At 37.7% G+C, this 64,731-nt stretch overlaps 1 pseudogene; it reads right to left on the bottom strand.

Annotated features, from left to right (window-relative positions):
- Window positions 1–27,891: 27,891 nt before the first annotated feature.
- Window positions 27,892–30,204, bottom strand: LOC149248469 (uncharacterized; annotated as a pseudogene).
- Between the last annotated feature and the right edge of the window lie 34,527 nt (window positions 30,205–64,731).

The following is a 64,731-nucleotide window of genomic DNA, read 5'->3' as shown; positions in this document are numbered from 1 at the left end:
TTAATATAGAGAAAAGTGCATTCTTAGATGGTTGTTACCAATATTATATTACTGCATAGCACATAAGAAATGGAAGCAGTACTTGGTTTTTGTAACCTTATACTAATTATTGGAATGATTTATGCCATTGTTCATTGTGTCAAAGTGTGCATCTTTGGAGATATAATGATGTTTGTAATTGAGATATTATAGAGAAAGTACATCTTTAGATGGTTGTGACACTTATTATAAAACGAAATTGCACAGAATGGGACAATACCTATAAACGCAATTGATCCTTGCAATAAACGTTAAAATAACTTCCCTAAATGGGTTTTTATAGGAAAGAAGAATATAAAAACTAATTTTAAATGGTAAAAACTTGATATGTAGTGTGGACTTTGAGGAAAAAGTAAATATACATAGAAATATGTGAACATAGTCCTTTCCTCCAGGTTGATGCTATGTTGGTTATTGTATATTTAATATCCTTCTTTTTTGCATAGAAAAAATCTTTTGATGTTATTGATGAAGATCTTACATGATGACGGTTTGAACTCCAATTTATTCCACCACCAAAGTGGTAGATTTTTCCTTCAAACCCAAACATAACATGTTGCAAATTCTCCTTAGATATTGTGCTCTTCCTACTGCAAATGTCAACACAACCATAAAAGTACACTAATAAACTTGTCAAAACCATTGAAACTACAAAAAAAAATGATCGATCTAACCAAATCCAAGTCAGCGAAGATATTATTTTCTAAACCTTCCACCATTCAATAATGATAGATCTGTTAACAAAATTAACATGATTGGATAGAATCAGTGGTAAATAGAAATCCTGAGGTATTTATTTCTAATCTAGTGTCTTTTCTGGTTTCTTGAAAATATTGGGAGAGTGAATTGCTTATGGTTCGATCAATGAGGTGCAAGATATGGAAAAAATCTTGTTGTGAGGTAAGCCATGCAAATTGGATAATTGGTTTCCTAAAAGCAAGCTACCACCGATGGAAAATTTCTCATGGTACCCATAGCCTTCTAACATGATTTCCTATAGTCTTATTCTACATCCCATCTCTATGTTGAGAATTTATCTGAACAGGATTGTGACTCTCATCAATGTTTATTTCTTATTTCTTGTAACCTTCATTGCCTAAATATTCCAACTGACCTTTATGCCCATGCTGTCAAATTTTTCCTTCAACTCTTGTTTTTTTTTCCAAATCACCCTGATTCCCAAAACTTCACCAACCAATGAAGTTTTGTAGCAGATCTTATTGAATTCTTACGAAATTTGACCATTGTGCCATAGAGATGATGAAATTCCGATATCACCTTCATTGTATTTACACAATGTTATCCTTTATTTCCTTTATGAAGATGAAATCTTCTTGGAATTAGTACTTGTGTGGTTGATCTCGATCATTATTTCTCAGTTCTCCCACTGCTTACTCCTTGGATCTTCAAGAAGAATTAGGAGTGTCTTCATCCTTTTCTCTTTCTCTTGGTTCACTTCCATCTTCCCTCCCTTATGTTATCTCCGTTATTTCTTTCTTTAAAAATTATCCCTTTCCATTTAATATTAGCTCCACCTGATTTTCTATTAATAATTAATGTCATGCAGCCACAACAACCTATTATCAATGTCTCAATATCCTGTTCTACACTTCATACTTGATTACATTTTTATTTTAACCATCTCTTTAAAATGACCTAAATTTCCATATAAATGAAAATTTGAATACTTTATTGCTTCAATCTGACTACTGTACTATTGATTTAGATGAACTATCTTTAAGACCTTGAGTTATGAATCTCTAATAGTACTTGGATGAGGGGAAACATTCATCTTTCGAAGGTTGAATACCACCTTGCATTGGCTCATCCATATTTTTCATAGCAAGCATTGAATTTCCCATCATCGTCAATGTCTTATTTTTCATGGCTTTAAACATTCATGATCTTTCAAAATGTGGAATATTGTGTTGAAAATACCATGCTTCACTAAATTCAATGATCATTGTAGTCCCATTTTGTCACTAGATGAATCATGAAACATATCATACTCTTTCATGGGATTAAAATTTGGTCGGGGTAGCATATCACCACCCTCACTTGAGTTAGAATTATAATCTAGTCCATTAATTTCTCCCTTAGAAGACGAAAGTTATTCATAAGTAGTGATAAGAAACCCAAACTGGGATTCTATTATATGACTAATCAAAAGACCCCACTTGTTTGGACCTTTAACAAGTTGGAATTCCTCCTCGTCACTAACTAATGATTTTCCACCTTCATCACTGTTTATTTTTTTTTCTTTCTTTTATTGAAATATGGCAACAAGAATATTCCAATTTAATTTGTCCTTGAATTAAATTGTGAATTAAAATCGAATTTAGTCTTAACAGCTACTTGGAAATAATTAATTAATTTACTTTAAATTAATTAGTTGGAGAAATTCAAGTTAGAAGTCTTTCTGAAGTCATGCAAGAGTTATCCCTTAAATTAAGGAGATAAGATTGAGTTATATTTGAGTTGTAATTAGTTAACTCAGTTTACTGAGTTAAGTCTAGTTAAATTAGTTCCAAACTATTTGGGGAACCAATAGTGAGTTAACAGTTAGTTGATGCATTAATGCACTCAACTAGTGCTACTCCAGTTAACTAAATATTCCCTCATCAGAAACTCATGCATGTCTATTCTTTTTTTTTGCTAAGGCAAGAGTGGATCCTTCTTATTCAATTAAAAAAGAGAAAAAAATGTACAAACAGCGACCTCGGCGGTGGGGCTCACCAAAAAGATAGGCCCACCCCCATCCATGGTCGCAAGATGACAAATTAAACCCATGGACGTAGCCCACCAAAACAAACTAGCAGTCCAAAACTGACTGTTGGATCCTAAGCTAAAGATCTATCAGATGAAAGACATATTGGGTGGCCAACAAGCTCACCTTTTAACAAACACATCGAACCCGATGAACCCTATAAACCATAATTTATAATCAGATCGGATCCGTTTTTGGCATAACCAACAATCACTTTTACCGCCTGAAATCCACAATTTGCGTGCGATTCCTGTGAGGTCATGCAAACAGCTCGAAACATAACCGTTGTATCGGACCCACCAACATGCATCCTCAATCCTGGCCGAGGAATGCCCTCGCTTGATCCAACGGTTAGGGATCATATCGCGCTGGCTAAAAGCACCGATAGTTAGAGCACGATGAGGGTGGTATTTCCTCCCCACCCTTAGCCATGTGTCGCATGGTGAGTGGAATCGCTCCCGATTGTGAAAAACTGCTTCCGGCCTAAAGAGCATGTGATAAACCAAAAACCACCTCGAGGGCAGTAAAGCATTCACAGGAATGCAAGCGGGGATTTTGCGCCTTGCTGAGAAAATCTGGATTCCGGCGCCAGGGCCAAAGGAAGATGAAGATCCCTCCTTCTAGCCGTCCCTCTGAGACTACTAGTGTGTTGTTACTTGGGTTAAGGAGGTCGACATAGACCTGCATCCTAAAAAGTACCTCACATATGTCATAACATTTCATAATGAATCCAGATCGACAGGTCCCCATCTATGTGGCTCTGTTTCGGAAATTTTGTCTCTTGATTTTTCCTAATGTTTTTGTTGGTCGTTGATGGCCCTGGATGAGCATCCCTCCTTCAACCTGTCATCCGTTATCTCCTCCCACCAGCAGCACAAGTCGGTATGCTTGTTTCGTACCCCCTCATTTGCAAGCCAGTCCGCAACTTTGTTGGCTTCCCTACAAACATGCACCAACCTAAGAGTTCTCAGCCTTCGTAGGTGCACTTGGATTCTTTGGTAGACTTGCAGAAGCTGCCAGTGTTCTGAGATTTTCTCAGGAGTAGTGCCAGCATTTATCCTCTTCACTGAGTTAATGACTAATTCTGAGTCAGCCTCAATGATGACATTGTGAATGTTGTGCTTGAGCAGTATTTCCAGGCATAATTCCATCGCCATGAGCTCAGCCATATTGTTGGTTGCTTTTCCTAGATAACTGTGGAAGATGACTTGTATGTTTCCTTCCTCATCCCTCAAGACCCCTCCATAACCAGCTTCTCCCGGATTCCCTTTTGAAGCCCCGTCTATGTTGAATTTTAAAAAGCCATGAGAAGGGGGTTGCCAAGAAGACTTGTCTGTTGAGGTCTTCTTGTTAATCTGCATTGAATCCTGAGGGGAATGAACCTTGAGCTCTAACTTCTCCAAAATTCTGACCTCTCTTTGACCGATGGGTTTGCAAGTATCTGCACCTCCCAGGATATGAACAATCTCTTTGAGTTGTTTAAGGATTAGCTTAAGGATGCTGCTCAATGGACTTGCTTTCTCCTTGAAAATCCTATTGTTGCGCTCCTTCCAAACATTCCAGATTATGAATCCTGGGGTCAGCATCCAGGCGGAGTTAATGATCTCATTGTCCGAAAAAAAATTCCGCCAATTCTTCAACGTAGTAGTGATGTCATTAACATTTCTGTCTGTCTGCTCAAAGACTTCTCCAACCCAATTCCAAAGTATTGTAGTGAAAGTGCATCTATTCAGTAGATGATTTGTAGTTTCCTCTTGTTGTCTACATAAGTGACATCTTGAGGGGCCAACAAAGCCTCTTTTTCTTAGGTTTTCCCATGTCAGAATCTTGCCCTGTTGAACCAGCCACTTGAACAGTTTTACTTTCATCCAATGAGGATTTTCCCAGATTTCTTTCAACGTCTTATCAGTGTTTGGAAGGTTAAGCCCTGCATCTATTCTTTTGGCTTCCTTAAGGTTGAAGAGACCTGTCTTGTTCTTTCCCCATCTTAGTTGATCATTCAAGTTTGAGTTCAAGATTTGTCTCTTGTCTAAAAGACCTTGAAGGGCTATAGCTTGAGTATGCAAAATGCCCATTCCACTGTAATCTGGAAGTTTCCAAGTTCTCCATTTCCCATCATTCCTTGATTGGTCCCAATAGCCACTTACCCACCTTAGTCCTTTGTTGATGGTATCGGTGTGGATGTCTGCTAATTCTTCACTTTGGAGATTGTCCTCCTGCTGCTAATTGTCCTCCCAAAACCAAGCCAGGTTCCCATTTCTGATCTCCCAGAAACTATTGTTTTGGACTAGGGCCCTGTTTTCCCATGCCCTATTCCAAATTGCAGAACCTTTTACTTGTCCTATCATTCTGATTAGATTTTTCTCCTGCCAATCACTAGCATATTTGTGCTTCCAGAGTTTTGCCCAGGGGGCTTGTATTTCTTTCAGCCATCTCCACCAGATCTTGGCACCAAGAACTCTATTTAGAATTCCTAGGTCATGAAGACCCAAGCCACCATGGGACTTAGGTTTGCATAATCTGTCCCATGCCACAAGGGCCCATTTCTTCTTTTCTTCCCCTTTCCCCCAGAGAAAGTCTCTATGAATGTTTCTTATATTGGTAATTACATCGGTTGGTGCCGGAATGGCAGATAGCATATAGATAGGGATACTTTGGAGGACAGCCTTAGTGAGAATCAGTCTCCCTGCTAAATTTAGTGCTTTGTTTGGCCATTTGCTGATCTTATCTTTTAGCTTATTAAGAACAGGCTCCCAGATATCCTTGTGAAGTGGTTTGTCAGTGAGAGGAACTCCCAAGTACTTCACAGGTAGTGACTCCCTTTGAAAGCCCAAAATTCTGGAAATATTTCTTTGAATTGAAATATATGTATTGAAAAAGAAAATATTTGATTTAGTGAGACTTACCTCTGTGTCTGCTACTCTAGCAAACTCACTTAGAATCTATTTGAATGCTTTGGCTTCCTTGACAGTGGGTGTGCCTTGAAGCATAGTGTCATCCACAAATTGCTGATGTGTCACCGTGTCCCCACTTTGAGTGAGTCTCAGACCCTGAATTCTCCCTTCCTCCTTAACAGCTCTGATAGCTCTTCCTAACCCTTCCATCATTAGAATGAAAAGGAAAGGAGAAAGAGGATCTCCTTGCCTGAGACCTCTAGAAGGCTTGAAGGTTTTGGAAGGAGCGCCATTGAGAAGAATTGAACAGCTGGCTGTGGTAACTAGCGCCATAACCCATTTAATCCAATTGTAATCAAAGCCATAGGCTTTTAAAATTGCTCTTATGTACGACCAGCTAAGTTTTTCATAGGCCTTTGCTATGTCCAGCTGCATTATCATTCCTGCCTGTTTGTTGGTAATGAGTGAATGAACCATTTCATGTGCTTGAATTATATTATCTAGAATTTGTCTTCCTTCCACATAGCCCATTTGTTCCTCTGACACTAGGGTTGGGAGGAGAGGTTTGAGACAGTTGGCAATGACTTTGGATATAATTTTGTATATCACATTGCATAATGCTATAGGTCAAAATCTGTCTGGAGAGGTGGCCTTCTCCTGTTTGGGGATTAAGGCTATGAAAGATTCATTGAGCGCCTTTAAGACTTTCTTAAATCTTCGAGAGTCTTCCACTACCTCCAGGATGTCCTGTTTCACTATCCTCCAACAAGCTTTGAAAAAGTCCACATTAAAGCCATACAGGCCTGGTGCTTTCCCATTTTTCATCTCTTTCACGGCTTCCTCAATTTCTTCCTTTTTTACTTGTCTATTGAGATTGAAATTATCTTCTTTGGTAACCAATTTAGGGATGTACTGAGTGAATTTCTCCGTAAACTGGTATCTATCTTCCGAGGTTTCCTCAGCAATTTTCTGAAACTGTTGGAGTAGAACCTTCTCCATCTCTTCATGAGTGTTTCTCTCTATTCCATGTTGATCTGTAAGTTTCACAATTCTATTGTTGTTTCGGTGAGCTATGGTGGATCTGTGAAAGAATTTGGTGTTTCTCTCCCCTTCTTTAATCCATTGTACTCTAGATTTCTGTCTCCAGAGTATTTCCTCTTGAAGGCATCTGTTGTCCCACTCCTGCTGGAGTGACTCTGGCATCCCTTTCCTTTCATCTGTATAGCCTTCTGTGATAAGAATATGGTTTATTTCCTTTAGTTTCTTTTCCACCTCTCCTTTAGCTTTGAAGATGTTACCAAATTCCTTTTTATTCCACTCTTTGAGTTTGCCTTTAATGTGTTTGAGCCTGCAGTGAAGAAGGAACATCTTTGTACCTTGAAGGTGAAGCTCTTCCTTCCACCATTTTTCAATGTTTGTGAGGAAATCTGAATGTGTGAGCCAAGCATTCTCAAACCTGAAGGGGGTGTTCCTTGGTTTCCCAAAAAGGGAAGCTTCCAATTGGATAGGCCAGTGATCTAAACCCCCAAAAGGTAGTATGAGTGCAGTAATGTTGCTTCCCCTGAGAAGAAGTTCCTCTGAAACCATAAATCTGTCCAATTTTGAGGCCACTTGGGTAGGGCCCCCTCTTTTGTTATTCCAAGTGAAGATTCCATTGCTTGTTTCCATATCAACCAATTTCATATTGGTGATGAAGTTCTGGAAGGCAACTGAGTCTCTACCAAGTATTCTAGTTCCTCCTTTCTTCTCCATGAGTGATTTTGTTATGTTAAAATCACCTCCAAGAATCCAGGGTAGAGCTGGGTATCTCTTCTTCATATCCTCCAATGTTATGAGGAGTTGAAGTTTTTCCTCCATTGGTTGCGGACCATAGACATTGGTGATCATGTAACATTGTCTATCACCCACCGGTTGGAAAATCAGAGAAAGGTGATGTCTGGATGCCTCCGCATCAATCACACAAAATTTATGTGGATCCCAGAGAGTGAGAATACCACCAGCAGATTTATTTGCCTTAACTTCAAGGTATTCATATCTATTTACCCATTTGCTATGTTTTTCACGGATCCTCTCCACTGAGCATTTTGTTTCCTGTATGAATACTATGTTAGGTTTTTCCTCTCTGATCTTTTTACCTAGATTCCTCTGTTTTCTTCTGCTCCATAGTCCTCTAATGTTCCAGGTTGTGATTTTCATTGAGGTGGCATTTTAAAGGAGTAACTGGAAAGGTCTTTCATCCCTCCTGAATCAATCATGAGTTTGCCACACTCTAGTAGTAGTTCTTTCTGTCTTTTTCTTCCCCTTCTCTTGCCTAGATTCTTTGTTAGTTTTCTGTTATTAATCCTATTGAGGAAGTCCCTTTGTTTTCCTGGTTGTCATGTCCTCTTTTGACTCCTGTAGCTGTTTGATGTGCCTTGTTAAGGAATATCTATTGGACCTTGTCCACATCCTCCTGAGGGATGGAGTTTATTCCCAGGTTGCCTCCCTGTTTTAGAAACTTTTCCAGCTCTAGGTTCTCCCTTTCCAGGATCTCCTGTAAATCTTGATCCTCTATACCACTTTCACTTTGAGTCATTTCCTGGTCTTTTTCTATTTCCATGGTACTCAAAGGGTCCGTCATGTGTTCATTTTGTTCCTGAGTGTACTCCATGCTGGTCTCTTTTTCTTTCCCTCTTGCTGTCTAATTCTTTGTACTCTCTTTATCCCCTCCATCAGCTTCTTTTTCTCCTAAGATCTCAAAACTGTTGTAACTTTTTGTTTTATCATTCACACTAGGGTTCTTTTGTGTCTTCCTTCCTCCTCCTTTTCCTTTTCCTCCTACTTTGGTGAAACCTGTCTAGTCTTTTCCTTTGTTGGTATTTAGGTTTTCCTCCCTTCTATTGAGAGGACAGTCTCTGGATAGATGCCCATGCTCATGACATTTGTGACATCTGAACGGGATATGTTCATAGTCAACTGCTTGAACCCATTCCTCATCATAGACTTCTAGAATGACCTCATTTGGAAGGGCTCCTAATAGGTCCATCTCCACACATATACGGGCATAGGATGTATATTTTCCCCTTAGAGTTGCCTCTGAAATTTTTAAGAAATGACCTAATTTATTGCCTATAGCTTTTAAAGACTCTGGCATCCAGTAATCTAAAGGTAAGGAGTATAGTCGAATCCATACCGGTACCGAAGTGAAGGTTTCTCATTCTGGCACAAAGTTCATCGTCCATGGCTGCATATAGAGACCAACAGCTGCAAAGAAGTATGGCCCTCCTTCAAAAATTCTGTCTCTGTCTTCCATGTTCGTAAACACCACAGTGAAAAAACCTTTGGATCCAAGATGTATATTTAACACACCCTTTGGTTTCCAGTTGTATTTTATCTAGAAGTACAATGCTTTCTCTGATGGCCAGATTCCCATAAATTTGCATATGATGGCATAGTTAGCCATGTGATCCTTGTGCGCTTGCAGAGTTGGATCGTTCAGAATAACCCGAGGTTTAGTTATGGTCTTGGGTTTACAGGGCCCCATCTTAGATCTATTCTCTGATCCTTGACCTCTGTCTTCCTCTTTCTCCTCCTAACAGTCTTCTTCGTGGGCCCCTTGATCTGCATTGGTTTTTCTACCTTCCGCCTTCTGAGTTTTTATGTTTTTTGCCTTGACCTCCAAGGGCTGTGGAGGTTTGTTCTTTTTCCCTCCTCTTCCTCTATTTGCTACCATATTACTATAGGAGGGAGTGGAGCTCCCTCCTCCCTGTGTCTCCATGGATGCTTGTTTCCCTCTGTCACTTGCTTCATTAAACCCTAGAACCAGAGCTGCTGCCGGTTCTCTCCATCTGGTTAAGTTGCTTCTTAATTCTACCTTATTTATCTATTTTTGTGCAATAACGGTCCTTTGCCTTTATATTTCAACTTTCTAGGGACATTTTTAAGATGATCCTCATGCATGTCTATTCTGAGAAAGACCTAGTTGAGATTAATGTTCAAGGATAGTGTATTATCAGTTGCATGTGTTTTCTCATGGAGAAAACTCATGCATGCAGTCAAGGATTCATCCTTGAGGATTGCACAGTTTTGAAGGCTTGTTTTTCCTCTTGGTAATAGGAAAATCATCCACAAGGAATAGCGCAAGGAAATAGGAGCTTGGAGGGCAGAGAGGAAGGTTGGAGAGAAGCCAAGATTGCCTGTGAGCATCTGTGAGGATTGTACTGAGAGTTGGCTCGTTGTGAGAGCTAAATCTTTGTATAAGTCCTATGTATTTCCACCATGTATGATAATACAATAGTGTGGGGTTTTTAGCTGAGGCTTTCCCCAAAGTATTTTCATGTGTATTGTGCCATTGATTCTTCTTCTTATGGTTATATTGTTCAGCCCGATCTTTAAGCTTCTGCAAATTGATAGTAGAAGTAGGTTATAGTATTTTGCTTTGATTTATATTGCATTATTGGGTTAACCTATCACATATTTTCTACATGGCATCGAAGTTGTGAACAATATACTAAGAAGAGAATTCAAAGTTTGAAGTTCAGGGTTGCAGGTGAAAATCGAATTCATATCATACTTCAAGGTTGGCCAATGGCATTCTATGGCTTGAGACTCGAGTATGCCTTGGAAGGTAGCTCGAATTACACAGCATGGAAAGATAGAATGGAGTTTGTATTAGAAGACAATGGCTTGAAGCAATTCATTGATCAAGAAATCCCAAAGCCAGCTTCAACTAATGCACAAGAGTTGGCTGAATGGAAGAAGTGTGTGGCGAAGGTGAAACGGATCATTCTTGAGGGAGTTAGAGACCATATTGTCTCGATTCGCCATGAGAAGGATACTCCATTTTCAATGTGGAAGACATTGAAGGACCTCTACCAGAACAATAGCAACCAGAGGAAATTGGTGCTCAAGGATAAGCTTTGAAGAATCAAGATGGAGAAGGGCGATACTATTTCCACATATTTGAACAATCTCACCACCTGCAGAGATGAGCTTGGCAGTGTGGGAATAACTACTGTTGATGATGATATGGTGAGCCTCACTCTCCTTGGCCTTCCAAAGAGTTGGAATAGCTACCAGGACTCTGTGAATGGAAGGTAGAAACTACCGGATTGGGAACGACTGTGGTCAGATCTTATGCAAGAGGAGATCACGAGGAGCACATTAGATGGTTCTTCATCTAAGAATGATGATGAAGAAAATCTGGCCTTAGCAAGTAAGGCAAGGAAAGGGAAGGGGAAGGCTTCCCATTTCAACTCGAATTCTTCTCATGGAGGGAAGAAGGGTGACATGTCTAAAGTAATATGCTTTAATTGTCACAAGATGGGACATTATGTGACTAATTAACCATCGAAGAAGTCCAAGAAGGGATCCTCGAAAGGATCGGAAGGTGAGGCATTAGCCTCTCAGTTCGAAATGGACTTTACCCTCATCGCATGCATGGTGTCATCGATGAAGGCTTATGTCTGGTATCTTGACATTGGAGTCTCATTCCACATGACCGGTGATAAAAACTTATTCAGTGCCTTAGAGGAGAAAGACCTCAAGATGCGCATAGAGATGGGTGACAACGGAAGGTATAGTGTTTCAGGAGTGGGCACAGTTGCTTTTCAAAGGGAGCATGGAGCTCCTCTCACCTTGACAGATGTGATGTATGTGCCTGGACTAAAGAATAATTTGGTATCGGTCGCGATGTTGGAGGATAAAGGCTATGATGTTGTCTTCAGTAAAGGAAAGGCATTCCTAAGACACATAGCCATGGGTCAGACCAAGAGGATAGGGATTTGGGTGAAGAATCTCTATAATCTAGAGGTAGATGATTATGCAGCATTGAGTATGAAAGAAGAATTGGTGCAAAGCCAAGACATTGGCGAGTTGTGGCACAGGCGGTTGGGCCATTTTCATCACGGGGCGTTGAAGATAATGCAGCAGATATCTACAGGACTTCCCAAAGGTAAACTTGAGAAAGTTGACACATGCAAAGGTTGTACCTTGGGAAAGTACACCAAGTCTTCCTTTCATGATCGAGATAGTCGAGCAAAGGCTATCTTAGAGTGAGTTCATACTAATTTGTGTGGACCATTCTCGATGGCATCCACAGCGAAGCAAAGGTATTATGTGATTTTCATTGATGACTATTCTTGTAAATGTTGGATTTATTTCATGTAGAAGAAGGACCAAACTTTCACAAAGTTTTGTGAGTTCAAAGCTTTGGTCGAGAAAGAGTCAGGGAAGAAGATCAAGGCCTTGAGAAGCGACAATGGTGGAGAATGTGTCTCTTAAGAGCTTAAGGACTTTTGTGCAGTGGAAGGAATTAAATGAGAGTTGACGGCACCTCATAACCCACAACAAAATGGGGTGGCCGAGAGGAAGAACAGAACTATTGTAGGGGTAGCACGGGCAATGCTGCATGACCAAGGCCTACCACTTCACTTGTGGGCTGAGGCATGCAACATAGTGGTCTATTTGCAGAATAGAAGCCCACATCGCATACTTGGGATGAAGACACCAGAGGAAGCTTTCTCCAGTAAGAGACCAGATGTGGGTCACTTCAGGATCTTTGGCTCATCGGTATATTTCCATGTGAAAAAGGATGCACAGAAGAAGCTTGAGCCGATAGCAGAGTTGGGGATATTTGTGGGGTACACTGATACACCTCACAACTATTGGGTGTACTTGCCTACCAATCCGAGGACAGTGGTTCACAGTGATCTCAATTTTGATGAGTAGAAGGCCATGCAATTTTCCCTTGAGAGGGAGCTCCAACTACAGGTTGTGGAGGAACTGTTGGTTCCTAAGGAGGAGGAGACTTAGACTGATGCGGAGTAGCCGCATGCAGAGGTTCCAAGAGTGGATACATCCACTCAAGCAGAGTCTTCCAAAGATGGACGGAAGCACACAAGATAAGCTGACAGATTGTTGGAGGATGCGAGAGAGAATGTGGGAGCACCATCTTCTCAGTGCAGACAGAGGAGGTCACCTGAGAGGTACACTGGATACATGGCCCTTGCTGGGGAATGCGTTGAGACGATCCATCTTCCTTTGAGAAAGCAATGCAGCAGCCGATTTGGGTTGATGCTATGGTGGAGGAGTATGACTCCATATTTCGTAACAGTGTTTGGGACGTGGTTTCGAGACTGGAGAACAAGTTAGTTGTGAGTTCCTGTTAGCTTTACAAGGTAAAGCAAGCTGTTGATAGTAGTGTGGAGAAGCATAAGGCAAGATTTATTGCCCGTGGCTTTTCACAGGTCGAGAGGATCATGTTGTTGTTGTATATTTAGACAGAGGAGCAAGATGCTGACATTTTGACAAAGGCATTGTCAAAGTGTAAATTCGAGTTCCATAGAGACAGGATCGGGGTGGCAGATAATCCCTTTCTTGTTGAGAGGGAGTGTTGAAATATGGCAACAAGAATATTCCAATTTAATTTTTCCTTGAATTAAATTGTGAATTAAAATCGAATTTATTCTTAACAACTACTTGGAAATACTTAATTAATTTATTTTAAATTAATTAGTTGGAGAAATTCAAGTTAGAAGTATTTCTGAAGTCATGCAAGAGTTATCCCTTAAATTAAGGAGATAAGATTGAGTTATATTTGAGTAGTAATTAGTTAACTTAGTTTACTGAGTTAAGTCCAGTTAAATTAGTTCCAAACTGTTTGAGGAACTAATAGTGAGTTAACAGTTAGTTGATGCATTAATGCACTCAACTAGTGCTACTCCAGTTAACTGAATATTCCCTCATCATAAACTCATGCATGTCTATTCTGAGAAAGACCCAATTGAGATTAATGTTCAAGGACAGTGTACTATCAGTTGCATTTGTTTTCTCATGGAGAAAACTCATGCATGTAGTCAAGGATTCATCCTTGAGGATTGCGCAGTTTTGAAGGCTTGTTTTTCCACTTGGTAATAGGAAAATCATCCACAAGGAACAACGCAAGGAAATAGGAGCTTGGAGGGCAAAGAGGAAGTTTGGAGAGAAGCCAAGATTGCTTGTGAGCATCTGTGAGGATTACTGCGAGCTGGCTAGCTGTGAGAGCTAAGGCTTTGTGTAATTCCTATGTATTTCCACCATGTATGATAATACAATAGTGTGGGGTTTTTAGCTGAGGCTTTCCCCAAAGTATTTTCATGTGTATTGTGCCATTGATTCTTCTTCTTCTAGTTATATTGTTCAGCTCGATCTTTAAGATTCCACAAATTGATAGCAGAAGTAGGTTATAGTATTCTACTTTGATTTATATTACATTATCGGGTTAACCTATCATAGATTCTCTACATCTTTGTCTTCCAGGAAGATACCGGAACAAAATCATGCAATATTGCAACATGGAATTGTGGATACCACTTTTGGACTCCCTGTCTCCATTGGCATAAGAGAGTTACTATGCATACAACTATGGTGGGTTTATACATACCACTGAAGTGCAGAGCTGCCAAAGAGGTTGTTTACCTTAATAGCTTTACCAAGACCCATTTCATCTCCTATTATTCCTCCTACCCTCTGGCTATGTAACTCCCATAACCACTTTACTCTTGTTTTCTGATAATCAAGAACATTGTCAAAGATTCTAGCAAGAATTTTCAATCATCCTTCAAGAGTTAAAATTTCTTCCTCAACACTGCCAACATAATCTATAACTTCCTCAAAACCTTCAATTTTGCAATCATAGCCTGTTAAATCTAAACCTTCCTGTTGTTTATTCCTATCATTTTGTTTTTGCGTGATGTCATCTTCTTCAAAAACAATAAGACCATTAATTGTTAGGCAAAAATATATTTCTAAAGGACAAAAATATTTCAAAATATTTTTAAATTTAGAAAGATAAAGTGGTAATCCTGAGAAGATTGATATTTATAATTTTGTTCTAGGCTTCACACTCACAATTTACATTGCAATATTGCTTAGAACTACACTCAAATTTCATATCCCAGAGTCACCAATCACAACAAGGGAGGAAGCTAAGAATTTGCAAAGCATGGTGATCAACCACTTCAAACACATCTTCCAGAAAAATATAGGACATTAACCGAGATGACAAGATTGTTATCCCTTGTTTTGTATAGTGTTATCCCCGTAAATTTCTTCACTTAGATAAGTAATTTTCATCATTATTGAGTTTTGGGCAATAGTATTATTTTGTGGTTGCATGGACTAAATAACCATCAACTTTAGTGACCTTTGATGAGTCCTTTTATTAGTCATTTTTAGTGTTCCAATGCTGGATTTAGGCTCAAGGGGTTTTTCCATTGCATTCTCTAGTATTTCATTTGATTTTCTAAGTAGACATTAGGAAAAATGTGTATTTATATTTACCTTTGAAAAGTGGATTAGTTTAAAACTTGTTGCAGATCCATCTTCTATAAAACTATTAGCTGTAAAATCATATGTTTATTGTGGATTTGTTTGCTACAAAAATTGTTTGTGGAACCATTTGTTGCAAAATTGTATGTTTTCTGTGGAACCATTTTTTGTGCGACTATTTATTTGTTGTATACCTATTTTGTATGGAATCGTTTGTTTGTTGTGGAATCATATGTTTGTAGTGGAATCATTTGTTGTAGATCCATGGATCACATATCAGCATGCTACTAATCCCCATGTTGTTGATCCATGTGCTCCAAATAACCACATGAATTAATATTCCATTAGTTTGGAAGCCACATCTTTATTTCTATAATTGATTAATAAAACATGTCATGGAATATCACACAACCTCCATATTGGCATCTAGTAGTCTCCAATTGTCAACTTGAGTCTCCAATAGTTAAGCATGAATTTCTGGGCACAAGCAACATTTCCATTAATGCATAGTGGATGTAATCAAGTTGAATATTCTCTTTTCATATTCAAAGCAACAATTAGAAGACATTCAAATAAGTAGATAGAAGATATCAAAAGCAACTAGTTGAGGGACTAACAAAGAAGCCATGAATTAAATGCTACAACCACTTGGGGGAAATATTAAAGGATGTTATTTATGATTGTAACTATTGCAATGTGGATCAATAAAAAACCCAAATGTGAATCTGTCGCGCACGCGCTGCCTCCGCGTCCTGCCCTCCTTCGGCCCTGAGGCTCCCTACTCGCCCTCGCCTGGCAACCCTGCTGCTGGGCTCCTGGAGCTCCTGCGTTGTTCCCCTCTGGACCAGCATTACTCTGAAGGATCCTACCTGCCAGCCCGATTAACTCGCTTGAGTTTGTTCCTCTTCAGCTCAGATGGCCCCTCCGGAGGCTCCACCGGAGGAGGCAGCGCAACAACAAGCTTTTTCGACTCTGATAAACTCTCTCCCACCTCAGCGAACTCGTCCTTCGATCTCCAAGTTTGTTAAAAAAATCGAGGGGTTACAGGAAGTCTCTCTCCCTCCTACTTTGCCAAGAATGGCTGCTCTTTCTCTTGCTAAAAAAGGACTTATAGGACAATTTATTGGTCTCTGGCCCTCACCAAAAACAGTTCAGAGGTGGGTGGAAAGGAACTGGACAGATAAAGTTCAAGGGAAAATTTCTATCAGATTTTGTGGGAAGGGTTACTTCACCTTCCACTTTGAGACAAAGGAAGACAAGGATTTGATTTTTCGCAACGGACCTTACTTCATGGATTCTAGAGGGTTGTACCTAAACAAATGGACACCGGACTTTGATCCAAAGCTGGATATCCCAAACGTGGTTCCTGTTTGGGTTCGTCTCCCTCACCTCCCATTGCATTGTTGGGGAGACGAATCGGTTCGTGCCATTGGAAATGCAGTCGGGAAATACATCGACCGGAGCGAGCCAAGAGACAATATGCAGGCATGCGCCTGAATTTGTGTTGAATTGGACCTGGGGAAAGGTCTTCCTGAGGCCATTAAGCTTAAATTTGATGACTGGTCACACATTCAGCAGCTCGATTATGAGCAGATCCCTTTCAAGTGTAAGGTATGTCACGAGTACGGTCACTTTGCTAATCTTTGTCCTAAGCTTTCTAATGTTGACAATAATCCGCAAGAGGAACAATGGGAAACGGTAAAAAAGAAAAAACAAACCCTAGCCACAAGTTGCCTAATGATGCTGGACCTTCCTCTCATAACCCTCCCATCTCATCCAAACCTCCCATCTCTCACAATCCTTCCGCCCCACCCTCTCCCCCTCTTCCCTCCTCCCCTCAAGTTCCTCTTTCTTCTGCCCACCAGCTGAATTCCCTCCTTACTTCTCCCTCCTCATTTCCCTTTCAGGTTCTTTCCCTTCCCAAAGACTCTCCTGTTCATTCTGAGCCTCCCTCTTCTCCTCGTATCTTGGTCATTCCATCCTCTCTTCCATTAGATCCTCCCCCTCCTAGAATCACTCGAAGCAATTACAAAGATCATGGATCTTCTCTAGATGGTCAAAAGAAGCCGAGAAGAAAATCTTCCAAACAGCATAGGATGAGAATGCTCAAAAAGACATAGCATTAGGACTCCAGAATCCTATAGAATCATACATACAAGGATCAATAGACAAGGAAACAACAAGCAAAGATAAAGGAGGGAGAGCAACTCCTCGAATCACAGTTTTGAAATGATTAAAATTCTTTCATGGAACAGCAGGGGATTAGGGCACCCCTCTAAAATCAATGCCTTAAAGGATCTTATAAATCAAGAGCAACCATCCATTATTTTATTGCAGGAAACAAAACAAAGAAAGTCAGAAATTGATAAGATCATTGTCCATCATAAGCGTTACACAGGATGCACATGCGACTCTAGAGGTGCCTCAGGTGGGATTACAACTATCTGGAATCAGGAAGAATGGAACAGAGAAGTTGAAGTGATAGAATAGCATTGGATAAAGACAGTGTTAAGGAACAATAAGACCAACCAGCAGATTGTAATCTACAATGTCTACGCCCCCAATCATTATCAGGACAAAGAAGCCTGTTGGGATTCACTCAATGAGAACATAATAGAAGAAGACAGTGGCAATATTATCTTAGGGGGCGATCTAAATTTGATTCTACATGCCAATGAAAAACGTGGGGACAGCTTTACTCCCGATCCATTCAGAAATCAGCTGGAAGCAATAATGCAACACAGTGATCTGATTGACATCATACCAAAAAACCGAAAATACACCTGGAATAATCGCAGATTGGGTAGCAGCAACATTATGGAGCGACTAGATCAGTTTCTGGTTAACATCTCATTTCTTTCCTCATATTCAGCTGTCAATGTCTCCATTCTGCCTTTCACTGTCTCAAATCACTATCCCATCATTTTAACTAATGATTCGTACAACCCTCTTAGGCCTCTTCCCTTTAAGTACAATCACATTTGGAGTGATTATCCAGAAGCCAAAAGCCTGATAAAACAAACCTCGCATCAACACATCAAAGGATCTCCAGGATTTATATGGGAGAGCAAATTTAAAAAATGTGAATAGAGCACTCAAAAATTGGGCCAAAATGCAATATGATGAACCAGAGAAACAAAAAACAGAGGTAAAAGCCAAGATCGAAGATTTCCATTCTACATTAGAAAATCAAGAGTATCATCAGGTTGAAAAGATCCAAGAAGAAAATCTTTATAATCAGTTATGCAGCATCAAAAGAGAGGAAGAAGAAAAATGGCGTATAAAATCTAGGCAGACTTGGATAAAAAGCGGAGATAAGGACACCTCTTTCTTTCATAAGCAAGCTACTGTTCAGCAAATTAAAAACAACATAACAGCCATCATAGACAATGCATGGATCCAACACACTGATCAAACAGCTATTAAAAGTGCTACCTCAGACCATTTCAAGGAGCTCCTATCTGAAACAGGGGAGGAAGAACCCTACGCTGACCTCTTGCAGCATTTGCCAACAAAGATCACAGCAGACTTAAATAAAAGGCTGACAGAAGAGATAAAAGAGGATGAAGTTAAGGAAGCAATCTGGTGTCTTCAGCCCAACAAGGCACCCAGGCCGGACGGTTTCCCAATATGTTTTTATAGAGAATATTGGGAGTTGATAAAAAAGGATCTCATAAATACTTCAAATGGATACAAAGGAAAGGCAAAATAGGAGGCTACACAAATGCAACACACCTGGCCCTCATCCCAAAGGAGAACCGCCCTTCTAACTTCTCCCAATTTAGGCCAATATCCTTATGCAACTCCTCCTATAAAATATTCACAAAAATCCTCGCCTTCCATCTCAAACCTCTTCTGTCGATGTTAATTTCAGAAAACCAACGAGGCTTCATGGCTAACAAGCAAATATCTAACTCCATTCTCTTGGTTCAGGAATCCATTCGCTCTAGTTACTCCAGGAATGAAAAGGGTTTCATTTTGAAACTAGACTTGGCAAATGCCTTTGACAGGGTTAGGCATTCCTTTCTTTTTGTTGTACTTCAGAAAATGGGTTTTTCTCGCTCCTTACTTGATATTATAAGAGCCTGTATCTCTGGCCCTTGGATTGCTCCTCTTATCAATGGTAGACCTGGACCTTCTTTTCGTTCCTCAAGGGGTTTAAGACAAGGCTGCCCCTTATCTCCTTACCTTTTTCTCTTAATGGCAGAGTCTTTCAGCTGTGCGCTTGACCATAAGAGGCAGGCAGGCCTCATCACTGGTATTAAATTCGAAGATGGAGTGAAAAATATCAATCACTCCCAATTCGCTGATGATACTCTGCTGTTGGGAGGGGCGACTACAATCATAGCTCGAAGATTCAAATCCTTATTAGATCAATTCATGAGATATTCAGGGGGCCAGATTAACCATCTCAAAAGCTGCATTTACAGATGGAATGCCTCAGCTCAAACGATACAAAGCATTGCCACTATATTTGGTGTTCCTTGCAAGTTAAATTGGGGTTATTTCAGCTACCTGGGAATGTCGGTGAGTATTGGGAATGTAAGGGCAGATGTTTGGGAATTAACCTTAGACAAGATGAAAAGAAAAGTACAAAGATGGGGAACATCTTGGCTCAATCCAGCTGGACGAATAGTGCTTTTAAAATCGGGTCTTTCCTCCCTCCCTCTTTATCAATTTTCCTTGGCTCAGGCTCCAGCTTCTTTTCACCGTAAAATGGACAGTATTCTCAGATTCTTCCTTTGGCAGGGAGGGAAAAATGAGAAGAAAAAATTCAACTTGGTTGGTTGGAAACAAGTCACTCAAAACCAAGAGAAAGGTGGCCTTGGCATTAGATCCCCAATCCTCATGAATATAGCTTTTAGAGGAAAATTGATATGGAGACTCATTGAAAACCAAACAGCCTGGTGGAAGAAAGTCCTGGAGGCAAAATACCTCAGCCATCCAAGGCAGCATCTTCTTGAAGTAGAGATCCCCAACAGAAATTGCACAAAGATTTGGAAGCTTTGTAAAAAAGCCATCATCTTCATGGCGCAAAACATCTCTAAGGTGCTCAAAGGATGTAAGGAAGTTAACATCGGCACTGACAAAATCATGGGAAATCCGCCAATCAACAGCCTCCCAGGTATGAAATCTATAACACTCTTCCTCCAAAGAAAAGGGATATATAAATTAAACCAAATTTCTCAATGGGATGCTTTATCCCATGCTTGGATGCAATGGAATTTTCCTCCCATTCCTCAACGTCTCAAAGGCAACTTTGATAACTTCTGTAAACATCTGCACAGCATCAATCCCACCTTTGAAAATGACAAGGATGATTTCATATGGGATCCTACAGGCACTAGCTACACAATAAAAGCAGGGTATGAATATTTGAACAGCAAGGAACACCCAGCGCCAACATGGATACACTGGAAAAATGTATGGAAAGCAGAAGCTATACCTAAAGCTAAATTCTTCATGTGGACTCTATTGAAAGGAAAAACTCTTACGGCTAAGAATCTTAAAAAAAGAGGCATATCAGGACCTTCCAGATGTCCTAATTGTCAAGATGCAGAGGAGTCTATTCAGCATCTTTTTATTTCATGCCCTTTCGCAGTCTCTTGCTGGAGTGGCATCAATCCTTCGGTGACCCTCATCTGGAATTCTCAACAATCTATCGGAGAAGCTCTAAACAACTAGAAAAGAAGTTACCCCTGGCAATCCATGAAACACAACCCTACTAAGAGAGTGTGGGATGCTCTCCCTTTTGCTATTCTTTGGAGGATATGGATTGCCCGGAACAACATGATATTTATAAATAAAGAGACTTCTATCAGGCATCTCTGTATTAAGGCAAAAAATCTGGCGATTGAAACAATTGCCTCTAAGCTCACAAAAAAAATCGACATATCCAGCCTATGGGTCAAGGAAAAAGATTTCATCAGAAATCTAACAGAAAAGATAAGTATCCCATTGACAGTGAACTCATGTAGCAATCCGGGCAAGGCTAACAGGATCAGATGGAAAATTCGATTAAAGCAGACCGACTTTGACAACTGGCTTCGCTCAAGTAATATTCACTCCTTGTTCTTTGACGGTGCCTCTAAATCTAATCCGGGCGCTGCAGGAGCAGGGGGCATTATCTTCAATCCCTTTGGCGAGCCCTTAGTCTCTTTTGAATGGGGTTTGGGGACCCTCTCCAACAATAGAGCTGAGGCCCTGGCCCTTTACCAAGGAATTCTTCAGCTACAGACACAGGGAATCAAAAAATCTCTCATCTTCAGTGACTCTGCTATCATTATCAACTTAATGAATAGCCAGCGGAAAGCTTCTAATATTTTCTTGCAACAAATCATCAACAGATGCAAAGTTCTGATTAATCATGATACGAAATTCCAATTCTATCACATCCTCCGAACCATCAATCGAGAGGCAGACAAAAGGGCCAGTCATGCTTGCTCTTGGCCCAAAGGAAGCCTGTTCTGTAACAATGAAGATTCGTTTCAGTTCCTCTCGTGATTTTCATGAATTATTTAAACTATTTATGTCATATGATATTCGCTACTATCAAAGCATACTCCGATGAAATCTCCTGTAATCTCGAGGCCCTCTGTTGCAATCTTCAGATAATACCTTCATATCTTATAGCAGATCTTGTTGTATCTCCTAAATATTACTTCTCCTTTGGACTCCGTGATCGACCTAGATTCCTTCACGTGATCTGGCTCGCTTTGGGTCTCTGACCGCCGGCTATATATCATGGGAAGCTTCCCTCTCATCTGCAATTGCCCCTCTTCTTGCTTTTTTTTTTCCCTCGATCTCGCTCCCTTTATTAGCAGTTATTTTTCGACCTCCAATGTTGTGATAGCTCCATCGATCAGGCTCCCTCCTGCCCTAATTTCCCTTCTTGGGTTTTCAAGCTCCTCCAGATCACCTCAGCGCAATCCTCCCTTATCTCACCTTGCTTCCTATCGCACAGCTTTAGACTCTGTCCCAATTCCTGGAATTTTCCTTAGTTCTGCTTTCAAATTCCCGAGAACCCCTTCTACTCTTTCCCCTGCCTCTCAGCTCATCATATTGGTTATCATTATCATCAATACAGCCTGTGGGAGCCTTCATCTAGAATCGTTCCAAATCTGATTTGAAGTTCTTTGGATGGATCACAGTGAAGATTGCCTCCATTGTCGTGACTTGCAGGTAGAATTAGAGCAAGTTAGAGCCCATCAGCGCCTCTTGGATGAGAAAATCAAAGCTGCTTCCAGAATCATTTCAGCAAAATATGAAGCCGACATTGCCCTCTTCCTTCATCGCATCTCCTCTCTGCAGGAGCAATTCATCTCTCTCAAAAACACTTGTGCACACATTCAGGAATCTGTTGACATTCTTAGGTATATGATGGACAAGATCAACGCCCCAAGTACCAGCTCCTCTAGCATAAAAATCGCAGAAGCTGACAGCCACCCGGAGAACTCCACTGCTCGACAAATCAGTCACATAAGCATAGATTAGATGTTTTGTAAAGTTAGTCTGTTACTACTCCAGTTTGTCCGAATTTACACTTGTGTTAGAGTCTTTCAAGTAGATTATGGAAACAATTCAGCAGAATCCTTCAATGTAATTCAGATTCAAGCTCATCCTATGAGCTCTTCTCCTGTATTGCTGGAGCTTAGTCTCCCCTCCTTTTTTTGAATACATACAGCACCCGAATTTGTGAAAAAAAAAAACAAACCCACATGTGAAATATGTTTTCCCTATACTTGTTTGTTCCAATATATACAAATTCCCTCTAGTCACTTGGATAACAATTGCAATAATGTTTTCCAAAGATGCAATACTAGAACTGATCTTTCAATCTTCGTGGTTGAATACTAGCACTTAATTACTCATTTTAGTAATTTATTTTAACAATGTGATGGTAAAGCTCATTTTTAATGATTCCTCTTTAATAATTTATTAAGTTTGACATGTATAAAGAAGAACCATTCACCTCTACCAAAATGGGAGTACTTAGAATTCTATATTCTATCATGGCATAATATACAATTTCATGGGCATCTTGTTCTAATGTAAATTTTTTTAAAGTTTCATAGTGTATGATTTTATTTTATTTATGCCATTATAGTTTGAAGTTAGTTCCTTGCTTTGGGAGGAAAAATTCACTCAATGGGTGTTGGAAATACTAAGAGGGGGGGTGAATCGGTATTTCTTATACAATTGTTATTTTTTATGCCAGTTAAGATCACTTATAAAACAAAACACAAAATGAACAATAAAAATAAATAGTTTTTTTAATAAGGTGACAAGGACTCCAATCCTCTTTACAATGAATCAATTATAATATTGTTTCAGGGATCCAACCCTAGATGAAGACTCCAATCTTCATTCTACCAGGCACCAACCTATACTTTTCCAAGCACCAAATTGGTCTTCTTGAGGAATCCAATCCTCTTGGGCTCCAACTCTCCCAGCTGATTCAGGCTCCAACTTGGTCTTCTTGAGGACTCCAATCCTTTAGGGCTGCAACCCACTGCTTCAAATCTTCAATATTGATTCAACGATTCTTCAAGTCTTCCAATGTATTCTACAACAAGCCTTGGTAGTATCTTCAAGTACACCCTCAAAAATTCCCTCAATTTATCTGCAATGTACTTTAGCCTATCAATTACAACTTTATGATCCACAAAAGGTATATCCATAACTCTTCATGATACCCAAACACGTTTCTTCAAGGTCACTTCACGAGGCTTCAATAATGCTCCAAAGGTCTTTAAGAATATTCAATAAGATGCTCAAAAGGGTCCAATCAATATACCAAACAATTCTTCAAGTGCTTCATAATTTCCTGCTCTAAGCCCGCTCCAAAAAACCTTCTTTAATGGATCTTCAACAATGCATAATGATGTCTCCAAGAATGTCTATAAGTTCTGCTTCTACAAGTGACTTTTTTATTTCTTCCTAACAAGATATTCCTTGAGCAACACCAAGATACATTTCAAGATCAAGTTGCTTCTAGCTCCAAGGTATTCACAAGAATAATCAAAGAGGGGTATTTAAAGACTACTAAATCCACTTCAAGAGTTGATCCTAGGTCTACTCCAAAAGACTGCCTCAAAAAAAAAAGGTTTCTTCTTAAAATGTCTTCAAATAACTGCAAATTAAATTCACAAGCTTCAAAAACGATGGTTTTAATAGTGCTTCTGAAAGCCTTCTATGGTGGTGCAAAACTTCACTTCAAGAGTCACAAAGGTTGCTTCTTATATCCCCAAAAATTTACTTCAAGGAGTGCCCAGTTGTTTTTAATAATGTCCCAAAGATGAATTCAACACTGCTTTAAGGGTGCCTTCAAAAATGTCTTCATGTGTTGCTACAATAATCTCTAAAGTGTCTACAAGTCTACTCCAATATACCTTCAATGGAATTGCACAAGTCTGCTCTAAGGTTTGTTTTCAACGTTTAAGCTCTAAGGTGTCTGAAGTTTTCTCCAAATAGCATGCCCGAATTACCTATGTTATGAGGTCTTCATACAATCTCCAGAAAGGCTAAGACACTTGTTCCTAGAGGACCGAGGCATAGCTAGTTTCTAGAGCCACAGTTACAAAGATTACAGGTCTTTTTTTCACTAACCATAGAGAGGCCGAAATTACAGTCACCTCAGGGCCGATTTTCCATAGTGGATTGGACGAGCTACATGTGTAAAAAAAACAACGAAATTTCCATAGTAATTACCAAAACAAAATTTCAAATTTTCGTCTTTTTTTTACACTTCAGATCTCATCTTCTTCTCTAGTAGTCTACCGAATATTAGAGACTAGAATGATGAGTATATGTTGTCATTTATACTTGTTCATGTATATTGTGAAGAGACACGTTTTTTGACAGAGTTGACCTATAGGTTTATTTAATTATTTGTAGCAACCGACTTGAATTTGTAATTTTTAATATTTGTTTATTGTATGGGAAACTATGGTTTCAAAACTCTATTATGTACATCTTTAACATGATATTCACAATTTTTATTATTTTTTGCTGCTATATGTAGGGCATATTTTCCTTGTAGTGCATCTTGGGTTTTGCATTATTACATGGTTAGAGCATCATGGGTATCTTCAATAGGGTATCATCATTAGGACAAGGTTTCATCATTCTCAATAAGGGATAACATGCACACCAGGGATTCTTCAACATAATAAGTCGACATCATCGGTGATTAGGGTTATGGTTTGTTTAGCATCAGCAAGCAACAACAATGTTAAGGTTACATTGGCTAGGTTTTCCATCATCTTCAATAATGACATCAACGTATTGAAATCAATGACAACTTTGACCAACAATCTCCCCCTTTGTCATTGATGACAATACTCTTCTTCTTTCAACATTTTCTCCCCTTTTAACATCAATGGAAAATGGGGTGACTTTCCTAATAGTGTATTTCCATGAAGTTCTCCCCCTATCATGCTTTTCATCATCCTTCTTTTTTACTCATCTTTATGACGCTTATGTTGCTCCCCCTGTCTTCATGCTTTTTCTTTGTCATGATTACTGCAACATCTCTTTCCATAGTACCTCTCAAGCATCTTATCATAGTCATCAAAAGATATGTATTTGTGTTACATAGAGTGGCTAAAAGTCCACATATGACTCTCCCAAGGATAACATCAGAAATTATGAGATCCCCCTAACTTAAGCTTGTGTTTTTCATGCCATAGAATTATAATCTGAAATATTATTTTTATGAAATTATTCTAGAATACCATAGGATTCGGTCTCCCATTTTTTTTTCAACAACACTTGCAAGCTCTATACTAAATTTCTCCATTTCTTTTTTCCAGAGAGACTAAATCCTTCTTCATCCCCTGCATCTGCTTAGCTTTCTCACTGATTGAAACCTTTTCATATTCCAATGCAACCCTTCTATGTTGAAGCTCCTACTTTAAGCCATCAATTTGTTCTTCACATATATATTGGCTTGGTGAGATTTATTTTTCAGTGATATAGGCATGTATATGTGTCATACAACATCAAATTTAGGTGTCCTCGTTCATCATTATACTCTGCGTAGTGTGTTGGACAATATTATCTCAGAGTAACCTCATATCCTTCATAGTCATCAATAGGTACCACACCATAGGTCGCATCATTTTCAAGTGTATCCAATGTTGTATTTATTTTTGTGACATTATCAGCGAAAAGTGCCCACTTGTCTATTGTAAAAACTTGAAATTGCTAGAAAAGCATCAACACAATTAGGATGTGCAACAACTGAGCTTCCATTGTAGGTACAAGAATAAATAATTGCCTCGTCATCTTCATTGTCTTCACACCCACAGATACAACAAACTTGCTCTTCTGCAACCATATTTCTATGTTTTGAGTCATTGCACATGTCTTTAAGTGACATTTTGATATATAATCCTTTGAGGCAGTCCCTTAACAAGGCCCAGACCATGTTGCTCAATTAAAAATTGTGTTGTTGAAGCATTTGGGTAGGAAGATAGATACGAGTTAATGAAAGAAAATATTTAAAGGAAATCTAATACAGATAACATCATCCCTTTAATTCACTTCTCCTTTTTCCTTATTAACAAGGCATGACCCTTCATTTCTACTTCCACGAAACTTTGAAATAGTGCCCATAGTGAATGAAATTTTGTTTTTCTTCTTCCTATTATTAATTTTGGAAATATTACCAAAATTCATGCCTTTTTGTTCGTAAACATCCCTTTTCTTGGGAAGCCATTTCATAAATATTCTCATTTTCAACAATTGTTCCACATAAACTAGTAGTACTAATGCTACTTTCCAACTTCACGAGGACCTCAACAGCTTTGTTGGCATCACAATTTTTCCTGAAGATAAAACTGCTCTAGAGTTTAAAGGGATGACTCTATTTGATTTGTCTTTCATGACCTATGTAAAAGCCTTAGTGTATTGATCTTGAGAGGCAATTCTTAAGCTTCTACTCCCCCTGACAGTATGCATCGTCTTTCTCTTCCCAATGGGCAGAACCTTATTGGTCTTTGCCTATAATTTTAATTATAAGTGTCATTTAAGTATCGAAACATGTCCACTACATGAGGCCACACAATATTATTAGTTTTGTTTAATGTTGTTCAAAACTATTGTTGTTATAAATACACAAATATTACTCCTTTAAAGTTTTGTTATTTTATTGGTTTAATGATTAATTTCTAGCAAAATCTGGATGTCGGGAGGTACATGGTCCAGGATCAGATCTAGACACGTTATGTGTAGGGCCTTGCTATGTGATTAGGGAGGTGAGTATTGAATGTTATTGTTTTTTGGTTTACTTGTTATCAGTCAAATTGCTTTTCATGGTGGTGGATTGATTTAACAATATATTGTGTCGGTTTTCATAATACTATCTATGGGTGATTTCCTTGGACACAGTTTGCTTGGTTGTCCACATGGATACAATGTATGCAGCTGGCTTATTCTGGATGAATACTACTAATCTGAATAATAAATTTACATTTCTCTTCCATAGGAGGATTTTTTTTGGCATTTTTCATGACATGTTGGCTTAAATGTCAGAAGTCTCTAAACTCCTTCTGGTCCATGATGCATATGTACCTATCATGAAGTTGAAGTTTAGAGGGACATCTACTTTTTTTTGGCTAGTTAGCTTCAAACTTATTTTCCATTGAATGCTTAAGCCATAATACAATAAAGATTATAAAATTCCTCGTATATATCAGACTTTGATTCTGGAATATGCACTTGAAAAATGGAAGCAAAGCTTTGATTTCACTTCATAAAAAATCTTAATGTTATAAGCTCATATGATACTTGTAGTAATAATAAAGCCATAGATCTACATTGGGGGGGGGATTGATTTACAGAATATATGCATGCACGAGATAACACAAATATTTGTGTCAACAAAATCCATTAAATATGTTACCATTGTTTCTTTCCCTTTCTCTTTTTCTTGATATTTTTGGCATGATTCCCAGTCTTCATGCTTGCATTTTTTGGTACACCATTACTAGTGTCAAACATCCCAGATACCATTGCATTTTGAAACCAATCAAGAAAAAAAAATTGTCATATTTTCATCTAGGTTTGTAGGTGCATCATCATTTGTGTCAACTTTGTGAGTTGAAGTGCTTCCTTGAGAATAATATTTTCCAATAAGGGTAGTACTTGTATGAAAAGTGGGTTTAGTTGTGTTTGGAGGACACTTTGTACCCGCTCAAATGACCCGCTCAGTTGCATCATATAATTTTCTTAAAACAGAGGAATATGCACATTTTGTGTCCACCTTTCTAAGCACCCCAAACAAAAATGCATGGCCTATTTTTTCAACCCATCTATCTCCATATTTTTCTTGATGGTAATCATGGAATCTTGGCACCACCTAGCTTGTGATTTTTTCCTATCAGTGTGTATCCAAATATGTGAACCATTGCATTTTTTGCAAGCTATTCTTCTTGAATTTGCTTGAATACTATCCCTCTCATCCACAACATTAGGACACCTATATCTAAAAGGGTTGTGCCTGCCACTCCTTTGAACACCACTTCTAAAGTTATGAAGGTGATTGACTAGCTCCTCCCTCCTTAGTTCATAATCATAAATTTTCCTCTTAACTAAATCCAATAGAACCTCATATCCATTTTGGATTTTCTTAAACGCTTCCTCAACTTTTACATTGTCCATATATTTGACAAGATGAACCATCATTTCCTTTTTCATGTACTCATTTTTTAGGACAATAATGTTTATCTTCTCATAACGAGAAAAACCCAACGCTGCATAGTGATTAGGATTATATAATAGTGAGAATACTTCTTCTTCAGAAGATGGATCTCCTCCAGTCAGGCCACTGGTTGAGGGCCCTCTTTCACCATCTCTAGACTTACTATATTGAGAACTTTCACCAAATTGTCTAGCTAAAGAAAAATTACCTTCTTGACCATGAGGACCACTGTATCCAAATGCATGAGATAAATTTATTTCCCTTCCATTAGTCCCTTCATATTCTGGATCAAAACCTATCTCTTTACCTTCTTTTGCATTGTGCTTTAGAAAGTAAATAAAAATGTCACTAGATATGAAAACCAAGTTCATGCATAGAACCATGCCAAGCCATCCCACATGAAATTTAACAGAATAGATAGAGTACATAATTGTAATCAACAGCGTATTCAGAGAAAAAGTAATACCCACTGCTATATTCAGTAAGTTAGTCACCTGAAAGATACCATGTATCCATAGAACTACCACCACAATAACAATTGTTGTCAAGTCTAAAGTTGTGTAGCCAAAAAAATGCCATTGTGCAAGCTACACCTTGAATCAATAACTCCCAAGCTCAGAAAAACATTGAAAAGGCTTGTCATTGCGGTGAAGCTAAGAAAGTTGCACCAAATAAACTTAAAGAAGGATGATGTGCCCAAACAAAGAAATGAGTCCATGCCTCTAAGACAACAATCCAACCACAATATGAAAAGTAGCATGAATAAGCTCCCAAAATGCAATAGCCATGTGCAAAATATGGGCCATGTATGATAAAACCTATGAACAATAAAATCTCTTGCCTATAAAATAGTTGCAATGAATGTCGTTAATACATTCTTCTTTTGTTGGATACATTCTGAAGCTTGTCTAAACAGAGTAGATGCACATGAAAATTTACTCATTCCCATTCCCTTCTAGTTTTTGGGAAATGACATGTATCCCATTCTCCATGATTTCTTGCATCTCAAAGTATTGAGTAATGGTAGATTGAGTAGGGAAATGTATGTCTATGTTGCAACTTTCAACATTCATCAACCTTTCGTCATACTCCCTTGCCTCACCAACATTAGTTCCATCACCATCTTCAACATTTCTTTGCCCTCCATTTTATGTGGATGTGCTTACTTCTTTTTACTTAGAAGAAGTATGTTTTGTACTCGGTTTTTTTTTTTCGAATAGGGAAGTCCTGCCCTTAGTAATGTTGGGTTCTGTGGGTACTGCACCCTATTTACCATCTCCTGAACCTCTGGAACTCCGTGATTTGGTCCTATAAACATTGCTCTGATTGTTTGGGCAATCAATATTCTGAGAATTATCACCATTGTTGCCAAATTCCTTGTGTATGGCTGAAGTTGTGAACCTTGAACCCATTTCTCTTGAGCGCATACTAGTTGACCCTAAAGAGCAAATATTGTCCACTGGTCCATTCTTTTCAAACCCATTACCATGTACGTTACCCTTTCTAGCCATGAAACCAAAAGAGACAGGCCTTCTGATCAGTCCCATGCTAACTCTAATATGAATGATTCACCACCATAAGTTTCCACAAAGGAAAGAACTATACATTTATATTTAATATTTTCTCGGGTACATTGGAACTAGAGTCTCAACATGGGGAGAGTTAAATGGATTTCAAACCTTGTTGGAATTTTTTTTTCCACTACCTGCTTCTGCCAGGACCAACTGTAGAAAAAGCAGAGTCAAATGTATTCAATAAGTCATTTGATAGCCAAAGAAACTACTTAAAAATGGAACCAATTGGGCATCAAATATGGCCATCGTCATTCAGTAAATGAACCTTAGTCTGGATTAGAGATGTTTCATTCTGCAACTTACTGGCTCAGCTTTCACTTACGTGAAAGCAGAGCAATGGGGATTCACTCTAGGTGCAAGACCCTATGGAGAGGGAGGTCGTGAGGGATATCTATTGATTTGATTTATGTTAAGATATCACTTTGGGTTGTTCCTGAAGTAATTTACTCCTTCACACAAGATAAATCAAATATTCATATTCAGGAAATAACGTTATGGTTGGCTCTGTTTTTTAATCATTTTTTCATGTCATTGGAGGCAAGTTGTGGTGTCTCCCTTTGCCTGCCACTAATTATTTTGTTTAGAATCAATGCATATTTTTTTAAATTTGAGTTGTGCATATCATTCGATCCTAATTAGGAAATTCATTTCTGATATACAATTTTTGTATTGGCATGTATATAGGATTTCGATATCTCTCAAGAGTCAGTACTCTGTGATGTTGATGAAATAAGTGCAAGGAACCTGAATGGACGCAGAGTTGCTGATCATATTTTGTGCCTTGCCTATTCTTTTTTTCTTTACCTTGTTTTCAGTTACTGTTGCTTATCACTGTGCATATATTTTATACATTTTCAAACAAATTTGGAAATAGTTTTCTTAATATAATTCATCCTTCTTTTGTTTCATGATTGCTCTAATATGTTGCCACACTACTTCACCCATTGCTACCTTTTTGATACACACGTAGAAGTGGAAAGGTAGTCACGCTCACCAACGATATATGTGCTTCCTTAATATGAAATATCTATTAGAGAAGAAAAGTGTGCAAAAACAAAAGAAAAGTGGGCTTATGTTTTTGTTAGTTGTGTAGAACTAATTGTTTGAATTGGTACACCAATATTTACTAACAAAGTATAAGAAAACTAGCTTGGAACTATTCTTTGTACTTTTGGTTTGGATTGCGGTAAACCATTCAAGGATTTTTGTCTATTAATTTGCTCTTGGTGGATCATAACTCGAGACATAATGAATCTTTTTATCAAAGATTATTGTCATTTTTTTACCAGAAAAACAATTCCATGGAACTTACATGCCTTATTTTCGATAACTTTGATGAGTGATGTAAAACCTATAGGGAAAGCATTTGTATTCATGTTTTGAATGGAAATGCAATGCCTTCTACAGGGTGTATTTCATGCATTCATTGGTGACAGAATAAAAACTCCATCTTATGATTTGCACAAAAGGAAATGGATTTAGTATGACGTGGTGCCTTTTTGGTGCGAAAGATTGTTTCTTTTCCTTAACTTTGCGCATTTTTTATCATATACCTTGATAGGTTCACCATTGATTTATTAATTTTTCCAGTGGCATGTTAACCAATAAATATTAGATTTGGAAACTAACCTTACATATCATTGTTTTCACATACTACCCCTTGATGTTAATGTTGTAAACTTAGCCACATTTTTAACAAATGAAGTTGCAACCACTACATTATACTGAGGGATTTCATCTACTTTGTTGCTTTATATTTTTTAAATTGCCTTATTGCTAAATTTGGATGAACCTTTTGGGGATTAGTTTAGTTTGGACTTTCTACAGAAAATATATGTCGGTTTTTATTTATTGACTTTTCATCCTGTGGTCCTTTCATATGCATTTAATCCAAGATTGGAATTCTCACTAAATATGTTAAAAATGTCAATAATGGATTCAGGTTATGCTTTTACAATAATTATATAAAGAAATACCTCCTTATGAGTGGTATGGTCATCCTTCTATGTGACTGGAATTTATGAGGCACTTGCAGTTGATATATGCATGGTTGCTTCTATTTCTACAACTATTATAGTCTGGTATCCTCCATGGTAAAAACTGGACAGTGGGGGAATGAAGATTATATCACATTTCTAAGGAGGTATGGAGTCAAGCAATATTGATTATTTATATTAGTTGATTGATGAGTTTTTTTTTCCCTGGGAAAAATCGTAATTTTCTATTATAAATGGAAAATTACATGTTGTAGATGTTGGTGGCATATGTTGTATGTGTGGTCGTAGCCATCAAAATATATAGGTCTGTACATAAGTACCCACTAAGGGTATACCTTCAGGTTCAGTAAATATTTATACAAAAATTCAAAAATTGCTTTGCTGAATTTCTGATATATGTTAGGATCATAGAAACTATGTAATTAGGGCCTGTCAGCCCTCTGTTGTATCTAGTCTATATATGGCTTGTGATAAAATTGGAAGATCTCTTCCTCCCTCTGTTCTTGGATCAACCATTCACCCCTAGGTTGATTCGTTGCCTCCTTGTAAATGTGGAGACATGTAATCCGTTCAAAATGTGATTTTAAATGCAATGCATCATCCAAAATTTTCCTGAGAGAATGTACATGACAAGAAGATGTGCAATTGAACCAATTGATGAAAATCTTAGAATCCCCAAAGATTTGAATGTGTCTACAGTTATGTGCCAATGGAAAGTATAATAAGTGGCGAAGCAAGATGAGCTCGACAAAATTGTTAGTGCCAGAACCTACTCCCACGCGGATTCAGAATGAGTGGCTGTCAAATAGATGGAGCAGGATACCCCCCACACACCCCTGGTCTTGGGTAGAACTGTCAAAGTAAGCCCATGAATGGTCATGGTTTATAACTTCAGGAGTGATAGTGCAAGCAGGATTGGACTGTTCATCCTCGAGGATTTTATTGAAATTGTTGTAGATCCTAGTGATAACCAAAGGCCACCAAATATGCAGATTGTTAAAAATGATGTTGTTCTGACTTAACCAAATATGCCAGCATATAATCAGTGGGGGGTTACGATTCTTCATGTTGGGGGAAGTTGTCCACAAGTTGTCCCAGGCCTCCTTGATGTTGTGACCATCCCATCGTTGTGGCATGTTCATAGAGGAAAGGACTTGCTCCCAGATGTGACGAGTGGTTGAGCAGGACAGGAAGAGGTGATCATTCGATTCCTCATCCTGTTGGAAAATGACACACCAAGTTGGTCCAAAGTGTGGTATGTTCATCAGATTAATGCATGTAGGAGTTTTTTTCATTATTATGTTCCAAATGAAAAGCCGATTTCAGGGTGGTGCCTTAAGTTTCTAGATCGCTTTCCACCACCCCCCAAGAAAAGGGGTAGTTGATTGATGAGTTGTTTAAACCTGGGTTGATAATATTTGAATTCGTAATGTTGATTTACTTGGTAGAGAAGCTACTGAAAATATATGTTATGATCATAATCATTCCATTCTTCACTTAATACCTTGTTAGACAACTTCAAGGTCAACGTTATCCTATTCTTTACTCTCACTACAAAGCGATTGTATCATAATCTCTGCACATAGGTGTCATTTTGGTCAAGTTATTTAGTCAATTGGAATTTTGCATTCAAATGACTCCATTCTTTCCACCTGCATGTGTATTGTGGAACTACCAGTACTGAGAAATATATGTTTTAACCTTTTCATTGATTTGAAGTCATTTTATTTATTTAATTTCTAAATAACTGAGACCTTTTTCAATCAATTTATTCTATTGGGATTCAATATGTTAGTGGTGTTTCCCATGTTCTTTCTTAGAGATGATGCAATTTTCATAAATTTGGTAAGGAAATGACATAGGACATATTATGGTATGAGATTTAAGTATTGGAAATTCCATGATGAACAAAAGATATCATAGAAAACTATTTCATTATGAAAACATGTTACATGCTAGGAAAGGGGTCTATTAGGTTAACCTGAAATAAATTAGGGTAAAAGGTCAATGTAGAGCACTTAACAATCATGGGGATAGGGATAATGTAATGACCTCAATCATGTGGTAAATATGTAAATATGGTATTAATGGTCTTGTTCTTAGTACATTCATGTATATAATGTAAATATTTCCCTGGTCACCTTGCATTTGTATAGATATGGTAAATATTTTGTTGTTATCCTGGTGTACATGTTGAAGTTGCATTTGCATGATTTTGGTAAACGCTTAGTTATTCTTGTATACATGTGGAAAATCATAAATATATTATGCCTACAAATATAATAATAAATAGTTTCTAATTGATCAAAACCCTAATGTCTAATTGTCTAACTTAACCTCCATTAATGAGGCCTCAACCACTAACATAGTGGTCCTTCTTTAAGGTGGCCAATTATAATTATTGATTGCATATTCTTCTAACTCATGGAGCCTTAATTATGAGAGATGACTTTATATACATTAGATAACAATTTATTCTACTAACTAGGGGAGTTAGGTGGGACCTCAACAACATCAAAGTGATACTAATAATGTAAGTTCAACTCATACTAAATAGCCAAGGTATTAGATAAACCTAAGTCCTTGTATATGGTGCACGATATAAAGTTATAAAGCAATTTTTTCAGTCAGATTAATAGGGTGCATATAGTTCAACCGAGACCTGAGAAGCGGGATATGCTTGTAGGCATAAGGTTCACATGACTAGGGAATATGGACGTAGTTAACGATTCTTCACACACTAGCAAATATTTACAGGTTATTAGCACATGGTGCAACATTTTTTTTTTTCACACCTTATCGATTCTAGAACAAGCCCTAGGAAGAGGGAAAATGGCAAGCAAGGAGAGAAGGAGAGGCCAAAGGGTAGGAATTAGTTAGGCCCTAACTAACTAGAATGGGAGAATAGTAAAAAAGAGGAGAAATCAGGACCAGGAGGGACATGGAGAACCAAAAGAAGAAAACAGTGGGAGTGCGGTGAGAAAGGAACGAAGGAAACCGTGGAAAGAAAACTAAGGAGAGAAGATTAATATTTTAATAGGAAACTGAGGAGCATAATTCAAGGAGTTCATTGCAAAGGAAGGAGAGGCACAAATTTGAAATCACAGGGTCAACATCACGAGGGACGCAATAGGACTCGTAGAACCAAAGGTTAGTAACGGTGAACCTACAAAGTATTATACGTTAGATTTCCTCTACTTTCAAACCTACTTGGTGTCTAGATGCTAGGGTCATTTTAGAAAAATGCTTTGTTTGAAACTGGGTTAACTGAAATACATTTAGTTAATAATATAACTGAATCCATCACAAAAATATCAACCCTCATCGCTATCTTATTTCCTGATGAGGTATTCATCCCTAAGTACACACTTTTCCCTCATCTTTCAAAGGGATAAGACCCTATAGACTGTGTCCCTTCTACAACCAGACTAGTATAGATGCACTTAAGAAATAATAATACCCATCTACTACTCAAAAATAAGAACTTGCAATAATGATAGGTTGGTTTAATCAATGTTTAGCCAGTTTGGTGGGAAAAACCTTGGGTCAATCTTGATTCTTTATACCATTACACCAAAGACATAAAGTATCGGTTGCTACAAAAAAAAAAATATTGGCCAATTTCGTTGGGTTATTTGAGTTGACCGAGGGTAGAGATTCTCTATCTTTGGAGTCACTCTTTGGATAAAAGGGTGAAGCATCATGCTGCCCTAGATTAATTTCCTTTCCATTTCCTTGTTGAGTGCTCAGAGTTGGAATACTTGAGATTCCCAACATTGGATGGAGTTGCTGAGAAACCTCAAGGTGGAGGCAAATCTCTGGAACCCTTGAGATAAGTGAGCGTGGAGGTTTTTATCTCTGGAATCCCTTACTAGCTGATGGGTGGATATTTTTATCTCTGAAATCCCTTACTGACTGATGGGTGGACATTTTTATCTGTGGAGTCCCTTATTGGCTTATGAATGGAGGAAAAAATACGTCTAAATCCCCTATATATGAAGCAAAACTGCTTGATAACAGATTTATTTATATAAATAATTTATTAAAAGATGAAATTATAGATGTTAGATGATTGTTTACAATGGTGTTCCTGGCTTATATACTGCCACGGGCACCCTTTGGGAAAGGGCATGATCTTATGATCGTGCCCTTTCGTCTAATTAAACCTAAATTAAATAATAAACCTAAACTTAACTAATTTTTTACATAACATTGCCTTCCTCTCGAAAGAATGATTTGTCCTCAAAGCATAAGTAACGACGGATGTTGTTGAAGAATGATTCATTCTCCCAGAAAGAATCTTCTTCTGGTAAGTCCTTCCACTTGATCAGATATTCCAAGATGATCAAGTTCTCACACTTTAAAATGTCTTGGATTAATCTCTCAAGTTCCGTTTTTTGGTGATGTGGATATCAATATGGCTTGATGTTGACAGGGTCTGACCTTGCCTTGACTTCTATTGTATGCTTAATTTCCCTATTAGGTGGCATCTCCAGAGGTAGGTCTTGAAATACTTTTTCATGCTTCTGAATTAAATCTTGTATCTCTGGCGACTCTTCACTGGTCATATTTGCAGATAACATTTCTAATTGGTGACATTGTACTAGATAAGCAGGTGCTCCTTTTCGACTCAGCTTCATCATTTGAGATGATGATACAACTTTATTTTTTGGTGCTTGGAATCCATGTAGTTTGCACTTCTGACCTCCCCATTTGAATTTTATAAATTGTACTTGATGGTTGGCAACATAAGTACCTAAAGTTCGTAGCCATTGTATACCTAAGACTACATATACTCCTCCTAACGGTACCGTGAAGAACGAAGACTCTAGATTAAAGTCTTGAATCTGCAAATTGACCTTATGGCATTTCCCCACCTTTTCAATCTTCTTACCGTTAGCTACCATCACTTTCATGTTTGGTAAGGGAAATGAAAATATATTGAGTCTCTTTGCCATGGTTGCATCTAAAAAATTGTGTGTGCTTCCAGAGTCGATGAGAACCACTACGCTATTCTTCTTTATGTGTCCTTTTAACTTTAAGGTCTGAGGTTGTGATATACCTATCATGGCTAATAATGACACTTGCGGAATACTCCTGTCCTCTAATTCTGGTAAGAATTCTGGGGCATCTTCTATTTCTTCTATGTCAGAATATTCACTATTTGAATCATTGGTTGCTTCACAATTATATAGGTTCTTTGGTTCTTTTCCTTTAGCACATCTATGTTTGGGGTCCCACTTCTCACCACAGCGTTTACATTTACCCTCTTTTATCCTTTGAATTTCCACATTAGATTTTTCATCTTCACAACAATGTGGTGGAACATATCTTGTATTATTTGAGTCCACATACTGGGGTATCCTTCATCTTGAATATGTTTTTTCCGCTTTTGACCAAAATATTGGTTTGGATTTCTTTTCGACTGTTTTTTCTTTTCGTCTTGCTACTTCTATTGATGTAATGTCATGCATCTCAAGTTCTGCTTGTAAATGGGTTTTGAGTCCCGAGACGTATGATTGAATTAGATGAGATTCTGATAACCCAGGTACTTGTGTTACTAAGGTCTCCCATTCTTGAGTGTATTCGTCCACACTTCCTTTTTGTCGTAATTTGATGAGTTTTGAAAAGAACTCTTCTTCCTTTACACCTTGGAATCTTTTAAAGAATGCATCTTTAAATTTTCTCCAGCTAATGACGTGTGTTGTCTTTTTCCACCACATATACCAATTATATGCTTCTCCTTCCATTTTCATGGATGCGTGCTGGAGCTTTTCGTCATCGTCATTGATGTCATATATCTCAAAGTATTCTTCTGCTTTATTTATCCATGCAACATTGTTTTTTTCGTTTCCATCGAATTTAGGCATCTCCACTTTTGCCCTTCGTTGGTATGTTGCTAATGGTTGAGCGAAAAAGGGTTGTTGATTGGTAAAGGTATCTCAGAGTTGCTTGTTTGTAAGGGTTGTGTTACTCACTTCTTGGTGGGGTGTCACTGATTTTTTTGGGGATTCAAATTTTTCATGAGAGTCTGTTGACTTTGTTGAATCTGATGAGATGTGTTCTTAATTCTCTTCATTTTCTTTTAGTAGTTGTTCGGGTGTACAATTCGCCTTTTTACACAGAATTTTCAGCATTGTTAAGACCTCTCTGATGTCTGCTTCTGTTTGGACATGTTCATTTTCCATCTTTATTTCTATTCGATTTGTCGTATCCTGAAGATTTTTTATTTGGTCAACCTGTTTTTTGACATTGTCAACCTGCCCCTCAAGCTTGATCTTGAATTCATCTAATCTTTTACTGACCTCATCGTGGTTGTTACTTATCCTATGCTCCGCGTCCAACAATTTTTCTTGGAAATCCGCCATTGTCATTGTCGGCATTGAGCGAGTTTGTGGGGGCGTGTATTTATCTGCCAGCTTAAAAAAATAATTAAATTAAATTAATTATTATTATTTTTTATTTTTTTTAAATTAACTTTATATATATATATATATATATATATATATATATATAGATACAATTTTTAATTAATTAAATTATATGTATTATATTATATATAATATAATATATATAAATTAACGTTATATAAATGTTATGTATTTTTCACGTTATATGTCATGTTACTCACGTTAATGTACAGTCAGGTATGAAAAGTCACGTTTGAATGTATGAACAGTGACGTCAATTAAAGTCACGTTATTGTTGACCGCACGACCGTCGATCCTTGTGCGGATATCACCGCAGAGCCCACCGCAGTTCAACGCAGATGGTCACGTCTGATGGTTTGATTTATCACCCAGCGTATCACCTCACGATGTTGCGATGTGGTTAGCTGGTGTGAAATTGTCCGTACATGGTTAGCTGTACGTCCTACAAAAAAACCTGCGCTTGGCTGTTGTTTAGCCGCAAAGCCTATAACAACCACACTCCAAGTAGAGAACGAATAGCCCACACACACTATTATTTTATGAAAAACTCATAGGGCCTGATGGCCAGCAGAATCTGTGGGTGTCACCAGCCTTGTGTTGGCTCCGATACCAGATGAAGCAAAACTTCTTGATAACAGATCTATTTATATAAATATTTTATTAAAAGATGAAATTACAGATGTTAGATGATTGTTTAAAATGGGGTTCCTGGCTTATATACCGCCACGGGCACCCTTTTGGAAAGGGCATGATCTTATGATCATGCCCTTTTGGAAAGGGCATGATCTTATGATCATGCCCTTTCGTCTAATTAAACCTAAATTATATAATAAACCTAAAATTAACTAATTTTTTACATAACAATATAATCCTTCAATTAAACAACAATATGAAGGTTGGGGTTGGGACAAACCTCTGGAATCCTTGGTCTGATCATTGGGACATGTTTCACAAGCTAGGGGTGGCAGTTGCATGGTTGGCAGTTATCAATGGTTGGGAGGAAAATCATGAAGTCGATCCCTTTCCCCATTCAAAGGTATCTTTCTAACTATGATACTCAGAATTCATCTAGATAATTCACCACATATCATGGTTACAAAATTTCAAGTACTTCTTAAATTGTAAGATATTTCATAGTTACTTTGAAGCCATATATAAGCATGGACAATTTGTAGTCATGGACAATGATGTACATTTAGGAATTATGGTTGGTTTTGTAGTCATGGAAACTGTTGTACATTTAAACAACATGGCTACCCCATATGCTACATGTATTTCCCCAAGCCAGATATTTTACATGACCTTTGGGTCGATATTGTTCTCAGGGAACATTAAACCTAAGGCAAGGTCTGGCAAGGTCTTAGGTCTCGTTAAGACTGGGCACTTTAAAAAACCTTATGATATCAGGGTAGAACATTCCTTATTGTCTCCATTGCAATTTGTGAGGTTCATAGGAAAATAGCCCAATGTTTTGAGGACACCTTGAGTGAAATTACTTATTTTATGCACAAAACTGGGCATATTAATGGTGTCTTGCTATAACTTTGTTTCTAATGTAGCATTGATTGAAGATGGCCTATGATAACTCTGTCCCTATTAGTTCCTTGTATAAGATCAATTGTTATTACTACTATTCCGAGCATTCATTTGTATGTGACCTCTCTAATAACTGTACAACTACTAGTCTTCTCATACATATGTATAAAATCGAGAAGAGGAGCTTGTACTGTATTAGTCATTGTAATTTTCATTGTAATTTTACTAGAATTCCTTTATAGACAACAAAGAAACTTGGGACTGTATGCAATTGTTGTAGCTTTTTGATTGTGTAGCCACCGAGTGAAATTGTTGTGCATTGCTTTATTACAAGAATTGTTACAGACAGATGATAGATCAAATAGGTTATCCTTGTGTAATCATGGTTGGGCATGATATCAAAGTGATCCCATGGTGTATTTCTCTTTGGATATGATGTCATAAGTAATAAAAACATATTGTTGCTAGATGTGGTGTCCTTTATGGTTAAGCATGATGTTATTATTTACATTATTATATGGTACAAAGTGATGTTATCAAACCTATGTAGTCATGTTTTGTTACTGGGAAAAATGTCTTGCTATAGCAACAGGGAAATGGTCATCACTGAACTACTCATCTAGTGGATCAACACTATCATTGTCACCAACGTGTTTCCCATTGACGACCCAACTAGTGTAATATCCAAACTTCGATTTGTTCGTTTTAACATACTGAAATTAGATGTGCATTTTTCTTACAAATTTTGCAAAAAACTGTTGAGTCATGGAATGTTTTAAATTGTAATAGTAGGTTAAGAATAATTTGAACATTTTATGTAATTTCATATGCATAGGCTCATATTTATATGAGATATATCCATCACTTGAGTAAGTAACCATGCTAAGCACCAATAGATAGACAATCAATTCTTGATATGGTATCTATAGCATTAGGAACTTGGAATGTTAACTGGTGGTTCAATTTCAGTAATGCATATGGATTGTAACATAGAATAATATAGGTATAACTAATGTCTATCTTTTCACAGGCCAAGTGGTGCAACCAGACTTAATATAGATCACATCATATCCTTAATGTTGGTCTCAGGCTTCTATTGATTTCAAAAGGTTACTATGATGGTGTGTTCCCTTAAAGGCTTTGTGTATAACACCTGCATAGCATCTTGGTATTTAACTTCAAGATTATATTAGGGTGAAAATTTCCCTAGTCGATTTAAGTGCTAGCATGTGGAGCTCTCGAATATGGAAAGTACCTCTAATTATTTCTTAAATATGCAAACAAAACCCAGGTTTTCATTGCAAGAACCATTATCGATTTTCATATATTCATATATGTGAATTGAATTTATTCATCATGATATCTTATTAGTAATAGGCTCAATATCATGAATTACACATTTGGCAATCTCGTGGATTAGACATAAATCTATGTACATACACATAGAATTGTTCACTGATTACCTAACTAGCACAAGAGTCTACAAGTTAAAACCCTTCTACAGTTAGCACATGTACAACTAGTATACGATTGAAATTGCAGGGTTTATTTGGGCTTGTAGAAGCTATTGTATCAATGTTATAGTTGCTCCTTAGACCATATGAGTCGTAAAAATGGGAGGCCCACAACATGAAGCCACAAAGGGGTCATCCCCTTAATAAAACTAGGTTATTAACATTTTTAATGGAAATAAAAGCACACTCTCAATATCCATATGGTTGTATAAAATATGTTCACACCAAAAACAAATTAAAATTCACTTAGGTTATAGAGTACATCTCATGAAATCATATGGATTTCATTGTAAGCTTCGAGAACCTCTCTATTACAAATTTGTATGAGGGTTGTTAGTATGTGATACACCCTCTATGTATTTAACATAGTCATCACCATATGACTTATAACATCAGTGGTTATGGGGCAGGGAGTCATCTTCATAATTTACACATCTAGTCCTTCAAGGAATGGTCTTACAAAATGAGTAACCCAAGTGTAAAAGAAAACCTACTTGAATTAGAACTATGCCATGCCCATGATATAGCCGAACCAATGTTGAACTTAGACCAATAATAATAATTTAGGAGGGGGTGTTACGGGTACAGTACAAGATATTCAGTAATTGTTTATGTTGTTATCTTTTGATATCTCTGTGATGGAGCTATGATAATATTCACAAACCATTTTTAAATAGTTGTGTACTCTACAATTATGATATACCCTTTCATATGTGGCATGGTCTAAGATTTAACATGTTGACCTCTTTAATGTAGGGTTTTCCTATTGCGTTGTTGGTGACTTGCATTTCCATGGACATATTCTCTTGAATACCCTATAGCTTCTCTAGGCTAAGACTGTTGTATCGTGTAATCTAGTTGAGACTTATGATAACTTGAATTAGTTACCATTTTATTGTGGAAATTGAGGTCGATTGATTTCCTTTCAAATTGCGAATGGGATGATTGTTTTCATCTTGATTCTTAACCCAGTAATGATAACCTGAAGCATGGTGGTGAATTTCTGTTGTGAGTCCATTGTGTAGAATGCTTATAATTTGTGATTAAGAAGATTATGCACTTCCGAATTACAATTGTAATTTGAACTAAAGCTTCTAGTAGATTTTAATTTACCAATGATGCATGGACATCATAAGAAACATTCACAATAGAATATGAAGAATAATTGGGTACCTAAAATTGCTTCTACTACTTAATGTGAATTACAAGCATAATCTTAGCTGGATCTCCAATATATCTTAAACCAAATTTTCATTTTATTTTTTAGTACTATTATATGTTATTGTATCCTACCTCATTTTATGGTTAGCATTGTAACCAAAATATGCATTGTGCTATGAAATTAATATTAACATGTAATATTGATTTTTTTTCAAGAATTCTATAGGTAATGACCCCAAAGATGATGATCTAGACTATGTTGAACATACATTAGATATAGGAGACGATGATGATGAGGATGGTGATAGTGTTGGTGATGATGATGATGGTGATAACATTGGTGATGATGATGTGGATGAAACTGATCAAGATGGTCAGGATGATGATCATGAGGATGATCTTGATTATGATCTTGGTGGTGCTAGCTAGTGATATCTTGATGATCTTGGAAATTCCTATTTTTAGATGGATGTTGTGAATTTACCTTAGAATAATGATATCTATGAAACATTTTGATTTGGTTATCATACATTGAATTTTAGTTGATTTGATTAAATATGATGATGATATTATCATTATTATCTTGTTACTTTATGTATATATTGAAAATTATCAACATTATTTTGATGGATAATTATTATGTATGATGATATTACTATCTTTGGATGGATGTTGAGAGTTTATCTTAGAATAATGATATTCATGAAAGATTTTGATCTGGTAATCATGCATTTGAATTTTAGTTTATTTGATTAAAGATGATCATGATATTATTAGTATTATCTTGTTATTTTATATATGTGTTGAAAATTGTCAATGTTTTCCGATGGGCGATCATTATGTACGATGATATTACGATTTATTGATGAATGTTGTGAATTTATCTTGGAATAATGATATGTGTGATAGGTATTTACTTGGTAATCATATATGCATATTGAAAATTCTTAATGACTTTTTTATGGAGAATTTGTATATATGATGATATTGTTATTTTTTGGATGGATATTGTCAGTTTCCCTTAAATTTCTTTACAAACACTATGTTATCAATTTGAATTGTCATATTTTATTTAATGATATTTAGAAACTGTAATATATTTCACTATGTAATTGAAATTATTAAAATGAACCCATAAGGGGGGTCATAAATGGAAAGAAAAGTACACTCTAAACAAGAAGCCAAATGTGGATGTAAATGTGGTGTAACCATGGATGCAAAATTCTGAGTAGAATTGGATGTTAAACTAGGTATCAAAATAAGATGAAAACAAGGACATAAAAAAAGGGTTTTAAATTAGAAGTAAAAAAGGGTGTAACACTAGACACAAAGAAGGGAACCAAACATGGCATACAAAAGGATACCAAACTGGGCGCAAACAAGGATGCAAAAATGGACACCAAACTAGATACAAAAAAGGACAAACAACTAGACGTAAAATTGGATGCAAAAGAGGATGCCAAGTTGGGTGCTAAAAATAAGCAAAAAAGGATGCAAATTTAGATGCCAAATGAGGATGTAAAGAATGGTGTAAAATTGGGATGAAAAATTGGGCGCAAAAAAGGATGTAAGAAAAGACACAAAAAGATGCAAAATGGGGATAAGAAAAGGGTGAAACCAATGATGCCATATTGGATGCCAAAAATAATGCATAACTAGATGCAAATTTAGACTCAAACCTAGGCACAAAATGAGATGCTAATGTGGACACAAAATGATGCAAATATGTAACTAATTTCGTTCCTGCATAAATCTGGATCAGTGGTATTACAGCGGTCTACCCTTCTTACTTTTTCTATGCATGTCCCCAATGAGGTCAGGGTATAAGGAGTTAAGGCTTGAACTGGTTGAACCTTTGCAAGACTAGACTTGCCGTCCTCGATAGCCTCCCATGGAAGAAGAAAACAAAGACAAGGGAGTAGGAGATATTTTCAAAATATTGCTCGAGGAAGCCCTCGAGGGACAAAGGAACGAGATGATGGAAAAATTTTCCCAAATCCTTCAATGGATGCCCAAAGGTGACACATCTCCATCCATCAACCACCCTGGAGGTGCTCCCTTTAAGGTACAAGTCAACTTTGACATTCCCATATTTGAAGGCCAGATAGATGTAGATGTCATAGATAAATGGTTAAATCTGTTGGAAGGATATTTTCGGTTGATGATTTTTCCAATAGGGAAAATATTACTTTTTCACTCCTTAAAGCCATCCCCCGTGTCAAGGATTGGTGAGAAACCTACTATGAGTAGAGGGATGAGAGGGAACCCTCACTGTTTTCAGTTGCACCCACTTGGAATTCTTTCCACGCTGTGGAACGGAAGGGACCAAGATGTGTTAGAGTTCAAAAATATTTTTCATCCTTTTCGCACGAAGTTTGGTATCAGGGATTCTAAGTGGCATCTAGTACTCAAGTACCACAGTTTTCTTCACAAATACACCCAAGACGAGATGGAGTTCCTGGACATCTCCTCGCTTGGCACTGCCTATTGATACATTGTCAAGATCGAGCAGAAATTTAAACAAAAGAAGTGAGACTTTGGATCTGCAAATCCGAAGCAAGGGAAAGGCACCCCAAAACCATAGAACAAAGGACAAAGCCAAGTCAAGTTGACCTAGGACAACCCGCCGAAGCCGCAAGCAAACAACAACACCATGGAGACAAAGAAGGATATAGGAAAGTGGTGTGAGTTCCACAAGAGCCCCACTCATAACACAAGTGCGTGTCGAGCGAAGTAGTCATTGGTGGTCGAGATGAGGGCTTCAGATTCAGATGCATGTTCTGACTCTGAGTTAGAACCCGACAAGGGGAATGACAAAGGGAAACATATTATTGACGCGGAGCCCAACGCCACCCTTACCACCAACAAGATATAGAAGATTGAGCCTGAATATCCAGAGGAAGGGCAGCGTCTCTTCCACTCTCGAATGTGGGTGAAGGGGTCTCCACTACAATTCATTGTTGATAGCAGAAGATAAAAGAATATCATCTCAGTAGAGGCCGTGAAGCGGCTGGGCCTACCGACCACACCACACCCGTAGCCATACACCATCAGATGGCTCCATCAAGCACGAGATCTTCACATCAGTTAGTAGTGTCGTCTTCCCTACAACATCAAACCCTTCACGGATGAGTTACTTTCGTACGTTGCTCCTCTTAAAGTTTGTGATGTATTATTAGGCCAACCATACCTGTGGAAGCATCATGTTATGTATGAGTCGAGGCATCACACTGTTATTATTACTTTGGGCAATAAGTTATACATAATACTAGCGGTAGCCCCACCTACTGCCATCTCTTTGATCTCTGCTAAGAAATGCATTAAGATCATCTCCTAGACCGGGAACTTTGTTTTTTTTTATTCATTCTCAAAGTAAGGGGAAGATCATGGCCACATCCATGGTCCCTGCAAAGGGTTCCACCACGCAGCAAAAGCAAGTGGATAAGGTTGTGGAAGAATACAGGGGCATCTTCTCCTTGCCCACGTGGGTACCTTCGCACTGTCGGGTTAAGCATTCAATTAATTTGACTCCCATAGCACATCTACCCAATGGGTCAATACAGTTCCGCTCTATTATGGAAAATGAAGAAATCAAGCAACAAATCTAGGAGTTGTTGCAAAAAGGGCACATTCGACCAAGTTCCTCACCTTATGGGAGACCAATTGTACTCGTACAAAATAATAATGGGACATGGAGGCTCTGCATTGATTATCGGGCACTAAATAAAATCATGGTCAGGAACAGGCATCGAATCGCATGAATTAATTACCTTCTTTACCATCTCAAAGGAACCAAGTATTTCATCAAGATCGATTTAAAGTATGGTTATCACTAGGTTCCAATAGAACCCGCAGACGTATGGAACACCACCTTCAAGTCCAAGGAGGGCCTTTTTGAGTGGTTGGTCATGCCTTTTGGGTTAACAAATGCCCCTGCAACATTTATGAGGTTGATGGATGACATCTTATGGCCCTTTAACAACTCATTCAAGGTTGTATATCTGGATGACATCCTCATCTTCAGCAAGAGTTGGGAAGAGCACTTGCAACACATTTGGCAGGTCCTTCAAACCCTACGACAACACAAACTATGTGACAACTTGGATAAATGCACCTTTGGCATGAGACATGACTAATATCTGGGTTACATAATTGATGAGCAAGGTGTGCATGTGGATCCAGCTAAAATCCAAGTCATTCGAGATTGGCTAACCCCAACCACTCTAACAGAGCTTCACATCTTTTTGGGCCTTTCCAAATTTTAACGAAGGTTCATGTTCAAATTCTCTCATATCACTTTGAGTCAAGTTACTAATGGTGGAGCGAAAGAAAAAAAAAAAAAAAAAAAAAACAAAAAAACAAAAACAAAAAACAAAAAACAAAACAAAAACAAAACAAAACAAAAAAAAAAACAAAAACAAAAAAAAAACAAAAACAAAAACAAAAAAACAAAAAAAAATTGGTACGAGTCCCAACAGAAGACGTTTGTTGAACTGAAGCACTACATCTACTCTGCACCAGCGCTCACATTGCCAAACCAGCAAACAACCATTTGAAATTGAGACAGACACCTCCGATTATGCTATTGGTGCAAATCTCACCCAGCAAGGGCATCCGATGGCCTATCGCAGTGAGACACTCTCTAGCACAATTCAGAAGTACCCCACCTACGATAAGGAGATGTATTCCATTGTGCAGGCTTGTCGACAATGGAAACATTACATTCTGATTAATGAGATAACCATCCACATAGATCATCGACCCATACAGTTTATATAGACCCAAGGGAAGTTGCAGAACGATCGCCATCAGAAGTGGCACACATATCTCCAACAATTTCATTTTAATATCAAATACAAGAAGGGAAACACCAATCATATTGCATGTTTCCTCAGTCAACCACTGGTTGCAGCACTGACCAAATTTCTCAACTCTTATGGGCACGAGACCTCTGGATGGTCACAACTATATAAAAATGATCCAGAGTTTTCCACCCCATACCAAATGCTAGTGGATGGCAAACAATTTTCAGACTTCCACCTCCAAGATGCATTATTATGCTACTTGGGCCACCTTTGTGTTCCTTCAAGCGAGCATGCCAAGCTGATTTGGGAGGCGCACTAAAGTCGGGTCGCGAGACACTTTGGTGTGGAGAAAATTTTGTTCATACTACAAAAGTATTTTTATTGGGCAAATATCTAACGGGATGTTGGAAAATACATCAGATCCTACATTATCTGTGCCATTGCCAAGCCAACTATTAAGAAGCAAGGTTTGTTTACTCCTTTGCCTACTCCTACTCAACCCTGGGAACCCATCTCTATGGACTATATGTTTGGCCTTCCTTCTACAAAGCATGGCAACGAATGTGTATTTGTGGTCGTCGATAGATTTTCTAGGATGGCCATATTGGTTGCCTACAAGAAGAGTATCACAATAAAGGCCATTACTAGAATCTTCTTTGAACGAGTGTGGATACATTTTTGGATCCCACAGGCCATTGTATCATATTGGGATAGTAGGTTCCTAAGCATGTTTTGGTCAAGCCTTTGGTCATTGTTGGACACCAAACTCACCAAGTTGATTGCATTCTACCCCCAAACTGATGGCTAGACAGAGGTCATCAACATGGTAATTGTGCACATACTACGCATGTACAAATCTGAGCATATACAAACATGGGATGTGAGTCTTCCAGTATGTGCGACACAACTATATTAGATCTCTCCATAGATCAACTTGCCACAACCCCTTTGAAGTGGGCCTGACATTTCAACCATTATGTCCCCTTGATGTTGCACTTCCTTTAGCAACTACACAGGAAGAATCTGCCCATGTTCAGTTTGAAGTTGATAAAGCCACCAGGTGCATTGAGTGCATTCAACACATATGCCAGTAGGTTCACGACATCCTGGAAAAAGCCAATGCCAAATACAAATAACAACATGATCAACATTAAGTTCCCCATAAGTTTCAGGTGGGCGACAAAGTTTGGTTACATATGTAGAAATAGTGCCTTTCTTGAGCCCATCGTAAGCTTCAACCACTCTGATATGAACCTTACACCATCACTAAGGTTGTGGGAGACAACGCTTTTGAATTCAATATCCCCCCATTCCTTGGCTTGCACCCCGTATTCAATGTGGACCACCTTCGGCCATATTTTCCATCATTGTTGGACACATCAAACATTGTTGAGTAGTTGAAACCAACAGAGCTCAACCCGAACTACATTGAACAAGCCACAGCTAATCTGATCCTAGAAACACGGATCAAAAACACTCGCAAACATAGGGTCCATCTTTATCAGGTTTTTAAAGCCAACCAACTCCTGCACCAAGGCAAGTGGCTCACCAGGGACCAAGTTCAACTTTCGTTTCCCCATCCCATGGGGGAACTCAACACAATGGGGACCATTGCTTCCTAAGGGGGGAGGACTGATCCAGGTGGATTTTGGTGGCCACCCACCCACTACAACAAAACAGGCAATTTGTGCCAGATTTGGCACCAAATTTTAGTGCATTTTTTTCTCAATTGGGATGAGCAGCCTCATGCTAAATCTAACTCTATTGTACAATTTTTAAAGTGTCCTTTGTTGCACCAAATTTGGAATCTTTTTTTATGCCCAATTTTGCATCATTTTTACATCATATTTTGCACCAAGATTGGCATTTGGTCTTACAACAGGTTTTGCTTGTAGTTTTGTGCCATTTTTTGCATCATTTTTTGCTTCCTGTTTTGTGCCATTCTTTTCTTCTAGTTTTGTGTCGTAATTTGCATCAAGTTTTACACCATCTTTTGCATATGATTTAGTTCCTTTTTTTTGCATCCATTTTGTGCCAGTTTTTGCATCTAGTCTTATGCCATTTTTTGCTTCTAATTTTGTACTTATTTTTACATCTATTTTTACACCAGTTTTTCTGCCTTTTTTTATACCATTTTTTTCATCCAATTTTGCACCACATGTTGAATCTGATTTAGTGCCAAATTTTTCATCCATTTTTTCACCATTTTTTGCATCCACTTTTGCATTTTATTTGTATCCATTTTTTTCATCCTATTTTGCATCTAATTTTGCATCATTTGTTGCATCCAAATTAGCATCATTTTTAACACCATTTCTTGCATCCAATTTTGCATCCTTTTGAGCTTTTAAATTTGTATCCTATGTTGAACCATGTATTGCATCCACCTTTGCATCCCATTTTGTGTTTAATGTTACGTTCAATTTTGAGCCATTTTTTCGTCTACTTTTGCATTTGTTTTTGCACCAAGTTTTGAATCATTTGTTGCACCTCATTTTGCATCTCAATTTGCATCCAAATTTGAGCCATTTTTATGCCCATTTTTGCACCATTTTTTCTACTTTTGTGTCCAATTTTGCACCATTTTTTATGTCCAATTTTGCATCCTTTTTGGTGTCTAATTTTGCATCCTTTTTGGCATCCAAATTTGCGTTTTTTTTCTAGCACATTTTGTGTCCACATTTGCATCTCATTTTGCACCTAGATTTTAGTTTGAATTTTCATCTAGTTATGCATCATTTTTGGCATCCTTGGTTTCACCCTTTTTTAGTCCCATTTTTCATCTTGTTTTGTGTCTTTTCTTACATCCTTTTTGCACCCAATTTTGCATCCTAATTTTACACCATTCTTTGCATCCTCATTTTGGTGTCCATTTTTGCATCCTTGTTTGCACCCAATTTGGTGTTCTTTTGTATGCCCGATTTTGTTCCCTTCTTTATGTCTAGTGTCGCGCCCTTTTTTAATTCTACTTTAAAACCCTTTTTGTGTCATTTTTTGCATCTCGTTTTGATGGCTAGTTTAATATTTGATTCTACTCCTAATTTTGTATCCATGGTTACATCCACTTTTGGATTCTTGTTTAGAGTTTTACTTTTATTTCCATTTATGACCCCCTTTATGGGTTCATTTTACTAAATTCAATTACATAGTGAAATACATTACAGTTTCTAAATATCATTTTGCTCTAGGATTTAATGCACAGTTAGATGAACATAAAATCCTCTCAGCTTATCCCAGAAACCTAGGACAAACCAATTAAGAGAAAGGTTGTTATAAGGCTCCAGATTCTTAGTAGATCAAGATGTAGAGTATAGATTAAGAAAAAGAGAAAGAATTCTTATGAGTCCTCGCATGTAGGTCTTGTTGGAGTTTTTAGTGTAGTTGGGAAGCACTCCTAGCTAGCTCCAAATCTTGGTCCTACACATAAGGGAGAGAACAAAGAAACCTTCACAACATAATATCTTGATAATCGAAACTATCTGAAACATATAAATATTACTGAATAAATAAATATAAAACAAAATCCCATACATTCATTAGTTAAATAGAATAAGTAAAGAATGAATAGCAACATATGGAAGGAAGAACAACCGATCTATATTAATAAAGGAGTTGGAGGAAAGTTACAACCATCAGATGCAGTCGAGCAGCACCTCCCCCAACTCCTAGCTCCAAAACTCTCCCTCTCCCGATAGATCTCAGCAGCATGACAATACAAGAATTCCCATCCTTTTCTCAATGGCCAAGCCTCCAATATATAGGAAAGTGAAGGCTATGAAGATTTCCCAAATTCCTCATTAGTTCAATTTGGGCAAAATCTTTTGGGTGAATAATGTTTCCTCATATAAAAATGGCCTTTTCCACTTTTTAGATGCTTTTGTGCTTAGGAAAAATCTTCCCCATGCTTTATGGCTCTTTCTTGCTTTTGTATGCTTTTATTTTCTAGGAAAAAGCAAAATATGAGGAAAAAGAGATCACATTCCACCATATGTGTTTCTGAAAGTGAACAAGAGTGTCAAATTCTAATTAAAATCAAACTTTTTTCCTCGTGACTAAGTGAGAATTTTAGTAACAAAAGTTAGATGAAGGGGACAACTTGTTATAGACTAGGATAACGTGGTCCTCATGGTAAATAACTTGTATTATAGTTTTATATAGTCTAGGAGAAAGGGGTATTTCAACCAACACCATAGTATTCTCCTCCAAGATGATGAGGAGGTATTTTCATGTATAACACATTTAAGAAGATATCACAATTGAAATTGATAACTTAATATTTGTAAACAAATTTAAGGTTGTTGACAACATTCATAAAAAAGATAGCAGTATCCTCATATATAACAATTCTCCATCAAAAAATCATTGAAAATTTTCAATATACATATATGACTACTAAATCAACACTTATCGCATATATCATTATTCCAAGGTAAATTCACAACATAACATCCAAAACTAGTAATATCATCATACATAATGATTCTCCGTCAAAAAGCATTGGCAGTTTTCAACACATATATAAAGTAACAAGATAATATTCATAATATCCTCATCATATTTAATCAAATCAACTAAGATTCAAATGTGTGATTATCAGATCAAAATCTTTCGTGAACACCATTATTCTAAGGTAAATTCACAACGTCCATCAAAAGATAGTAATATCATCATACATAATAATTCTCCATCAAAATAATGTTAATAATTTTCAATATATACATAAAATAACAAGATAAAAATAATAATATCATCATCATATTAATCAAATCAGCTAAAAGTTAATGTATGATTACCAAATAAAAATGTTTCATAGATATCATTCTTCTAAGGTAAATTCACAACATCCATAAAAAAATAGGAATCTCATCATACACAATAATTCTTCATAAAAAATGTAAACAATTTTCAACATATTCACAAGGTAACAAGATAGTGTGGATAGTATCATCATCAATATTCGAATCAACTAAAATTCCAATGTATGATTACCATATTAAGACATCCCAACTAAATATAAAAAAATAACGCATGGCTAGATAGTACCACAAAAATCATAGTCAAGATCATCCCCATGATCATCATCCTAACAATCCTGATAATATCATCCACATAATCATCACCAACGCCATCGCCATTCTCATCATAATCATCTCTGATATATGGTGTATGATCATCTTTGTGGTCATTACCTGTAGCGTTCTGGGAAAAAAATCAATATTACATTTTAGTACTAATTCTATAGCACAATGCATATTTTTATTACAATGTTAACCATAAAATGAGGTAGGATATAATAGAATTTTTTAGTACTAAAAAATAAAATGAAAATATGGTTTAATATATATTGGAGATCCAACTATCATTACAATTGTAATTCACATTAAGTAGTAGAAACATTTTTTAATGCATATGAAGTAGGTACCCATTTGTTCTTCATAATATATTGTGATTTTTTCTTATGATATCCATGCATGATTGGTAAAGAGTTACTAGAAGTTTTATTTCAAATTATAATTGTAATTCAAATTAGAAATAGAAGAAATTTTAACAAAAAAAGAATGTCACATGAAAAAGTAAATTGTTTTTAATGAAAAATAAGTCACATATAATATGAATGTCACATGAAATATTGAGTTGTTTTTAATGCATGTACTTTTCTCTATGATAAAATGGAACATAATGTTCGTTCAAGAATAAATTCTCACAAATAATTACTTCATTTTATCCATTATCACACTTAATCCGGTATACCTAGTGACGACAATGATTCCATTCAAATTGAGTTGAACTCCCTAAATATAATGTAAACAAGAAAACTCCACGGCCATGACCATGACTGCAACCCCCTCCCTTGCCTCATCCACCATCAGAGACAATGAACTTGGAGTTATGACCATGATAGCAACCCCTCCCTTGTCTCGTGTTCACCATCAGAGGCATTGGGCTTGGAATTAAGAGTACTAATGTTTTCTTTGCTCTAATTAATCTCCAAGGAATCAAAACTTGATCAATATACCAAGGACTCCATCAAGGAATATATATATCACAGGTGAAGCTCAATAGGCTTTGCCAATAGAGTGTGAAATAACACTTATCTCTGGTTTATGAAATAACTCGAGTGAGTGGAATGAATGGTGGGAAACTCTTACGAGGGAAAGGAAGATTTTTGGCCCGTCCTTATTTCTATTATTATTTTTGCTTCTTAGAATGGAGGGAAGTGTTTAAAAAAATTCTAAAAATTATTTTAAATTAAAATATATATATATATATATATCTTATGTTTTTTTGTAAATATATTTAGTTTTAGTATTTCTTTATTTTCTAAAAAAAAAAAAATTACTTTTTGGTATTTTTTTTATAACAAAAATTGTATTTTTTTTTTTTATAAAAATGGATTTTAACCATTCCATTCATGCTAAATTTGTGATTTTATGCTAGAAGTTTAAATTATATATAAAAAAGTAACTTAATGCCATGTGTTGTGTCACTGAGATGGGTATTATACATCTTTTCGTTGCTGAGTTATAGAATGTGCTTGGGTTTTCTTAATGCAATAAAATTAATTCCTCTTCATTGTATCTTGAGATGTTCAACTTGCACCTAATAAAATAATAAAGTTAAAATAGGTTTGCCTTTTTCCTTTGTAGATCTTTGTCCCCATTAATCTTGGTCTTACTAGATTAATTGTCTTATGGTGGCCTTGAGCGGTCACTCCCATTAGTTGCATGCTTTTTAGTTTTCTGTGAGTGACATTTCTTAGGCTTGATAACATGTTGTTTAATTTATGTAAATGTGTTATTGTCCATTATTGTTAAATATTAATATTAAATATGTTGGTTTTGAGCATGGTTTAGAAAAAAGTTACCAAAAGGTTTATAGATTGTATTTTATAATGTAATGATTCATTGCTTGATGAAATTGTTTTGGATATTTTTTTTTAATGATTCATTGATTGATGAAATTGTTATGGATATTTTTTTTAGTATATTAACTTGTATGTGATAAAGTCAAAAGTCACCTCTTTTTGAGATTTTCATTGGTCAATTTCCCTTAAGGCCATCAAGTTCACCATTCGGTCCCAAGTTAAGGAAATATAGGAGTCATGAAGTGGCATTGTCCAAGCACTTAAATCTTGAAACATGTTTTTTTTAGTCACATTATATTTCCTTTCTCTGTAAATTCTCCATGAAAATAGTCTCATGGAACATGATGAGCCTCAATTCTAAAGGAAAATAAAGAATCATAAAAGAAAAATGGTACGCAAAGCACCCATCAATAATGTTGATATAAATAACAAAAATATTAAGTGAGGTTCTACCTCATATAATTAGCAAAAGGGGTAGGAATTGCCTACTAGTTATTGATGCTTAGAGATACTTGGGTGGAATGGTTATTATTTGGAATGATCAGGACATCAAGGTTACCAATATGTTTACCTCTTTTCACATTATGACAATGGTTCATCCTGACGATGAACCACACTAGTTGGTTCGAAACGCGTCGACAAATGATTCTCTATGTGATTTTGCTGAAATCTCTAACAATCAAGTATGGATCACAGAAGTCTAAACTCTTTAATACAATTTTAGTTAATTGACATCGAGGACTACTACCATGTATCCAATGTATATGACTCCAATATCGCAAATTGAAAACCTCTATTTCTCAATTCTATTTCCAACACAAGTAATTTATACTCCCCATCTCCATGGATTATTAGGAGTGACTTCAATATTATCAAGTGTCTCGAGGAAAAGAAAGGATGAATCACAATGTTTACCAAGAGACTTTGTAACCTATACCATCAAAGCCCTAAAGTAGTCTCCATTAAATTTCTCAAGCAATGAGTCTCCAACCCACACATGTGGATCAATGAAATGTAATACATGTGTGTGTGGTGACTAACTTAATACATTGTTCTAATAACTCCACAAACTAAGTGTTTCACCCCGTCACATAAATTGACCATAGTGTGACATAAGTAAACCAACAATAGACATGAAACCCTTAGGCAACAAACATTCCCTAGATACTCAATTAGGTGCTTAAATGATGAAGTGAAAATGCAAGGGTAAAAGAGGACTTCATGATTTAACCATCACAAACATGTGATCAAGTGTGACTAGGAGTATTTATATTCATATGTTTTCCAAAGAGGGAGTGAATATATGAGTTACCATTCATTGGGCCTTATTTTTCTTTCTTTTTATTTTTCTTATATATAGAACTTAGGGAATAAGGTTTTCATAAGTTTTGCACAACTCATAGATATAACATTTACATGAATTTTCACTTCAACCTTAGAGTTTAGACTTAGATAAATCATTATAGTGTATCTTTAATGATTTTGGCTTTCACTTTTTTATTTTATTTCATCACAAATGACAAAAGGGGAAATATTTTGCCACAAATATATGAATGCTTAATCATAAAGGCGTCATGCAATGAAAACAAATTAATGATTTTATTGTCTATGAAAATGATGGGTATTCTTGAGAAAATATTATGCTTGTGGATGTCTCCTCCCTAGTTGAGAGGATTGAGGGTGGACACCATATTATACATGTGTCCTGTACTATGCTTAGGACTAAGAGTTGTAATCCTAGTCAAGACACCAGTAGGGAGAATGGTGGATTGGATAAACATCTGGGACCAATATTAGTTGAGAGTTTGTACTTTGAATAGGACTAACTGCCATAATTCAAGTACATTAATACAAGATAAGAATAGTCATGAGGTTCGACATTTCCTAGTGTCAAATATTATGACAGCGGATTAGGAAATGATCATGTGAGGACATACCTGGTGAACATCCTAGTGGGGTAAGTGCCTGGAGAGGCAATGGTGTCAAAATTTATGCTGCCCAACATTGTGCTCTGATCTAATGGAGAGATATAACTTATTATTCAAGGTCTTGCTATTTTGACAATGTTGGCTATGATGATGTAAATCATCATTGATGCTTATCAAACCAGATCCCTTCTTATATGAATATTCCAACTTGAGAGTACTTTTTTTGTCTCATTATGAGTACCTTCCTAGTTTAGAGGGAGTGTCGTCATCTTCATTATCATCATCATTATTTTCATCATTGCATTATTGTCATAATCACCATTCATGTTTCCATCAGCATCATCATCATCATCATGATTATGGACATTTTCGTCAATTGTTCATAATTATAGGTGTCGCAAGAAATATCATCAACCTAAAAAATGTTACGAGTTCTTGGAAAGGGTTGTTAGGACACATGATATATGCAAGAGAAATAACAACTTTATTTTTGAGAGATGGTCTATGATCATCATCATCACTACCATTATCATTGTCATTATAATTTTCATCATCATAATTAATGTAATTTCTATCATCATTGTTGTCATATTCATCATGAACATCATAATCATCATTCATGCCATTGTTGTCATTGATGATGACGAAGATGAAAATAATGATAATGATGATCATATGATGATGACTTGGAAGATGACACCAAAGATAATGATTATGATTATGACCATCACAACATTTAAAAATTGGAAAGATTGGACAAGGTCATTAGCATCATCATCATCATTGTCATTGTAACCCCCATCGTCTTTATCATCATTGTCATTATCATAATAATCACAATTCATGTCATCGTCATCATCTTCATTATCATCATCGTCATAATTATTGACATTGTCATTAGTTGTTCATAATTGTCAATGTCATAAGAAATATCATCAATGCAAAAAATATGTTGAGTGTTGGAAAAGGGATGCAAAAGTGAACAAAACAAATGGGGGAAACAATAGACGTAAAATTGCATGAAGAGTGGACACAACATAAGTAGATGCAAAACAAGACAGAAAAATTGACACAAAAGTGGATGAAAAAGTAGAGGCAATAGTTGATGTAAACTTGGACAAAAAATAGGATGCAAACATGGATGAAAAAAGTGGAATAAAACATGGGTGCAATAGTAGCCATAAAACTTAGCATCAATTGTGGTGAAACAAATGTGGATACAACAACGAACGCAAAAAAGGACACAAACTTGGATGCCAAAAGGAGGAAAACTTGGATGCAAAACGGGATGTAAACATGGACCAAACATGGGTGCAATAGTGGACACAAAATTAGATGGAAAATTGGACGCATCAGAGGTAGATGTAAAAGTAGATGCAAAACGGGATGTAAACATGGACCAAACATGGGTGCAATAGTGGACACAAAATTAGATGGAAAATTGGACGCATCAGAGGTGGATGTAAAAGTAGATGCAAAATGGGATGCAAAAAACATAAACAATATTTGATGCAAACTTGGACACAAAAGAGGATGAAAATGTGGATGCAAAAGTGGAATAAAATGTGGGTTGCAATGATAGGCACAAGATATGGCACAAATTGTGGCACAACAAAAGTGGATGAGAAAGTGGTTGTAATAACAAGCACAAAAAAGATGCAAACTTAGATGCAAGACAAAATACAATAAAGGATGTAAAAGTGGATGCAAACATGGGCGCAACATGAGAAACAAAATTGGATGAAAAATATGGATGCAATGGAAGTATATGCAAAAGAAGATAAAAAATGAGACGCAAAACCCAACACACAAGTGGATGCAAAAATAGATGCAATATTTGATGCAAAAGAGGATGCGAAGATGGATGCAAAATTGGAAGAAAATGTGGGTACAATAGTAAGTACAAAACATGGCACAATTTGTGTCACAACAAAAGTGGATGTAATGATAGATGCAAAAAAAGAAGCAAATGAAGATGCAAAAGTGGATGTAAACATGGGTTCAACAATGGATACAAAATAGGATGCGAAAGTTCATCTAACAAAATTCGATGCAAAAGTAGATGCAATATGGGACACAAAACCTGTTGAAAATCTTGACGCAAAATTGCATACAAAAAGCGATGAAAAAATAGATGTAAAAGTCGATGAAAACCTAGATGTATATGAGGATGAAATCGTGGATGAAAATTTAGAAGCAAAAATGGGTGCAAAGGGAGGTGCCAAACTAGGTGCAAATTATGGCCCAAGAAAATTGGATGCAATAGTGGACACAATAGCAAATGAAAAAGAGGATGTAAATACGGATGCAAAACAATATGTAAAAGTGGATGCAACAAAAGTAGATGCAAAATTAGATGCAAAACTAGACACAAACCTCGATGTAAAAATTGGCGCAAAGGGGATGCAAAAAAATGATTTAAAAAATGATGCAAAAGAGGATGTAAGAGATGATGCAAAAGTTGATGCAAGTGTAGGCGCAAAAAATGGATGAAATAGAGGTTGAAAAAGTTGGTGAAAAAAAAAAATTAGGTGCCAAACTTGATGCAAAACATGGTGCAAAGGATGGCACAAAAGTTGGCATAAAACCAAGCGTAAAACCTGGTGTAAAATCTAGTGCAAAACCTATTACAATACCTGGTGCTAAACTTGGTATAAGACTTGGTGCAAAATTATGTGCAAACTTTGCATCATTTTTTGCACCATATTTGATAAATGGAAACAAATAACACGAAAAATGGGCTCTAGACGCAAAAAAGGAAGCAAAAAGGGATGCTAATCACAGGGTTTTGTTGTAGTGACCTATTCCACTTGGACCCCAACCATTTGTTCTTTCGGTTTCCTTAGTTGTAGCACAATTTACTATTTTTTACAATTTTTCAGGTCTTGAAATTCCAGAGTCATTTTGAGGCCCTAAACAACGTTTTCTTGGAAAATGGGCAAACCCACAGCCTACAACAATGTTTACAATCAAAAGTTATAGTCCTCGGATAGATCTTTCTAATGGGTATTATATGTGTCAAACGAAGATCGTATGCCAAAATTTATGACCCTAGGAAGTTGATGTACCAATTTACCCCAACGGGGCCCAAAAATTTTTGGCGCTTCATCTCTTAGGGTTAGATTTTTGGCTATTTAGGGTTTTACATGGTTTATCAATAATAAATAGTCCTTCAAGCCTCATTGTAACACAATTCAGAGGCATGTATCTGCCTGTTGACGGTGCTAGACCCTCCAACATGTCAGGGGATCTCCCCGGTAAGAAGTCCTAATTAGACCTCAAACCGTTTGGTGTAGGAGTCCCAGCAGTGGGTCGTACAGTAATGCCTTGACGGCGATTTCGCACAGAGGCAAGTAAGATAACTCTGTTGGTAGCAACAGTAAGACAAAGAAGGTGCATGAACGGTTCTAATGCACAGAGATTTGGGTGAGTGCACCCCTTGGAAACCTGTGGTAGCACGTGGCTTGGAAGGGAACAAACGAGCGAAGATGCATCAAAAACTGGAAAGCAAGTTATCTAACAATCCAAAGTGATGGTTAAACCAATCAACACATTTCAGTAAGATTCATACATACTTATACAGAATAGTCCATACATGCATGTGTAAGCAAACAGATACATATAGCATTTAGAGTAAACAAGATAGTTGGAATACAAAATGACATATGCATGAAACATGTTGGCTCTATTATATTAAAAAGTGTAAGTTCTAGTCATACAATACATCCATGTCCAACCACTAGTTCTGACAACGGAACGTTACAGCCACAACCGCATGCTCCTCCAAAGAGATGTACTAGCTATGCATAGTGGAAAAGCCAAGGGTCGTTAAAATATTGTCCAAGCTCTCTCTGAGATAGTCTTATCGGAAGCTTGGTTGACCAAAAGCCTCTACAATGAGTTATGAGGTGCTATTTATAGCAAAGGGTGGGGTGAACCTTAACATTCCCCTTTCAGACCGTTCATCTACCCTCATGACTCTTCAACTACTCTATGATTGTTACATTCAACTATCGACACTTGAAATTCCACTTGACAAGACGTTACATTACAATGCACATGTGCCCATGTGAGACAAAATGGCTTGAGAAAGCCATGAAAGACATCATTGACACTTGGACCATTGTGGTGAGACCAACTCTTTGACATGCTTGTGATGGTCGAAGGTGATGAGTTGATGCCAAGCTTGGTTGTCCATGATGGTGTCCGTGCGCTCAATGGTGACATCTTGCTGAAGCAAACTCTTGCCTTCGTTGCATCCGGGTGCACTGATATGGATCCTCTGTCCAACTCGTCTGATAGCATGCGCATGGTCATCCTGGTGCGACCAAACTGGCAACATGTTGATGCATAGTGTCTACGCTGCTCTCCAAGCATGTGCTGGTGGTCGTGCGCATCAACTTGTCAAGGTACATGTTCAAATCCATGCTGATTTTAGGTAGCATCGGATGTTCTCTAGCCATAAAAATTGGTGGAGAGACTAAAGCACATGAGATATCCAATACCCAGAAATGGTTTGGGCAGATTCTAAACAGTTTGGGAGATATTAAAATAATTAATATTTTTAATGGAGTCCCTAAGTCTAAACTTAGGGAAAATAAAATATTAATGTGAATTAATATAAAACTATGTTAAAAGGGTCCAACAGTCATGGATCAATCTAGATTTAATCTTAGCCATTGATTAGGGACTTAATCTCAGCCATTGAATTGTCAATGAGAAAAGTATAAGAGGAGGTTTGAGGGTCACTTGGAGAACACACCGAGTTGATCAAGATTTCGATTTTCTGGGGCAGGGTTTGCTGAGGAAGTCAAAAGAGTGATCAGAGTTGCAGCTGAGGGGAAGTTACTACAACAACAGAGAGGTAGATATAGTACCAAGAGGATCAGCGTAGAAGCTGGGAGAGAGGGATGCAGAGCCAGCCAGGAGTTGGGCAGTGCCTCAAAGAGCCAGCGTGGGTGATGTAGAGGCTCTAAGGGCTAACGCAGTGCCTCCAGAGGCTGATGCAGGGCAAGTTAGGGTGACGTTGGGCCGGAAAGGGCTGACGCAATCCCTAGAGGATGACACTGAGGTTTTCGTGGGGAAAATTGGAGTTGGGTGTTGTTGAAGTGTTTGTCCAGGGTTTCAGTCAGTTGATCTGTCTTCAACGGAGAGGTACTAGTGTCGAGATTATTCTCTATTGGGTGAGCCGGTTTTGGCACCCAGATTGTATTCTGAAACTGCTTAATAATTAAAACCCTCAAATAGTTGCACCGGTTTTCTCGCGTTGGGTTTTTCCAGGGACATTGGTCCAAAAACAACGGTGTCACTTGTGTGCTTGTTTTGTTTCCTTCAGTTGATGATCTGTAATGTGTTGAGCATGTACTTGCATTTATTTTCAGTATTTACATGGTAAATAACTTGTTAATTAATCAAAACAAGTAGGCAGAAATAAATCAGAAAAGTACATGAAGGGTTTCTAACAGTTAAACTTATAAATTCCAACATGATATCAGAGGGTGGTTGCAGATCACAGGAAAACTAAGGACATCAGCCGAGTAGAGCAGCAGCAGCAGAAAACAACTATCCCGAGTCACATAAGTTGTTCCTAGCAAAGAAGCAGCAAGGAAGGGGTGACGCAGTGCCTATGTCATCAAGTTTGAGCAAGGAAGAGGATCAATGCAGTGGCAGAGGGGAGCAGACTCGACCTACGTAGTGCCCGGTCATCTTTCTCAGTCAGGAAGGATTGACGCTCGTGGCCAAGAGGTGTTGATTTTGCTGGTGCCAGGATTGCACAAAGCCTAGAAGCTCTAACCTTCAGTTTGTTGGAGCTTAGGAGGTTGTGGGTAAGTTGCAGAGTGAAGCTGGTCGGGTATTGTACTAAGAACGGTACCTAATAGGGCAAGACCAAGGAGGAGGGAGTTTTTGTCGAGGATTTCTAACCAAGAAATCTGGATCAGTGGTGCAGCTGCACTAAGGATCGGAGTGAGGGCATCTCGACATTGGCAGAGGGCTTTCCAGGAGGGAAATTGAGGCTCAGAGGGAGTCACACTGAGAACTTCCAGAAGGGAAGTAAAGGAGCAGTGAGATGGCAATGAACGGGGCAAGAGACCAGGACAGACTGGACGGAGCCTCAAACTTCGTAGTCTGGAAGCAGAATCTTGTCCATTCAAGACAGGAATCGTGTCAAACACTTTGCCTTGAAGACGATAGCAATCCCAGTTGAACCAGCTGAGAACGACAAGTACGAGGAGGCAATGGAAAGGGCCAAGAGCATCATCCTTGACGGGGTCAAGGACCATGTAGTACCACATATTGCCGAAAAGGACATGAAAAATGAGATGTGGGAGGCCCTAACAAAGTTGTATCAACATACTTCCGTGCAGAAGAAGATGCTACTAGAAAATTAGCTATAGTCATACCAGATGCAGAAGGGAGAACAGATCGACACCTTCCTCAGTTGATTGAAGGTGGTCTGAATCAACTGACTTCCATAGGGGCCACGTCGGATCAAGAATTGATGGTGAGAACATCCCTAAACGCAGTCTCTGAAGATTGGGAGGTGTTTGTCCAGAGCATACTAGGCAGGGCGAACCTTCCAGATTGGGAGGAAATGTGTGCGGCTCTTCACCAAGAAGAAATTAGAAGGCTGATAAAGGTAGGAAGCAGCAGCAAGGGGGTCAGAATCAAGAAGGAGGAAGAGGAGGATGTTTCCCTAGCATCTGAGGGAAAGCAGGAGAAACTGAAGAAGAAGGACCTCTCCAAGGTCAAATGCTTCAACTGTGGGGAACTAGGTCACTATGTGAGCCAGTGTCTGAGTAAGAAGAGTAAAGGAGAGGCTTCTGAGACCAAGGTTGCGCCAGTAAGGGTGGAGAAACAAGTGGAGACGGATGATGATTGTGCCATGAGTGGTCACACGCCACTTGAGTGAAAGTGGGGAGACATCAAGCTGTAGTCAGATAGACTACAGGTGATGAGGGGCAAGATCCTTGAGGTACCCAACCTCTTGGATTATACCTGGATACAAGATCCCCGAAGAGGAGTAGGAGTATTGGTAGATGTTAGTAGAGAAAGATGCAGATGGAGCAACAAAGGGAGCTACAGTGCAGGATTCCCAGGACAGCCTGAGGCAGTAGTGCGAGATGCATAGAGTTGTTGTAGCAGCGCAGAGGTTAAAGAGGGAGCACTTGTCAGCGACAAAATGAGTTTCAGCATCGAGGGTGTCTCTAGCCTGACAAAGATGTCAGAGTTGGGAGATCAGTTACTTACTTCTCAGTAATTGAGTTACAGTGTAGCAGTTAGCAGTGGCAGTGTTATGGGCAGCATGATGAGAGGGGTTGTCATACAGATGCAGCAGTGGCAGTGGTAGGGCCATGGGTAGCAATGTAGAGGATGTTGGGCAGCAGGCCTAGCATCAGCACAGGGACCGATGCCAGACGATCGAGGCGATACTCAGTGAGCAGTATTACTAGAGCACAGTCCTCGCTAAGATGGAGTGTTGATTTGGAGTAGCATCGGATGTGTTCTAGACACAAAAATTGGTGGAGAGGCTAAAGCACATGAGATGTCCAATACCCAGAAATGGTTTGGGCAGATTCTAAACAGGTTGGGAGATATTAAAATAATTAATATTTTTAATGGAGTCCCTAAGTCTAAACTTAGGGAAAATAAAATATTAATGTGAATTAATATAAAACTGTGTTAGAAGGGTCCAAATTCATGGATCAAGGCAGATTTAATCTTAGCCATTGATTAGGGACTTAATCTCGGCCATTGAATTGTCAACGAAAAAAGTATAAGAGGAGGTTTGAGGGTCACTTGAAGAACACACCGAGTTGATCAAGATTTCAATTTTTTGGGGCAGGGTTTGTTGAGGAAGTCGAAAGAGTGATCATAGTTGTAGCTGAGGGGTAGTGAATACAGAAGCAGAGAGGTAGAGATAGTACCAAGAGAATCAGTGCAAAATCCGAGAGAGAGGGATGCAGAGCCAACCAGAGGTTCACGCAGAGCCAGCCAGGGCCCACACAGAGCTAGCTAGGAGTTGTGCAGTGCCTCAAAGAGCTAGCATGGGTGACGTAGAGGCTCTAAGGGTTGACGCAGTGCCTTAAGAGGCTGACGTAAGGTGAGCTAGGGTAACGTTGGGAAGACGCTAGGACAAAAGGGCTGACGCAGTCCCTAGAGGCTGACGCTATGGTTTTTGTGGGGTAGATTGGAGTTGGGAGCTATCTATGTGTTTATATGGGGTTTC

Source organism: Pinus tabuliformis, chromosome 7 (assembly GCF_031772625.1).
Source record: "Pinus tabuliformis cultivar Carrire ecotype Pingquan chromosome 7, CPIR1, whole genome shotgun sequence".
In the NCBI taxonomy this organism is placed as follows: domain Eukaryota; kingdom Viridiplantae; phylum Streptophyta; class Pinopsida; order Pinales; family Pinaceae; genus Pinus; species Pinus tabuliformis.
The sequence above is the reverse complement of the archived record's forward strand: the minus strand, read 5'-3'. Positions and strand labels throughout refer to the sequence as shown.